Source organism: Dufourea novaeangliae, unplaced genomic scaffold, assembly GCF_001272555.1.
Source record: "Dufourea novaeangliae isolate 0120121106 unplaced genomic scaffold, ASM127255v1 scaffold299, whole genome shotgun sequence".
Classification (NCBI taxonomy): domain Eukaryota; kingdom Metazoa; phylum Arthropoda; class Insecta; order Hymenoptera; family Halictidae; genus Dufourea; species Dufourea novaeangliae.
This window is the reverse complement of record NW_015374192.1, coordinates 349921-422009: the sequence shown is the minus strand read 5'-3', so window position 1 is coordinate 422009 and position 72089 is coordinate 349921. Positions and strand designations below refer to the sequence as shown.

The 72089-nt window shown below is 43.0% G+C and overlaps 2 protein-coding genes and 1 non-coding gene across 6 annotated transcripts in view; 2 read left to right on the top strand and 1 right to left on the bottom strand.

Moving 5' to 3' along the window:
• Positions 1-19586: 19586 nt before the first annotated feature.
• Trnaa-agc lies at positions 19587-19659 on the bottom strand. The gene has a single exon. It is a non-coding gene; the product is annotated as a tRNA-Ala (tRNA).
• A 7994-nt stretch (positions 19660-27653) lies between these two features.
• LOC107192203 (sestrin homolog) lies at positions 27654-58269 on the top strand. Of its 2 annotated transcripts, XM_015581411.1 has the most exons (8): positions 27701-27717; positions 30501-30535; positions 50599-50769; positions 53380-53562; positions 53924-54164; positions 54796-55061; positions 56031-56405; positions 57105-58269. In XM_015581411.1, exons 3-8 carry the CDS (start codon positions 50614-50616, stop codon positions 57189-57191), a joined length of 1308 nt encoding a protein of 435 aa, XP_015436897.1. In that variant the 5' UTR covers positions 27701-27717; positions 30501-30535; positions 50599-50613; the 3' UTR covers positions 57192-58269. The 2 variants fall into 2 exon arrangements, with proteins under 2 accessions (XP_015436896.1, XP_015436897.1); XM_015581410.1 differs by lacking the exon at positions 30501-30535 and having other exon boundaries at positions 27654-27717.
• An 11802-nt stretch (positions 58270-70071) lies between these two features.
• The window catches only part of LOC107192200 (formin-2-like), an 8467-nt gene continuing 6449 nt past the window's right edge, over positions 70072-72089 (top strand). For 2 of the 3 annotated variants that reach the window (XM_015581408.1, XM_015581407.1), the window contains exons 1-2: positions 71094-71603; positions 72050-72089. The exon at positions 72050-72089 is cut by the window's right edge. In XM_015581408.1, the coding sequence (XP_015436894.1) occupies positions 71139-71603; positions 72050-72089 (505 nt within the window). In that variant the 5' untranslated portion in view covers positions 71094-71138. Of the gene's footprint in view, positions 70117-71093; positions 71604-72049 lie in introns of those variants that run through there. The other variant, XM_015581409.1, reaches the window with a different exon arrangement.

Here is a 72089-nt window from a genome sequence, read left to right as displayed (position 1 = left end):
ACAAAAAAAAAAAAACGTTAAAGGAAGTCGATAAACAAGTGCACGTGTCGGAACGCATTCATAGAAGAGATCGCCGTGTTCGAATGCAGAAATCATATTAGCTGGCGATCGGTATTCAACGCGCGCCCTGTTTATTTGACCGGAGGCATTTAAGTGCATCCGAGCACTTCCGAGAAGACACTCCCGCGATTGAATCTATTCAAGAGGTTGCGTCGTTCAGGCCTTAAGCTTGTTCCACACCTAATTCTTCTACCCAGACCGTTCAATATCAACGAAATCCTCGATGTTTTTCTTTCTGCGATCGGTCTGCATCGTAAACAAATTATTATCCGTGGTATGCGCATTAAAACATGGATAGATCAAGGCCACCAAATGGTTTCCTCGACATGGAATTGTTTAGCTACTCCGACAGCCCGTCCCTTTGTTGTCGTTGATTTCGTCGAAAGAAATTTGCATACAAAACATCTCAATGCCTTGTATACAAAGGCACACACAGGACAAACAACTTTGAATCATTAGTAACGTAACAGTTTTCCGAATACATCTGGTAATGGAACTGATATTGGTATATCTCAGAGGGAGAACAATAGTTACCGAGATACGGTGGAACCATTGTTTCAGCGACCTTGAACGTTCGATAGGTTCTCGACTCTGCTGTAAAATGGTATCTAATCGATCTAAACACCTTCTATCTTAGATCTTTCTATCTGAATAATTTAAGGATCTTTTTAATTCCTAAAAGAAGTTTAAAAAATCGCGTGTCACAGTAGAATACCCCCTTAAGGTTCGTGGAACGGTGTGATTCACTTGGTGAACGCTTCCAGGTGGTTCTTTTCGAAGATTCGGATTGAAGGCTCAAATTCTATTTGGGGGGGGAGGGGGTAAATACGTTTAAAACGCGTTTGAAAAAGGAACAAATTTGAAAGTTCGATACCAGGTGGACATTCACCTGACGTCGCAAAAAAAATACAAATGCATTTTCTCTGGAAAACGGTGAACAACCCGTGGAAAGCGGACCAAAATATGTTGATGCTGGGAAAGCCAGATGAGTGGACCAGTAGCCGTGGGGAACGTAAACAGGAAGAAAATTAGAACGAAGCGTATACACACGCGCACACGCATACACAAGCAGTCCATTACAAACAATGAACGGTCTGTCCGGGTATTACATCTCCCTCGCTCCTCATCCCTGCTTTTCCCACCAGTCGTATCTCAAGCTCTCTTTCCGACTCGTAAGCGCGGCCGTACCTACTTCATGGCCCGACCAAATTTAGAATCGAGCAGTGTGTCTTGTCGTTCGAGCCGACCTTTTGCTCTCTCCCTTTCTCTTATCTTCTCGTCTTCCTTGTTCTCCCCGTTTGCGTTGCATTTTCCCTCGCCTTTCTCCCCTTTAACGTCGATTACAGGAAAGGCAGATCGATTCCCTCCGATCCATCCGGTATAATAAACGTGAATCGCGAATCAACGATTTTGTGGAATTTTTTTTGTACAAATATATCGCGATTTAGTATCTTTCTCTTCGATTCTTTTCATCCTCGAAGCAAAAACACGAATCAAATACACATAATTTCGAATGGCTTATCGGCCACGTCTGGGTGGCGTCGCTGGTATATTTTCTTCGGGGGTAAATATGAATTCCCCATCGACGCGTGCAACCCGGGGCGAATTAAATTCTCCGTCCGGTATCGGAGGCTCATTTCACGAACAGGAGGATTTAATATCGGGCGGTACGTCAACCGCCACGAGAGACAGTGTTGCCTGATACGAAAATCTGGGGGAAAAAACGTCGAGTTACTGTTTGAATTTTAATATTGAGCGCGAGCTCGAGGTCCCGGTGACGGCGTAACTTAATAATCAAATAAGAAAGTATATATGCTGCTGAATTTTAATATGGAAGCGGCACCTTCTACCCCGCTCTATTGGATTTTTCCTTCTAGTTCCCAGCTCCGTTTTCTGAGATCACGTAAATGCCTACCGCTAAAGAAACCAACCTGACGAGTATAAAACACAAAGAAGACGTACAATCGATTTGCACAACATTCACAGTGGTCCAGAATTAAAATGTAGCAGTTCGTACGATTATTTAGCTCAAGGAATCGAAAAATTTTAAAACTTATAAACTCCATTCGACTAGAATTAGGCGAATTAATATATTTTCATCACTTTTAGGAGTCCTTTTCGATGAAATCATCATTCGAGTACGAAAGCACTAGTGGTGGTCAAACTGAGCTGGTTGAGCGCGAGTAACCCTCTACCCTCCTCTCTCTCTCTCTGTCTTCGTAGCGACTAGTTGACGCTACACGTCGATGCACTGGGGCTTCGTGCGTGGACGTGCGAGTGCGTATTCGTGCAGGCTCGTGAGCGCGAGTCAAGTACCGAGCAGCAATCTCGGCTGGCATTGCTCGCGGGAATACCGAGGTGAGCGGAGCAGACTGCTTGGTGCCAGCAGTAATACGGATCCCTTCTCTTCTCCCTGTTTCTCCCTCTTCATCTCGTTCGTTCCTCTTCTTCTTTACCTCCTCGCCCCTGCGGTTCTCGCCTCCCTTACCGGTTTTCCCCCAGCTCCACCTCCTTTTTCTTTGTGCATCTATTTTCTTCCTCCTCCTACTCCTACTCGAGAGCAGAGCCCGTTTTCAGAACTCGGAGGTCAGGAGCTAGAACAGCCAAACCATGCGCCTTTACGTAATCTTATCTGCCGACGTAATTGCGGCAATCGTTGTTGCCGCTCGACGTGCGACAACCAAGGGCGAAATGCTCCTCGAGGATTCTCGCGGGACACGAAAACCGCCCTCCTGGGAATACATGTAACATAATTGTTGAAAGTCTGTTGAAAGTTTGAAAGTAAGTTCTAAGTAATATTTTTAAGAATTTTTTCCCATATTTGATAAATGTCACATGACACTTATCGGATATGGAGTAAATACCAGGTATGTATACAGGCTCTAGCTCGGGTTTTCCGTGAAATGCGCGGTGAATTACACTTTTCTGCGAGGGGAACACTTTCACTGGGTCGCCTAATTCGTTCCGTTGGCGATCGAACGTTCAAGTATGTAACAAGTTTTGCCGGTATACCTTCTCTGGTGGAGTACCTGCGAATAGCATAGTTGAATCGAAAGGCGTTCGATGGAAACTGGCGTGTAGAATATCGAGAAACTCGTTTTCTGTTCTACTTTTGCAATTTTGTTAAGTACCCCGGTGTCCTTCATACACGCTTTATCCTGAATTAAATCGTTCCTGAATTAATCCGCTTTTTATGAAACTTCGTATGTCTGTTAAGAAGTCAAAAATAAGGGATACGTATTTTTTTTTATCGGCTGAGAAGCGACTTCAAGGGGTAAAACCACCCCTCAAAGTTTCGATCCGAAAGTACTATCTCGAAAACCAGAAGAGATACATGTAAACTTCTAATAGACGAGGTTTGCGGTTTTTTTTATGTAGAATAATATGGTGCTAACAAATTGTCCAAAATATAATTTGTTTATAAGAAAAAAATTTCGGATCGAAACTTCCAGGGGAGGTTTCATCCCTTAATGTCGCGTCCCAGCCAATAAAAAAAAATACGTATCCCTTATTTTTGACTGCTTAACAGACATACGAAGTTTCGTCAAAATCGGAGGGGGGCACTTCCGTGCCTTCCCTTGTTAGTCCTTAAAATTGCGATTACCCGCGGACGATTATTTCCGTGCCGGGGCGGGATGTGTTTATTCTCGAAATATTCGACGTACGTAAATCACCGCGAACGAGATAGAGATGACACAGAGGAGGATGCAACACGAAGAACAGGGGGGATTGAGGAGGGGGTAAGAGGATCGTGGATTATTCGGCTCGGTTCGCGCCTGGTAACAGAAACGAAAGACAGAACACGGAGCTAATTTTGCAGCCGCGGTGTGTGCATATACGCCCGAGATACCGACCTAAATGCATGTGCATACATCGGGCTGAGGATGTTGCATGCGCAACGTGTACACAATGAACGCGCGCACACATACAGAGTGCATGCATAACATGAATACAGGAGTAAACGGAGGCCCCTGGTAGCCTACCACTGGTTGGACGATCTTGATGCCGTGGATCGCATGACTGCCAATAAACGATCGCGCAGCTTACACCCTACCCATCCGTCATTGTCATGATTTACGAGTCGATCGTTATACTTATCGCCGCCGGTTTCCCATGTCGGACGTCGGTTGTGTGCTCCGTTCGTTATCTTGTTTTTTACTCTCTACCCACCCCCCTTTCCTCCCTGGACAGATACAACTTGATAACGATTTTGCCTACTCCTCCTCGATCCACCCGCCATGGTCACCTGCTCAATGTGCTGTTCAGCCGTTTTATTATTTTGTTCACCTTGAGCTTCGAGTTTGATGGCGATCTTTTGTGGCCTCTTTTATTCGCTGTACATTGTATATGTGAAATATTTGGTGGAGACAGTGGATAATTTTTAAGTTACTTACTTTTAAGCTGTACTAAGAATACAGGTGAAACTTATCGAATTATAAGATTGGGTGACAAATCGGAGGTCCTGGAATCGATTCCCGTTCACCGAAAAATATTTTCTTTTTTACTTTGCCAGCCTGCGATAACTTTGACTCATGTTCATAGTATATCGTGAAAGGTTGTAACTTTAATTGTCTGTATCTTGTACAATTATCCAGTATCTACACTTAAAAAACTCCGTCGAAGTCGAAAGCGGACGGTTCAGGTCCATTCCTTGTTTGTGGAGAGCATTCAGGAACATTAAATCCGTACGGTTGACTGGTTCCAATTATATATCTTTATTTACATCTTACGACTGTTATATTCATAGACTTTCTACGCAGAATAACGAAACGGAATCCTACTGTATATGCACGTAATCTCTGAACCGTTTCAAGTTTCCTGGTCACGTTGCCCAGGCCACGATCCCTCGAGAATTTCACCGATTTTTCGGAATACATATGTATCTCTTACGGTTTTCTATACGCTTTCGCAGAACTTCCAGCAATTTCCGTCCGGTTTTTTCCCCTCGTGAGGTTAGTTTCCGATGAAAATGCCGCCGCTTGGCTCCCGATTCCTCCTCGTGCTCGATCCAGTTATGCAGGCCCGGTGTGACATATTACCGTATGCAAAATCACGGGGCGTTCGTTTCGGTGCCCCGATATCGCGATCCTGGGGAATTCATTTTTCGTTCGGCGACCCCGATGAATATTTTTATGAGCCGCGCGCGGACACACCGTCCGTGTGGATCGTTACAGGTGCGCCTGAATTGCATTTTCGCGAGGCGACGACGACCTCGCCACGATAATGGCCGTCCCTCCATTGTTTGTCGCTGGAGTGATCGGTCCTCTGTTTTCGTTTTTCGTCAAACTCTTCCCCCGACTCCTTAGTTTGTCCCGATAATGTATTCTCGTCGAGAGACATTGAGATCGAATTTACAACTTTAAGTATTCGGATAATCGAACTATTCGAATACGAATAATTTGTTCGAAGAAATCGAATACTTCGAGTAATTCGAATAGTAGGAAATAATTCGAATAAACGTAACATTCGAGCGATGGCGGTTAAATAAATAATTATCTACTATGTCTATGCCTTCGGACACTTATCCGAGTAAACATCCATTCGTTCGCGTGGAAATCGAATGATCGACGGAACGGTTCACGTAAGGTCCGCGTGGTATACGCGGGGCGAGCCAGCGGATCGAAGTGGTGCACGAAAGCTGCTTGGCACCGAACGACAAACAACAGATGGTGGACAGCAAGCGTTTTCGGCACATTCTTGGTCGAATTCCTGACCGAGGTTATAAATAAGACACCACTCGAGGCTTTTTAAGAATGACAGAAAACACTCCCCGTGGGTTTCGTCGGACCGTTTCAATCGCGGTAAAAAGCTGCTGCCTGCGTGAAATCGACGAACGAGACTCGGGACAAAAGTTTCGACGGAACAACCTTTTTTTTTTTTAGGGTTCAAAGTGACCTATCGATGGGCGTTATCCGCTGAGACTAAATATTCTTTCGTGGAATAATGGAGTGCATTCGTTATATATCTATATACATAAAGTGTTAGCTAAAAAAGATCAAATATAGACACTCGATTCTTTGTATTTATAATACGATTCTCACGAATTCTAAATAGAGGCATTTACAGTTATAAAGTACAACAGAATCTTTCGATAACAATAGTCAGACAAGAGGTAAGCTTTCATTAAACGCATCGAAGACGGAACAGTGCGGACTGAAACATATTCCTCGAGAAATTGCATCGGAATAACAACGTAGATTAATGATAATTACACGGTATCAACGTTCACAGGCCGGTGTATCGCGAGACAATGGCGAATAGAAAGGGTTCAAGCCCCGGGTTACCGAACCCGACAACAATAAATAATTTCCCCCAGAACCAACGGCGCCCGTTGCTCCTCGATAGAAAACAGAAAAAGAAGAACCATTGAGAACCAACTCGCAGCGGCGCGCTCGCTCGTCTATCCATCGAGAGCGCATTAATCAAACTGCTCTGATTGCTCGTTATTTTTCTCGCCTCATTGTACGTGCCGGAAGCGGAAAAGATTTACCGGCGTTCCCTTCCACGTGTAAACAAGAATAATAAAGAATCATCCGCGTGTCTGTTGCTTTAACCGTCCTCCCCTTTCCGTACTATTTTTACGTGGAATCGCGAAATGACCGACCGTTCGAACACGAGAAAGAAGACGGAACGGGACGGAGAGAAAATGCGAAAACGTTTAACACTGGAAACTACCAAACAAGTCAAAATAACTGGACGCACAGTTGACATACCGTTGTGCCCGCCGTTATCGTGTCCGACGGCGATGAGTAATTAAATGACGCTGTGAAAAAAAAAAATATATATATACATATATATATATACTACATATTATATCTGCACGTGGGACGCGCGTGTGCTCAAGCAAACTGGGAATGGAAAAGTTTCAGGCAGGTAGTCGTACTCTTGCGTGGATCCCAGCACACTGTTTTCAGCCGACGACGTTTGCCTTAAATAATTCAACGTTCCCTTGTTTATCGGAACAGAGACCGCCTGGTTTCGCGGTGTACTCCCCTCCACCCTCCTCTTTTTTCGCCCGACACACGTAAACGTGAATTCGTTCAGGGGAAATTATTCACCGCCACGACGACGGCGACGAGCGAGCCCGATGTGAAATATTCGATATTACTGTTTCCCCCCTTGTTATGATTGCTCTCTCAGCTATGTATATGGCGTAGACGTCTCGAATCTCGTGGCGTCGAAACTACCAGATGGATGATGAAATGTTATTTCAATTGAACGTAGTCGCTTCCTTTCCCTGGAATTTTTTTCTATTATTATGCTCCTCCAACCGTAATGGATTTATTTAGCTTTATAAGTATAGAATTACAAATATATTGTATTCTACAACTAAATGCTTAGATTACAATCTTTGAGGAAAGAATGAATGCAAATACGAGCTTCGACGTTGGGTTTCGCTAGGAACATGTTTAGATGTAGTTGGAAACTAGTTTAAGTAGGCAATTAATTAATTTTCATTCCTTCCAAAAATGAATAAAAAAAGAAAAAAAAATAGTGGGCGTTAAAGGGTTAAGTAGACCCTGATTTTTCATAAAATTTCGATAGTATGTAATTCAGCTCGTTTTTTAAACTTTTTATAAGGTTATATAAAAGTTCGAAGAACGGAATTAACGCGGCATACCTTGATAATTATCGAGTTAGTTGTGCAAATTATATCAAGGATCGAACACAGGATGGATAATACGAAGGCATTGAAAGAAGAAAGCACGTGTTATCTTCTCGATCTAATTAGAACGAGAATTAAGACTTTCGATCGCGAGATCCTTCCATGCAACGGTGCGTGTGCAGGCATTGTTTTTAATTAATGGCCCGTCGATGGAAAGGTGTGCACGCACACGCATACGTCGGATCGAGGCGATACGGCGTCGGTCACGGTGGCCGGTTTCAAGCTTATTGTACACCTTTGAACATTATTAAATTACACGAACACCGGGTACCGTAACGAGGACGCTAATGTATATTTGCATTAACGGTGTATACCCGCTGGGAGACGTCATTTTTAAGCGATTTTTATTCATGTATTTATTAACTTTAGTTATTTAGCTTTACAAGTATCGAGTTACAAATACACCATATTTTACAACTAAAGGCATAGATTACAATCTTTAAGGAAATAATGAATACAAATACAAGCTTCAACATTGAGTTACGCTATGAACATATCTATGTTTAAAGATAGTTTAAAACCCAGATTAATAGAGAATTGTACAATTGTCATTTACAATGCCTACCCTCGGTCACAGTTCTTGGATCAATGCAAGAATAATACATCGACATGTTCTCGAACTCTGATTACAACGTAGTAACAGATGCCGCGTAGATACTCGACAGAATTCATCTTAATGATTCTACGATCAATCCTCGATGATCAGCCGAGTCGAGCGTGAAAGTTTGCTCCAGGGGTGAAAACAGCGGGCAACAAATTGTCAATCGACTTTGTTATGACATGTACCAGCCGTGACGAACTAACCCTCGTCCAGCCTGTATTCCGAACGAGAGGGAAACGGTGGAAAAAAAACTACATTTCAATTTGAATCGCACGTTCCTTGCTCTCCGTCCCCGCAACAATGGGCCACCGGGCTCTTTGAGTGCTCCACCAGGAGGAGAAAATCAAAGGGGGGAGAATAATCACCCCTCCAAGCGAATATGGGTCACGATAGAAGCGTCGGATAAGCCGTGTGTTAAACGATCATGTGAACGTAGAATAAAATCATGCTCGAGCAGATTTGTCTAAAAGCTGTAAAATAAATTTCCCGATAGAAGTAGGAGAAGGAGGTAGGTTTGGGTCAGTTTTAAATAAATTTGTGGTAGTGATTAAAATGAAAGGGAAACATGCTTTGAATCTGAAGAATTATAATTAGTATGGTCTTACTATCGATATTCCATTATGATTTCATTTTTTTTATCGTAAAGGAATCGTTAAAAATATAACGGTTACATTAATAAATACAACGAAGCTTTCTATAGTGCAAACCTTTTAGTCGATCGATTCGATCGACCGACCAAAAGTTGCTTGGTGTAAACGCCGCTTAAGAGAAACGTATAATAATAATAATTGCAAGAAATCGGTTCACTCTTCCTCCCGCACGTCCCCCATGACTCATGGTCACCCCTCTCGAAACAAAGGATGTCTCCCTCGAGTGTGCTCCGATCCGATCGTCGTTGACGTTCGCGCGATGGTTATCCGTGTTGGTCCGCTGATAAATAAAAAGTGCACAATTACAGCCGATTATGTCTATCTATAGTGTGTTGCATACTCTATTTGCGGCAGCTGACGAAACACGCTTCCGTGTTGCATCAGGCGACCGATAACCGGCTTTGTTGTTTACCGATCGTCGATAATTATGCTTGTGTTTCTCTCTTTCCCCGCGCGATCTTCGCCCCCCTGCCTCCCCCTACTGTGCCCCTTCCTGCCCCCGTACCCGTGTGCTACAAAGTCAAATCTCTCTTGTGAAAACACTGATACCCCCGATTAGCAGCCGCGTTCAGCCCCCTCTACCATCCCTCCGCGTTGCAATGACCGTTCGCGCGTCATACGACGGCGAATTCACGTAAGCACGTATAACACAATCGCGAGGAAACTCGTCTTCCGCTACGGGAAAAAGTGGCGTAAAAGAAAAGTCTCCTACCACATGGTAAATTTGTTTCGAGTACTGACATAAATGTTTAGCTGAATATTAAAAATTAAAAAAAAAAAATTAAATTCTTTATACCAATAATGACCAAAATTTTTGTGTCCCCCGCGTATTTGTAAATTTGTTTTCCGTTTAAGTATTTTGAAGTAGTGTAAAATATTAATTATTCAAATTAAATTGGTAAAATTTATGAAAAATATTATGAAGTGCCACGTGAATGAATCAGTTTCTTCATGATCTCCACAAAAGTTTTCGACTTGTGACACTTTTCTTGCGCTTGTGCGATATATAAATATTACGAAGGCGTCGAGACAACCCCTGATGCTTTCATAACGCCTGCGATAACGCGTGCTCCCAGCGGCCGTAAACCACGGAAACCGTCAGTCGCAACCCCCAAACGAGCAGCTCTGATCGCCTGGGCATATCGTATCTACCATACCAGCCGACAACGATCCGCTTCCTGTGTTTGTAAATAATTTGCTCGTGTCTTTAATTTTCTTTACGAGCCTCCCTCAGTATAATATCCCGCCACCCAGCCAGCACGGATCTCCAGCTGAATCCGGCGGGGTCATAAGCGCCCTTTTATGCGTCCCATGAAGAGCCACTATAGCACCGCGTCATCTAATACAATCTCGGCCCCCCACCCTCCCCCCGTTGGTACAAAGCGACGGAAACGAAGGGTGTTCGCTTATTCGCCTCCACCCTAACTACTCGATTTATTTTCCCTCTATCAACCGCCACGAATCACCGGTTACGAGGGAAATCGCATTTCCACGGGGACTTCGATTCTTTCCAGAGCAGGAGGGGGGTAACGGTTGCCCCTCTGCTCTTGAAACTTGTTAATCGAATGGATGTTGCATTCTACGCCCATTGTGGAGACTCGATGAAGATGAAATCTGTGTGAATTATGGGGAGTGAGCATCGACCTTGATAAAAAAGGTTTGATTTGACATTATTTGTGGAATAAAAATGCACTGTATCATTGTAAGTTCTTCGAATATCGATTTGAAATGTTCAGATAGCGTTTTTGCAGAGTTAAACTGTAAGAAAATGCATTGAAAAAATCGATCCTTTTTTAAGGTTCACAGTGATGTTCTCCCTTAGCTAAATTCCTGCGTTTTCGACGAGTTCGGTAACTTTAGTATTAATTGATTATATCTGCGGATTTTGAAAAGACATAACTTTCATGGGATTCAACGAGTTTTCTATTTTATTTTGATCCCAATTAACTTAAGAGGAAAACTAAATTCCTACAATTTCTCCTGTCTTTACGAGTTACTTTAGAAAATTTCATTTTGCATAAAAATCCGCAGTCTGATTGTAACGGTCAGGATGAAATGTACAATAGAACAGCATTTGTTCGATTAAAACTGTGCTGGACGTCGCGATATATCGAACTTCCGTTGAGCTTCTGGTTATCTGAACTACTGTCGAGCGTCACTCAAGAGCGCTTACAATAGATCGAATGTAAACAGTAGATTAACAGCTTGAAACCAGTTATCCGAATGTGAACTCCGGCTGTTTGCGCGAAAAATTACGAGGTGGTGGGGAAAATCAGTATAAGCTTACCGTTATCATTATGTAGACACCAATACCAATACATACGTCGGTAACGTATTCACGTGCACGATTCGAGAGCGTGGATAAAACGTTACCGGAAAAGAAATCAGCGTGATCTACATATAAATGAAACAGCTGTAACAGTACAATTAAGAGGATTGCGGGGACTATATACATATAGCTCTACGATTATACAAATTGAATTCCTTTCCGAGACGTATGGATCAATATTACATTAGAAAATACAAACGTCGAATATGCCTTCGAAGAAAAAGAAAAGAAAAGCCTTTCTGTACCTATTCTATTGGGTTGTTCGGATAGTTCGTAGCATGTCTAAGGGCAAAGTTCGTATTCTTCATTATTTTTTTTACATTTTCCATTCGTTTTGTCAAGTAATTTCATTGTAGGTACTAAGGTAACAACAGGTAACTTGTAAGAAAATAGTACCTGTTCACCGGATCAAACGATGTTTCCTTCGTCCAATTTAAGTATAACGAAGACACTATACTCGGTATCGTATGAGCTTTCCAAACGACTCAACAATTTGTTCTCCAAATCAGATAATACGTAATACGTCGACTCGTTATATAATATTCGGCTGTATACATAATTTTGCACATCCGACAACCATCTTGCCGAACATCCAAACAGCTCAGCATGACAAAAGCAGTCCCCGGAGAGTTTTATTACGAGTTTTATACTACCAAATGTCCGTCGAATTAGGCGACCGCCAGACACGTCTAACGAATACCGAAATCTGTGAATTATTACGTTTCGCGTTGTTCCTCTCGAGCAGCCATCCCCATTCCGCTGGAAATAAAATGTGTTCGTATATAGTCAGTCCCTCTTTTTAAGAATCATAAAGGTTTATATACAACGTGGCGCGGGCCGGCTGCTTTTCATTTCTTTTCGTGTCGACCATGGTTATTATTACCCGTGGAGCTGCGTGCAATTTTAGTGGAGCCTCGTCCTTCGACGGGGACACCTTTTATTATCCCGTTGACACATGGCCCGCAATCGCTTTCGCACCCTTCCAGGCTCCCTTTACGCCCCCGTGACTTCGTTGACAGGGAACAGGAAGAGGGAAAACCTCTGTTTGCTACCAACTCGAATCTGCTGTCAACCGCTGTGTATCGATCAGAGATGGGCAAATTCGTTATCTAAATAAAAAATTTCGAATAACGAATAAAAGATGAAAAAGTACATCGGCATTTTGAATAGCATAACCGTGAAAATTTCAATGTTTACCATAACATAATACTTCTTATCGAATGAGTTGACACTTGGCAAACAATTATTTCTTTTCATTAACTGTTCAAAGGTCAGGATGACGATCCCAGATACTGCTGTTTTTCACGAATAAAATTGTGCCCAACTCTGGTATCGATTTATCTGGCTCGTGTAGCTCCTTCAGTTTCGATTCTACATCGTATTATATTTATATCCATGGCGATAATAGAATACGTAATAGATAATAGATAGTATTGAGATAATGTGAGACAAGTATATTGAGTTGGCCCAAAAAGTTCGAACTATTCTGGTTAAAACTGTACGGTTAAATGTTAACTACCTATCATGTAACATTGTGCTTTGAAAATTTGAAGTATAGTTGGTAACATTTTAGAGCTCCTGGAAGGCAAGTATCGCCAGAAACTGCACAAACTTTCTCGTCAACCCCAATATACATACAATACTGTCTCGTTACAAACGTATCATTTAATTTATTACATTACAGAAATGATTTATGACGCAATAAAGTCTCATAATTACCACAGAAACCACGGATCGCTCGGTATTCCAATTTCGTACGTCCAGCCGATATCGAAGGTGAAGAATATATCTTTACGACCCGGTATTCCCAACTAGTCTTTAATCCAGATAAAAGAAAAAACTCGCTGTCCGGATAAACGGAGTATTGCACGTTTATTTACAGATATCGAATTTTCAATAGTATCTACACATACCACACCAATTACTCGCATTATTTACGTACCGAGGTTTGCCCTCGACTTTCCGATCGGTCAATATTTGTACCGGAACAATCATCCCCCTTATCCTCTTTACTTCCTTATCTGCTGTCTTGTCTTCTAGATATAAAAATAAAAATAAAATAAAACACGCGCCACCGTTACCATTACGAGTGCTTCAGGGGCCGGAAATCTTTGGTAGAGTACCATCAAGGTATCGATACTTTTACTCGTAATTTGTATCGAAAAAAAATATCGATATCAACTTTCAATTTTCTCTTCAAAATTCGTTTTTATTAATATATTATATTTTATCTAGAGTCTAGTAGAAATTTATCCTGAGCTTTCAACAGTTAATGAGTCTAAATAATTGTTCGCCAAATGTTGACTCATTCAAGAAGAAGTATTATTTTATCTTAAAAACTGAAATTTTCACGTGTAAACGATGAAACAATGACGAAGTACTTTTTCTTATCTTCTATTCGTCATTCGAAACTCTTTGTCTAAATAATGAATTTGCCCATCTTTGATTCTAACGAAAATACATTTCATTAATAAATATTTATTAACGATGGCATATTTTTTTAACACAGTAATATACCTAGATCGACAATCACCTTCGCATTCATTGACTTTCATATCGATTACTCGCTCCAATCGATGTACTCTTTTTTCGATATCGAGTATATAACGCAACCGAAAGAATCGATCATTTACTTGTATTTACTTCGATCGGATCATCCCTAACCGTTGGTGAACCGTTCCCACGAGCAACGGAACAGCAGCAGCAGCACCATGTTTCGCGCGTGTATCTGTTATAAGAATATAAAAATTGATCAAATTACACATCGCGTTGCATTGTTATCGGGCCTATAGACGACAGCCACCCCTGACGGTGGTTCCTTTGTCGCCGAAAGTTCGCAGCAGCGCCGCCGCCACCCCTTAAACCGTCGACGGACGACTTTTATGCGGCAGTAAATTAAGGCGAGGAGCTTTAGCTGGAAACGCTGTGAAACTGCTCGCGACGATGGCGAAAAAGTTAGCGGGCCTCGAGCATAAAATTCGAGATATATTTTCGTGATGGGTTCTCTCCCCACTCCCTTCCCTGGAAACTATTCCCTCGGCTGGGGATACGATCTACGACCGCGGAGGATCGAGCGAGCGCGCGTCACGTTCTTTTACGATCGAGGCATAAAACTGTGCCAAACAATGTATCACGTCCCTCTGCTCATTTTCCTACGATCGTATAACGTATAATACCGAAGCCCGGATCGATATCGACGCCGTTCTTTTTCTTATTTTTGCTTTGTCCCACGAAAAAAAAAAAAATAATAAAGGGAGACGCCGAGCATCATTACCCGTCACGGTCGACCGCCGCGGTCGTTGGTCGTCGTAAATCGGACGAGCAGGGACACGAAAGTACATATTCGTTGTGCATCTGAACCGTGGAATTAGGAACTGTATTTTCTCCTATTAGTATCTGCATTTAGATAGACATCAACGTGGGGTGTCATAAATGTGATATTGTAGTAGAAACGTAAGTGAAGTAGAGTGGTAATAATTTTCTGACTGGTATTTGTGATACAGTGTAATCTATGGTCCGTCCAATGGGACGAATCGGTATGAAAGAACCAAAAACATTCGGAGTTCTTAGCCCCTAGCTATTGGCTGACAACCGTCCCAGTCCCATCTAAATGGTTATCACCTCCCCTTTGTTTATAGTTACTGACTCGACTCGGTGGATCAGCCATAGATCTATTCTGTTTTCAGTCTAGAGTCTAGCTGTTTGGGAGTCACGGGGCAGTGCTCAGGGAAAAAGATACTAAGTCGAGTATTGTTACTACGGAGTGTGGAAGCATTGGTTGTGGCGAGAGTGTACGATGTGTTCGGTTTTAAGTGAAAACGTTTCAATAATTCGTGAGTGAAGATGTTCCTGCATGAGTTTTGTGGTATTACATAGTGTACACAGTTTTTCTGTAGGTGCAGTTGTGGGGGTGATGTTGAGGCCACCTTTACTTTTTTAATTGCCGTACTTCTTATGTATAATACGATGGAGCTTCTTTAAGACGAATTCAACGAGGTGCAATATGATACGTATGTACTTCCCCTTACATATCTTCGAAATATAGTTCTTTCTAAGACGGGCAATCGCATTATCATCAGACATGCAACATCTTAGCTTTAACCTCGACAAAGATTCATCCTTGTATTTTATTTCTGTAAAAAGTTCTACGATTTTGACACAAAAATGAGCAGTTTGTTTCTGCTTCTTTTACTTACCCAAAACGGGAACACAACTTTTACAGCTCTCTGCGAGGCTAATTTTAATTGCTCCATCTTTCCGAAAATCTCATTTTGTAGGTAAGATTTCAAGAAATATGACCATATTTTTTTTACATTTGAACACCCCTTGGCCATCGCAATGAAAAGAGTATTGAAACACCGTTTGCAGATAATTTTTTTTTTTCACCCACGTTTCCTTACGCAACTAAAAAATATTTTAGAAGCTAGTTGAATGGTCTTAAGAGAGTCATAATTCCACATGAATAGTTTTTTCGTAGGTGAACACATAGAGGACATATGAAGGTCACTGATATATTTTTAAATGGAATCATATATTTCTTATACATCAGTCGATCCAGCTGGACATTTTTTACAAAACAGTATTAACCTATCTACAAAAAAAAAACTATGAGTTTAGAAGCTATTTTAATTTCGAAATTACACGCGACGTCGATGGACATACTTCTGAACATTAAGTTAAGTAAACATTGTATCACTACTACGACTTTGTCATTTTGAAATTAAAATATCTCCTAAACTAATGGTTTCTTGGCATAAATAGTTTAATAACTTTTCACAAGGAATGACAAACCGACTAATGCATGAAAAAACACATGATTCCATTAAATAAAATAGTTGTCCTTCATATGCCCTCCACGCCTCCACCTACAAAAAAACGAATCATGTCAAATAATGCTCACCTCGAAACCACTCAACTTGTATCTGAAAGATTTTTCAGTGTTGTTAAAAACAAGAGAAATATTCCCTGTAACAATGTTAGGTGGACCAGCCTGTGCATGTAAATATAATATTTTTTTCCCGCATCGATATTTCGAGAAACGTTGTTCGACGTTTTTACGTCACACGAAGCTTTGCCAAATCGCGTGTCATCGTGACTTCCAGAACACAGAAAGAGGGACAGAAAAAAAGACAGATTTTTGACAGGCTTTAATCGTTTCTCGATTATCACGACGGCAAATAAAGCCGCGCCGCGGTCGTTCTGAATGAAACGCGACAGCTTGTGCAAACAACATCTCAGGCATTTATCGTATCTTGAACCATCCGGTTACCACGGAACGTCTGAGAATCTCGTTATTCGGGATTCTTGGCAAAGCCTCTCGGGGTGAAACATTACGCGATGGGGATTCACGGTAATCCGCGGGCGATGCCACGGCCGCCTTGTAGGAGACTTTCAGGCGTTTTCTTTGATGGATCGCGAGATCGACGATCCTCACACCACCCCCGAAGGTGTATCAGTCGATTCGATCTCGATTAACAAAATAAATTCTCTGTGGTATGGACGACGGTTCCGAAGTATATATTCGTTTATCTTGATACTTACAAATACATGAAATATTAAAGTGTAATAACCGGTTCGGTTTATCGTTCGACCGAATTACAGATCAATAATGATGTTGCATTATTGTAATCGGTTGAAGTATCGAGCAAAGATACGCTTGAAGTATACAATCAACGAGCAGTGTCGGTACCCGAGAATTTTTCCAAAAAAAAAAAAAACAATCTGATAAAATCTATGTGATTATAAATGTGGTGTGTTTAGTTTGTTTTGAATAATCCAGTCCCGCTGAAGTTATTAGCAGAGATATACTTGAAGTACAGTCAACGAACAGTGTACCTGAGCATTGATCATGTTTTTTTTTCTTTTTTTTTCGAATACTCTCGAAAGTCACACTAATACCCCGGTGATGCGTGTGGCTTTCCAATATCGTATAACTGCGGTTCCAAAGTTTAACGAAGACACGGTTCAATAAAATTTTATAAACAAAAACGATCCCGATAAAACAATCCCACCGTGTGTCGATCAGATACGACCGCGCCGAGAGTTCAGCGAATCGTTTAAACTCCCGGGAAACGTTATCAGTCACAGTCACCGTTCACCGCGCGGATTCCTTCAAAACACACTGTTTACACGTAGACAATCTCCTTCCATTTGCTGGCGACGATCCAGCAGCGTATCGTGAGAGAGGGCCGTCGCTGGCTGAAACGAAAAAAAGACTGGAGAAATCGATGCAAAACAGATGTTACGCACGTGTATTAACGAGAACCGATTATGAGACCTCGTCTTCGTCGCGTTTAACCTCTTCAGGGACGAATTAACGAGACTTTTTTTCAGCTGAGTCTATTTAAAATATTCACTGCATGACATAACAATAAAACCAACTGAAAATGTTCAATTCTTATGTGTTGTGGTTAAAATAAAAAATGTACCAAGTGTTCCATGTCTGAAATGGCGTTGAGAAATAATATTTCTCCAGAAAAGGATCTATATATGTTCCTGTGTGCTATATTTTAATGATCTGAAATCATCTTCAATAACTTTCCTTACATTAAATCGGTACCCAAAGGATAAAATTACAATCAATTTATCCTCTTCTTTTGTTACGCATTTTCCGAATAACTGTTTATTCGCAATAACATTCATTGTATCTTTGGAATCATGTCTGGGCGAAAGAAAAACTAACCGTACACATATGGTACCAGTATCCCTCAAGAGGTTAACGCCTGTGTTCACGGTCCCTCGTTATCCCCCACCTTTCAACCCGTTCGTTATCAGGTGTTACAACCGCCCGTTCCCGGTCCATAGTTATCACGCGCAAGAATGCGCTGCAATGAAAAACGGCGACCAATATTCGTAAACAGATTATGGGGAGGCGGGACGCGAGCATGATCTTGTGTACACCCGTTTCGCCTTACGGACGGAAATTATGCAAGAAGCTGGCTATTTGCGGCCGCGGCCTTAAAGCCGCGCGCGTTCAAAAAGGATTCGTAATTTTGTCGAGCGTGTTTACCGAAATCCGCTGCGGGAAAAACAGTCTGATAACTTCAAAGTCGAATCTTGATAGGGCTCACAGATGTTGTGGTCTTTTGGCGAGCGATAAACACGGCCATCATGTCGTCACTCTAGTTCGTAATTGTTCTATCTCCGCTAGTTTCGAAACTGAGAAAACTGAGTTTAAAGTTTAATATTATAGATGCAGGGAAATAGTAATCGAACAGTCTACCATATCATCTACCGAATAGCTATTTATTACAATATTTAACAAAATTTTATTCTATTGTCAACATAAATTTTTAATTGTTGGTAGAATTTAGAGATACTTACAACCATTGGGAGAAGAAAATCTTTCAAAGTTTCTGAGTTAGGACTTAAAAGAATATTTCTTGTTTTCTCGGTTCAATTTTGTTTATATTATGATAAATTTGTATTCTTTGGACCAATAAGACACACGTAGATTGATTAACTAAATTTTTTTATGAAATGGAATTAGAACAATATAATAGTAGGCAAATATATTCTGATCGATCGTGGTAGGTTTAGTATTAAAGATTGATATTACATCATAAAATTAATAAGACGAGAGAGGGGTTAAACCTTTTATTCGTTATTCGACAGCCTTTAATCCCGGATAAGAATTTCACTCTGGTCGGTGGGCTCTTTATGTTCCGCGTTTCCTGTGCTCAACCAGGCAACGCAATCGACGGGGGCCGCTTTGAGCTTGGTGGTCGAGCTAAGTACAGTCGTTTAGCGGCCAGTTGGAAGGCCGTTCTCCCGACCATTGTATCCGTTTTCCCTTTTAACCTTTTCGTCTAAATTACGATGGGTGCTGCAACGATCTATAGCAGGCCCCCAACAGCTGTGGCCCGTGTGTGTGTCTCTGGCCCCGAATATGGCGGATTTGCGTCACAACTTGTGACTCACAAGGCATTGTTGCATCGCTCGTGTAGGACAAATTTTTTTTTTAATTATTAAGTATTTACTTTTATTTAATTAATTTAATTATTAACCATTGATACTTTTGAATCTACATATCGATATTTTGTATCGTTTCTTAATATGACGATGTATCGTTGTATCGATACTTGACCCATGAATATCAGAATTCCGAAAGAACTGTGAGAGTGTACTACACTTTCCCAAGTTGAGACAATTCTACATCAGGTAGCGATAATGTCATATAATAATTGACGGCACACTGATTCCATCGACAATCTACAATCGATATTTGACACGTTGAAAAATGATCGTGTTTCGAGTAGTTTGAAGAAAAAAAAAGATACTTGGAGGCGCCGGGCATCGATCCCGGTACCTCTCGCATGCTAAGCGAGCGCTCTACCATCTGAGCTACGCCCCCTGACGTACGGGGCACTGGAATTCCACGAAACTTCGATAACACGTCCCAATTCCTTGTTATCAGGTTTTTCTTTTGTATCGACGTAACTGCGAAGCCGCTAATTGACAGACGGGTCGATTAACGAACCGGTTGCATCCGACCGACCGCAAGAATCGAACTATTGTCCTTCGCAAAATTCGTTTATCGCCGATCTCACTCGGTATTACTCATTGTTGAATCATCGTCTATGTGTGTCAGATCGTTGCACTTAACGACTAGTTAAGCCCCCGTGGCTCTTGCAATCGCACGGATCACGGTAATCACCGTTGGCAAAACTGTTTGATTCTTTTTATTTATTTATTCGAACGGTTTTTCCTAATGCCGTTTCGTTGACGATTCACCGATTTCCTGTGAGGTACGAAAAGGACAAAATTTCTAAGGTCGAATATTAATATCGGTCGGTTAACCGAACTTCTACGAGTGAAATACAACCAATCGTGAATAATCATGCAATCAATATCGATGATAAATTTTACAACTTCTACGAGTGAAATACAACAATCGTGAATAATCATGGAATCAACATCGATGATAAATTTTACAACGCAAGAAAGGACGATGATATGTATCACGATTAAATCGATAAAGCAAACGACATCGGATGTTTTGCAACACCGTTCAAAGGAAAATAACTCGCTATTTTATTTTTGCTTAAGAGATCAATAACAAATACTTTCATAAATAAGAAGCCTATTAACTTACCCTTAGATCTGGGTTAAAGAAGAAATTGTTACGTCATTCTATTAGGGTAATCTGTGAAGACAAATAGACACATACTGCGACGAACGTTCCTGACACATTCGTTCTATTCATCGATCTATTCAAGGACGTCGCATAATAGGGTTTTAGTCACGCTTCTCGCGGACATTTCGATTCCGTCCTATCTTTTTTTCTTTCTCATTCGTCCATTTCTTTTCACGGTTTTGCAGCTCCATTTTGAACAGAACAATGCCTTTCGCCGTTGTTTCGAAAGCAACCCGTGCAAGGATGCGTCATTAACGAAGGAATAAAGATGATACCCAGCGGTGCCACGTGCGCGAGGGACTATTGCGCGTGCCATAAAAGCAGGATAGATAACGTGCCCGGCGAGAAATAAAGTTGGTTTAACGTGGACTTGAGTCACGCCACGAACAAAGGTACTTTTGATCGGTCGAAATGTCTCTACGTACGGGTTGAATAGCGCAACAAATGTACACATAGTGTACGATCTTGGGATCGTGTTGTGTGTCACGTGTGAACATGACATTCATCCATCGATCCTTTGTCTTGAGGGAAGGCATCGACCCTGACGATTTTTCCAAAGAATTTTTTATACTCTAACAATGAACTCCATCGAAAAACCGAATATTCTCACCTATACTTGGAAGATTCATCCGATATAAAGTACAGACAATAACCGTTTTTTTTTTATACTAGTGACTAAAAAACTGAAAATTATACGTTTATGTCATTATTGCAGCGTTTGAGCGATATACGGAGTGAACCCACCTAAGTATATAGTTGCTTTATGTATTTCAATCTACTTCCTTACATTTGTACATTTTTCATACTCAGGGTCAAATGAAGGTTACACTACTATAGATCATTGGATTGGTTTCAATCTTCACTATTACGCCACGATGATAAAAATATATAGTCGCATTTAAAAACACCGATGACCTAGAAAATTCGAAAAAGACGATCACGAAAAAAATTATTTTACTCATCACAGTATTTGCTCTTTCCAAGCAAATATCATTATTCTCTCACCTTTGTGGTGGTTACCCCCTCGAATTTTCTTTATCGTCATTTGTAGAACACTCGATACCATTAAAGTACGGTTCAAAACACTTTTCATTGCATTGCCGCAAACGACAGAAAAATAATGAGTAGCGTTACGTGGAACACCCTATACATACTCGAATGGTAAAGCATACAAATGGAAACGGTCGATTCTCCAGCAGCCATTTTTCCCCCATTCGGTGCTCATTACTGGACACAATCCGGACCAACGCGGAATCCGTCGTGCGCCCACTACGAGATCCATACACAGAAATCGCAGAGAACCCTTCGCGAGGAAAAACCATTAGTTCTCTCTTCCATGTCGAGTCTCATCTCCTTCCCTCGATCCTGACAGGGGAAAAGTGTCGCGTCTCCTCGTGTCCGCGACTTTACGATCCATCCCGAATAGCCTTTGGACCGAGATTCTTGGGGTCCTGGGTAACATCATTGTTCCCGGGACGAGAAAAGGGAGAGCCGACTGTCTGAGTTTCCGCGTCGAGCGTAACACCGATCCTCCTCGAAACTCCCCCTTCGCGATTTACTCCCGGAAGGATCACCATCGAGCGGTTCCACGCTTCCGTGGCATTACTTTTACACCCCCCCCCCCTTTTTGTTCGTCGTTGCATGGATCGCGTGTCTGACGGCACGTGCACGCGTCGATCATCCGCGCTGACAGCCGTCGAACCAGCGATCGTTCGTTCCCGGCGAACGATTTTCGTGACGACCCTCTTTTGTCCTGACAGAACAAGCCCGTAAACGTGCTGGGCCGTTATCGGGCGTCGTTCTCGCGCGTCGCGATGCGTCCTCGACTTATGTACGAGTGACTCATCTCTTCGTGACTTGAGATACACACGATACCACTTCGATGTCTTTAACACGTTACTAGACTGCGGATTTTTATGCAAAATAAAATTTTACAAAGTAACTCTTAACCCCTTGTCCGCATTAACCAAGACATAAATTTTCATCAAGACATTAACTCTATCCGCTCTCCTGCTCAAAAACTTTTAAATATAATTAAGTTTCTAAGAGTTTTAGAATAAATATTAACGATAAAGTAATTCTTGAGAGTGAAGTCGTAAGAAAAATCACATTGCAAGGGGTTAAGGACAGGAACGAAAGTAGGAATTTTTTTCCTCTCTTAAGTATCTTATTGAGTTAAAAATAAATCAAAAACTCGTTGTAGTTTTGTCATTTACTGTATTTCACAGAGCTCTAGAGTTTATAAATGCATAAAATCCACAGTCTACAAAATCTTTCCCGATAGGGGACGACTCTAATGGATGGTGACGAAGAAGATTCACAGATAAGTCTCGGTCACTTCACGTGTTTGTGTATCTTGCAATTCCTTGGAGCCGTTAATCGACAATTTGTTCCTCGTTACGGCGGAACGATAGCGGGACAGACACTACGGACTTTTCATCGGTTGTGGTAATACACTTAGCCGTGGCTGAATCATCGCCGCGAAAGGATTGTAGAGTGTTTTTGCATCGGTGGCCTTGATTCGCCGATTTAACGCGAGAAACCGCCGGGATGAAAAATAAAAGGGAAGACCGATTGCCCTGGTGAATCGTGCCAACACGGGCCCACGATTAAACGCGTCGATCAATCATTCCACTTCTCTGATCGCCTTACCAGCACCCCCTCCCTGCCCCTTTGCCATGTTCTTCCCAACTCTCGTTTTTATCGGGTCTTCCTCGCCGGGACGAATCGTCCTGACGACGTGATCCTCTCCACGTTCACCGATTTAGCTGATCAAAAAGACCGATCGTGTCGTCGAGACCAAAAGAAGCCTCTAGGTGGGATCGAGGTAGGGATGTTCGATTCTGATTCGGTTCTTCGGAAGATTCCCTTGGGTGACACGTCACTGCCATGTACAGTAATGTTTCGATAAGTGCGACGAACTTGGTTCTACTTAGCTTCTGTTTAAATATTGGAAGGAATAACGCCGTTGTCCGTGACGCATTCATGAAGGAAGTTCTGCCCTCTCTCTAATGTTGAAACCAGCTCTTCACGTTGGAGGCGCAGTCTATATTTATAGGTCTGTGGATCAAGGGTGCTTTTCTGATCCATTCCGTCCGAACAAGCTTTGATTTCCGACAAGAAGTTTCCGAACAGGTTCAAAACATGTTCGAATCTGTCCACGAAGCATCTCTATATTCGCGACGATTTCACTAGCTGACCGTTGTGTATCAAGAGACAGAGAAAGAGAGAGAGACCAGTTCTCTCCGTTATAACGGCACAATACGTGCGACCGGCTGAAAGCTACAGCTGCCTAGGTGGAAACGGGACGAGCGATTGGTCCGCTGGTAACCCGCCTAGGACAGAAAACGAAGGACGATCCGGTAAGAGTGACAGACCCACCTTTGGTCAGAGTGGGAGATAGACCCCAGCGAGGGTAGAAAAAAGGTGGAAAAGCGGAGAAAGCAAAGAAACAAAAACGAAGAACCACCGAGAGAGTGTTGCACGATGGAGAGCAGCGTGGGGACATCGAGGTAGAGGGAGAAGGAACGGAGTGCGAGGTGGGGCTAGATCCACCGGAGAAACGGGGAAGAGCAAAACAAAGGGTTGAAACCATGGACGTATATATATATATATGTCTATGTTTGAAACAGAGGAGAAAGAGAGAGAAAGACGGATGGGTGTCAGCGGAGGGCGTGGAAACGGATAAAAAGTCGCGGATAACGTGGTGTACGAGAGTGAATAAACAGAAAGCCGTGGGAAAAGGGGCAGAGACGACAAAGAGGGAGTTAGAAAGAGGAAGTGAGAGTGGTATATGGAGGAAGAAAGACAGGGAAAGGCCGCGAGTGGTGAAAGGAGAGAGGGAAAAAGAGAGGAAACCTGGCAAGAAGCACAAGGGAGAGGGAGAATATAGCCACAACGTGGGTAGAAGAGAGACCAAGAGACAGAGAGAGAGAGTGAATGATCTACGGGAAGAGATCTAGGAAGAGGGGAGGGATTTCCGAGCAAAGCGGGGCATATAATATCGTATGGCAGTGCCGTAACGAGAGGCGCTTTCCCGAACGTTGACCTCCTCCGCGCTTCCAATACTAACCTCGCCCAAATGCTTGCTCGCGGGAATACGAAATAATAGAAACTCTTCGGTCGCGGTGCGCGCGCGCGTACGGCCGTTGCGAGACCATATTATACACGGGGGCAACACACGGGCACGGGTTCGTAGAAGCTGATTGACCAGAAGTGATCCCTTGACGGGTCCCTCGGCTATATCGAGCCTTCAACGGCTGTTTCCGGGGGGCCGAGCAAGCTGTTCCTCCGGGATGGTTCCCTTTAAATCGCCCTCTTCTGGGAACTCGGTCGGGTCGACCTGAGGTATCTTTCCGACCCGAGAGGAATGTCCGAATTCGAATCGATACGATCGATTGGACAATGCGAGAACATTGTTGTGTGTGCTCGACTCGGTTCCTACGCGAATTTCCCTGATTTGCAGTTAGAGATATGCGATATTGGTTCCGATATCGATATATATTTTTTCGGTAAATATATCGAGACGAGAATGCTATCAATTTGTCAATTAAAAAACTGTTTGTTCGTCGATAGGCAGTCGACCGACAACTTGTTATACGAATTCAACGATTGGAAGTCAAACTGGATGGTATTCGTGTCCTCCGAAGCGCGAGTCACAGGAAGCACCGTAATCGTGGGTTTCGGATTCCTTTCTTTTTATGCTCGCGGAGAGAGATATCGAAGGGAGTCGCGCGCGCATTAAAGAACCCGGGGTGGCATGAGTTCTTCCTGGCGTTTTTCGAGGCTTCGAACAAAGGCACCGTCGGGTGTTTTGCGGAAATGAAAGGGGGGGGAGGGAAAAAGAGAGAGCCCTTCCTCGTTTCCTACCGAGGCCTTTATTTCGCGTTGTCCTTGGAAGACAAAGGGAGCCTTAAAGGCCCTGAATGGCTCTTCATCATCTCTCCCCCGTCGTTACAAAGAGGCCCGGCCCCCTCGCTCATTGATCCGAACAGTTACGACGAACCAGGGCCGCGCCGATGTAAGCTCGTCGCGAATCACGCAGCATTTCTTGCGTACACACCCATCGACCGATATGGCGATGTTCCATCAGCTCCGTGTGGGGATACGGACACTTTTCATTAACGTCGATAAAGAAACACGGAACGTCTCCGTCTTCAGGGAATCTGTCCCCTTTGATTACGGAGTTGAGAAGAGATTTGTCTTCGGTTATCGGTTCCATGCAACGGCGAAAACGTTTCCAGGTATTCAAATTAAACAAGTACTGCTCTGCGAAGGCCAATTAACGTGGGGTTCTAACTATCAAATTCGATTTTTTATCTATTCTTCCTTTGGTGTCTCCACTCTATTTATTGTTATTTTTCTATTATTCTCGCTTTAAAATATAATTTTTATTATTTAGTAATGGTTTAATACTCCTTTCTTATATGTTGTATAACTCTGTATAGACAATAGATACGGCTTTTTGCTTTAGGAATACGTTAAAAAATAATATTCAGTATCCGAATTGCTCCTAATCTCGAAATATGTAAAAATTACAGATACGTCAGTTAACCTAAAGATACAGTTTTCACGTGACCAGAAAAATCATGACTTTCGTTGTCGCGGCACTGTACGACAATGTGAACCGTCGTTTTTCCTTCCCGAAACTCGTCACGGTAACGGAAAAAAGCGTTGCTGGGCGGTTTAAATGGACAGGCGCGCTGCTCTTTAAACGGTCAGGTAGCAACAGCCGTTTCGGGCACCCTGGGGGGAGGAAGAGAAAATCACAAGGATGCAGAGGGTATATATAAGCGAAAGAGACATAGAGAGAAACTGCAACTGCACCGGTCCCTAGGAAAATCTACGGAATTGTTTGTTCACTTCCGAGCTTTTTTCCTATGGCGAAAAGCCAGAGAAAACACGACCAGCCGGTATTCATCGGTGGTCAATTTGACCAGCAAACTGCATATAACGCGGTTGCATCGGTCCGATATAATCATATGGGATCGATATTTTTAGCACGGTTCGTACTCCTGTTGCTAAGGCATCAGCTGATCAAGCCAGCCGCCTGCGTTTCGACAGCCTCGTATCCACGCTTGTTCAACATTCGATCCTCCCCCTACCCTCCTCCTCGATCTTCTTTGCCCCATTATACGACTTCTTAAACAATTGTATTACGTAATCTGAACTGTCAAGCGAAATATCAGGTGAGTCACAAATTATCCACCATCGGGAGTGGATTACCTTTTTTTCTTTCTCATCGAAAGTTTTCTGGAAATTTCGTTGGTAACGCAACCGACTACTCCGCGCGTGAGAGGTTCCCCTCCGTGTTGCTACGGCACTGTCGACCAATCGCAGTGCCGCAGAACCGGCGAACTCCCCACCCGGCTGTTGCCGTCCCCCCACCACCAGCCGGTCGCGATCATCTGATCGTCGCTCAGCTCGGCTATCGAGGCGTTAGTTATCGTCAGTTAGCAACCGGCTCTCTTTCCGTACACATCGTTCACCGTAGCGAACTCCATTCCTCCCCGTTTTCGCACGTAATGTCCAGTGTAACCTGATTCTTGTGCTCTTCCCCGAGTTCTTCAGTGGTCGGTGTTTAGTGAACGATCGTAGATCTTCTCGTCTGTTCGTATTATTTTTTCTGTTCTTTCGTCATTCTCATTCGATCGTCCCCCGTCGTCGCGGGTTTCTCGTAGTTAACAATCGAGGGTACGAAAAGATAAGCCGGGGTCTAAAAAATTGTAAAATTCGTTACCTTTTCTGTCAACCGGCCGGGGTACCCAGCAATACTACATACTGTGATATTTATTATGACTGGTAATTTCTCGCCGGTGTTACACAAGTGCGACAGCACACTGACGTCCAATCCCAAAGGAAGGCTCATCGTTAAAACACGCCGGTGAAAACCCCGTGAGATTACATATATTTTACTGTCAGGAGAGAAAAAGAAACATCGTAACGGCACTCGATCCCCGCGAAAATTGATCGCTGGTAGCTTTCCTGTTTTCTACGAGACAGAGATCTATAAACTCGGGGGTTTCGAAAGAAACAAGGACAGACCGTTTTTACATTTTAAAAGTCATATATATATACACACTACTCGAAGACTTTCGTGTTAAGAGACCTTTATACGTACATATATACAAGTACATCTATATATATTTATTAGAAATAGTGTATTTATTAAAATCGTCCAAAATTCCTGTGGCTAACGTGACCGAGTCTTACCCGAAGGCGGATACGATCGCGAATTGTGGTGGTGCCGCCAACATGGGTCAGATTGGAAATGACGTAAGTTTATTGCACATGTTTTTCTTTTATTTCTTATAATTATAATTATAGTGTTAAGTTTCCGAACATTTCCGATTTTCGGAGCCATTTTCTCGGAACGCGTTTCCCTGCTCGTGTTTCCGTCTTTTTTTTTTTTCGGTCGCCTGGTAACAGCAGCCGCGAGAACCGTAGGGATCGACCCGGCTTTTCGGCCTTCCATCTCGCGGTTTCCTCGCAATTACCAGCCTCGTTATGTGTACTCTCGTGTGTGTGTGTCATGCATGTATGTATTTTCACGATACCCTCCGCTAGACACACGCACGCGACCCGGCGCATTCGGAAAGTCACCGAGACCTTACGACTCATCGGGCAGAAATAGAGTGCGCGATACGAGGTTAAACACAGGAGGCCGGTTCGTTAAAAAGAGTCTGTAGCTGTGTCGTGTTAACGTGTTTCGATTCCGACCCGACCGGTCGCTGAGGAACGGTCAAACGTGCGTGCACATAGCGATGTATAAAGAAATAACCGCTAAAATACAATCGTAAACGAAAGCATATTTTGAATTGATGGGTCGTTGTATTAAAGACCATCGTGAAAAGCAAAGTGACTAGACAAAAGAAAATTAGTTACTTGTTCCAATAGATATACATACTCGACCAAAAATTATACGTTTGCTCAAATGTTTTTAATCGTCTATCAGATGTAACTTCCATTTATGTCTTTGAACTTGGCATATACAAAGTATAAAAAATGTTCCAATTGGTATACTGAATAAAAAATATTCGGAGTCAAATGTTTACTTAGAATTATATAAATCATCAGTGATTCAAATTCGTTTCGATATAATATACAATTGTATATATGATTTTGTTGTTAAATTTCACTAGATATCATTACTTGACATTTTTATGTTCGAACCTGTCGCTGTTCTGTCGCGCTTTGTACTGTTTCTTCATCGGAATTCAATTGTATATTGTATCGCTACTATGACTGTAAAGATTATCGTATATCGCGAGTAAATATGTTTTCTGAACATTCTATCTGATAGATTCTTGTGGATGGCTAATGTTTGCCTATGAATTTCACCGATTCGATTCACGATCGTCGTGCACGCGCCTGGTTCCTCCTTCACCCCAGAAGCAACGCGGTCCCTGGTTAGAGGCTTTCCTTCCGAGAATAAATAAAAAATACAAAAAAATAAGTCTGTTTAATATCAATATTTTCGACTTCAAAATAACAAGATACAACATATATATCAGTCTCATAATTTTGAAATAACGATTTAAGGATCTGGGCGTTGAAGGGTTAAATATCTTATTGGGGGTGATAAAATCGAAAATTCGTAATGGTTTTGATGAAAGTTTTATCTTTTACTGTATTTCACACGGCCCTATAAGTTATAAATGCATAAAATCTGCAGTCCAGTAATATCATATTGTACAGTTCTTTTTCTTCACTTTTCTACCATTATCGCGTTTTCAGTATACTATTAATCTTTCGTAACCAGTTTCACTCGAAAAGTAGCAAACCGTACGTGTAATTCTGCGATCATGAAACCGATGTACACGATAACCCGTGATGCATTTAAAAAAACCCGGTATGTTAATAAACACGCGTAGCATGTGATTTACACCAATCAGATATGATGCAATCAACCGCCAGAATTCATAGTGTAGAAGCGAAGGAAAAAAGACCTTGTTAACTTGTTTCCCAGTCGGTTAACAGGTTACACGGTTCCGATGAGTGATCCACGCTACTTCTTGCCGAATTGGTATTCATTCCCAAGGCTTTCTAAACCGCATCGATGCATATCGATCAATGCATATTGATAATATCAAGTGGAAGATTTCGTTCTATATTCGAATACCTTTTGATCCCACCTAATAATCGTGTCAGACAAGAGTTAATTCTCTTTTTTTTTTTTTGTATAGCTTTGAAAATCTTGTTGATTCTGTAATATCGATCTCAAACGCAGCTTCGATAAGCTCCGATAAGCTTCGATCGAACGGGAAAAAAAAAATTGAAGAACTCGTTCGTGGTTACGGTTTCGCGAGAACTCGACCGCGGATACCCACAATTCTGGCAAATCCTTCGCGTCTATTTCCGTGCGTCGTTTGAATCAGAAAGATTTCATAACGCGGCCATGCATGCACCCGCAGCCCCTGTGGGTTGCGCCGGTTGCAAACAGTTCCTTTCCCTCGGCCTAAAGCAGGTAAAGCCCCCGGGGTCGGGGATGACTCGAAGGTATATCCGTTCTTGCGTCAGATTCTCCACCTCGCCCTCGCTCCCTCTCTGGGCTGCCAGGGTTCCTGTGTGTCACTATGCCAACTTTATTGACTCGTTTCATCATCCTCGCTGTACGTTTACCCAAAAACGGAGCTGAGCTCACCTGTAAACCGGGCATAGGTATACAATGTTTTTTTTTTTTTCGTCGTCCACTAACATTCTCTTGAACCGCAAATTGGACCTTGATTTGTTTGTACAACTTCGATATTATTGTGATTTGAATCTGTAACAATACTTTTTAATCCATGAAATTTTTATCGAATTTTTCCATAACCATTTCAGGGACAAATTATTAAGACTATTTTTCAGCTGCATCTATTTCGAATGTATTTATGAATATTAATGACAATCAATTGGTAGGTTATCCTTTTTTTTTTTTTCATGGAATTTCCAAGTAAGGTTTATTCACAGTAAAATTTATTGTATTTTTGGAATCATTATTGAATAACAGAAAAACTAAACGTGCACATATGTGCTAGTATTCCCTCAAGAAATTAAATACAATACTTCACTTTCAGTCGCTGTTCATCGACAGTCGCGAGCGTGAAACGAGGTTAGTTTACGATAAGAAGAGCTAGTCTCTGCATTAATTAGTCTTCGTATTAATAATAATTCTGTAATTTTCGATTTGGACGGGGAACAATTAATGCGATACTTTGTTGCCAACTCACGACAGCTATATTTATGCTCACGGAGTTTACATCAACGACGCGTAGTTAGCAACCTTGTGAGGCCCCGGTAGCAACTGCCATTTTCTTATTGGCTGGCTCCGTAAACAATCCTGTATTTTTCTTGTTCGTGTGTGCAACTTGTTCGTGCGTGTGTGCGTTCAATTTAGGGCTTCCAGCACGACGAACAGAATCGTGTGTTTGTTTTTAAAACACGATCTTGTTATCGTTGCAACTTGCATAATCACAATTAAACACGCGGAACGCAGACCGTGTCTGCCGCTTCTGACAACTTTTATGTAATAATTCGACCGCGGTGTCTGTGGCATTTACAACGACTCACTACGTTCGAGAGACGGGCAAATTCATTATCTAGATAAAGAGTTTCGAATAAAGAAGGGAAGATGAAAAAGTACTTTTTAATTATTTTTAATCGTTTAAACGTGGAAATTTCAATTTTTGTATAACAAAGTAATACATTTTTCTGAATGAGTCGACGTTTCATTAACTATTTAAAGCTCAGAATGTTCCCACTTAGAATACTGCAGCTTTTCACGATGTATTATTCGAAACAAATTTTTCCCAACTCTGGTTCGAGTTTACGTTCTCTCCCCCCTCCCTCTTATTGTGTCTGCTGTTACCCGAGTAAACGAAACTCGATATATTTTTTTTATTTCATCGCCATGTGCTTACAACTCGCGCATTCAGCACTGTTCACGTAGCGAGCACGTGGACACACGTTGCCTAGACCAAGACACAGTGTGTTGATTTGTCTCGTCTGCAAAGTAGCCTGTGCGCGTCATTATTTTATCCCGGCGATTAGCTATGCAAACCCAATTCTGCTTACAAAGTCGACTCTGCTACGCTCGTCTTGGAACGTGAGTTAACCCTTGAACGCCCAGACGCTCAAATCGTTATTTGAAAATTGTGAGACTGATATATATAGCGTATCTGGTTATTTTGATGTCGAAAATATCGATATTAACAGATTCCCAACTGTCGTTCATTTCTGGCGGTTCTCTGTGTGTCTACGCAGATAAACGTGTACAGAGCGCAATTTGAATATCAAAGTTCACTCGTTCGAGTCGATATTTAACGCGAACTTTTGCGGTTTCGCGGATTTATCGCGGATCGAATGCTTACCCGAGGCAATTCCCTCGACTTGCCGCGACCGCGCGATAATTGAGTACTTTGCCCTCGATGCATTGAAATAACTCTGGGGGTGGGGAGAATAAGAACCGTTAGATGATTTTCTATTTGGAGAACGAAAAACATTTAATCACATCAGACTTAACTGACGCTACTTCCACACAGAATAAACACCATACAATCTTGCTCCTACAATATCCTTCATAGTCACCCTCTGTAATGGCTCCTATAAACCTACCATAATTTCGAGTAAATTATCAAAACAGCTTCACCTCGTCACAAACTGCTTTGTTTTTTTTTCATATATTACCTTCCCATAGGCCAGTGTATCGCAACATGGTCTGTACGCCCCACTGGGGGGCAATTAGCAGATTATTAATATTTGTCATTTCATCGGCAACTGAATTTTGACTTTGGTAAATTAGTTTTACATGCTTTTGCAATGAGATCAGAAAAATTATTTTTATACTTTAATATCCCTTGTCCTTTTGTGAATTGAACAGATAAAAAATCATCTATTAACACAGGAGATACTACATAAGACAGACTATATTGCCATTAAACATATTGCCACAGGAGGCACTTCCCCTTCACACGTACTTTCGAACACACAAATTCGTTCTCCCACCACGTTGCACACCATGATCCAGCTTTTGCGCAAGCGCTGAAGCGAAGGCTATGTCGATAGACCTTAGCATGGAGGGGGCTCTAAACTCATTGCCATTTTACTCCCCTACAGCCCCGACCATGGCAATATAATTAGAGTCCACTGTATTTGTGAAATTGCATAAGACCTTATTTGTGTTCTGTGTTTTCACCGCGACTTCTAAAAAACACAGTTTAAAAATCAAGTTTCTGGTGGACGAACTTCCTCCGATTTCTGCCGATTTTTTACGATTTTTCACCGCTGTGGATCGTCACGTTAGACGGCTCGTGCCTGGCGCTCCCGTTTTCCACGCGATGATAAGCTCTTTAACCAGTATCTCATTCATAAAACGACTCGCGACACGGTTCTCCCACGGTTGCTGCGAGCACGTTCGAAATTGCACCTGACGAACGTTCGTCCGGGGCGAGAAAATAATGAAACGGTTTCGCGCGCGGTTCTGCGGTAGCCGTGTTGTCCACGGGACCGGTCATTACGAATACAAGTTTTGCGGTGCGCGTCGGCTCGATCCGCAGTTTTGCATTTCTAATGTTTTTGCTCTCCGCGCCACCGCGTGTTACGCAATGTCATCGAGCGGGCAACAGGAGGCGGGGGTCTCTCTCGTTTCCTCGCAGAATCGAACGTGTTCCCTGCAGTTTGTTATTTTCGTAGTTGGAGATCCCTCGAGAGAGGGCCTTTGAAGCGGGCAAATTGAACGATGAAGGAGAGAAAGAGAGAAATTTAACCAACGATAGAGAGGGAGAGATATATATCTCTTTGAATTATTTTTATCCGCGAGTGGTGATGTTGTGTTTGATTATTTTTAGCGCTGTCTTTCTTCCACACTATTTCTTCTCTCTCTATCTCGAGGTTGACGAGGATATATGTTCCATCTGGGTATGGTGGCTCGTTGAGACACGTTCTCCCCGGTCGAATCTTTCCATTTTCTCCTCTCGTGCCTTCTATGTCCCCCTCTCGCCCCATTGCCCTCCACCGTCCACTCCTCGTCGGTGTTCTCCCGGCTCTTTCGAGATCGTAAAATTGTTTTCCAAGCGAGAACCGGTTGCTGGAGATCTGGGTTCTGGTTCTCAATGTTGTTACGCGCGGTCATAGGCCGCCAACGAGGAGAGACCTCGAGAAAACGAGTCTTCGGGGCCCATGAGCTCTATACGAGACGTTCTGCAGGTTTTTTTTCTTGCTTCTTTTCGTGTCATCGCGACACACGCGAAATCTTCTCTGAATGAACCTGGCGCAGGGTTCTACCAGTTTTTTTTTTTTTTTTTTTTTTTTTTTTTTGTTTTGTTGCGTCCGGTTGGTTAAACCCTGATGCGGTTTTGTTTTGTTCCCGTTCGTCGAGAGAAGCTGAAGTGACGTTTTGGTCATTTCGGGCCTCTCTGGGTCCCCATCACGCGACGTTTATCCGGTCGAAGGAAGTAAATGACAGAACCATTCGTTGGTTAAATAACGTTAGTAATTTGAGAAGCTTATCTGAATTGTAGGAGACACCAGTATCTTGGTTAATCGATGGAAAGGAATAGCCACTATTTTGTTGCTCTTAAGTTTTTGCGTTTCCTAGAATTTTGACGAAAATTTTAACTTTACTCAGTTTCCAACTTAATCCTCCATTGTAAAATAAAAATATGTTTTCGTGTAATTGGTTAGCTCACGATGGAATAGGGGGAGCATTGTATGTGTCCAAGCGTAAAAAAAGGACCGATCAACCTTTAACAACAGGTTACGGATGCAAAGGACAAGGATTCAGGTAGTCGACTGCTATAACCGGTCACGGCCCAGGACTCTTTTAAGGGGGAGGGGAGTGGGTTATTTTGATCCTGTTCTACCGGTTGAGGGGTTCAACCCAGTAGCCAAGTTGTCGGAGGGGAAACGGAACACACAGCACCCCATGCCCCATAAATTCATGCGCCATGTGCTGCCCCACCGACTGTAATTAGAAATCCAACGACGGGAAAGCGTGTAGGATCGTATGAATAGGGGGGAAAGTGATTGATTCGCTGTTTGTGTCGGTGTGTCTCTTAGCGGGAGAAACAGGATTTTAATTGTTAAAAATCTCGGCAGTGTCGATGACTATTAACACGTACAGGTAGCACGAACATGGATCGAATGCTCGTTTATATCGTATTATATATAAAATTACACTGGAATACACGTTCCACATTTATCACACCTGATTTGTGGAATATATATGTGTCTATCCCGTTCATTTTATATTTCACCTTTTTTTTTTTTGTTCTTTCGTGAAAATGTCACGAAGCTCATGAAAGTTTATAGTGAATTACGAATTCAATGTGCCCGTTACCCAGAGTGTCGAGGACACTATATAACAGGGGTTATTTGAATATTTATATCGAAGCTATTTACTTCAATGTTCCAAAGTTTAAAGGTGTAAACTGTATTCCGGTGATTTTACATGTCAGGACATTAGAATATTATATTTTCGATTCCTCGTAAATTATCCTCCAGCTTATCGTCGTAGTTTCGTTTCGATTCACCTTGCCAAAGTAATGGGGTCGTTTTCTCCGTCACGAAAGAACCAAACTCTCCATAATTCTAGTTGGATATAGTAAGGTATTGACCCAACCATCATAACGAACCGAAATTTTGAGCGGTTGGAGGGATGGGGATTCCCATATATAAAATTTAAACTTCGGGTAGTTAATAGTTAATTAAATAATCCCCTCCAAATTTCGTTTCATTATGATGGTTCGGTGATACCGTATTTACAGCCTTCGAGTCAAAACCGTCATCCACAAATTAGCATTAATTGTGCACACACACACACGAATTTACATCCGTTGATAGGTTCACGTACAAACGTTAAAATTTTAACGTAATCGAGATAAACATGTTTGCATGTCGCGCGCTCATCATCGAGCAAACAACAGACCCGTGTTTGGTGCCGAACGATAAAAGTTTGCCATTTTTCGAGGCTTCAGGCGACGATTACCGACGTCGTTATTCGCTAATGTATATGTTAGGCCGTTACAAAAGCGAGCTTCGTCTGGTCGATTCCGTGTGAGTCACCCGATGGGGGGCAACGACGACGGATTTCCAACGATTGTTTTCCTTGACTCATGAGATTATCGCTCGCTCGCACCGCCGGCTAATCAAATATTCAATGACGACCGTTCAATAGCTCGTACGAGTGAAAAATATTTGCCGTTCGCGGACTTTGTTGTCGTCGTCGTCGTCGACTTTATTACAATTTCTCTCGCCCTCCTCCCTTGGACGTTATACCCGGAACCACACGAACTTCCTCCGAACGATGTGTTGTACCTTCTTATCGGTCGCTCGTTAATTTCGCACGGCTACGACGACACAAACACGCCGCGACAGATTCGAACGCCTCTCGGTTCACCGTTCCTCCGGGCTTGTTCCTCTCGACGTCTTTATTACTATCGTCGACCCGGAGCATACTTCACGGGAGCCCCGTTATATACGCCAACAGCAGCGTCTGGAATCCTACCGAACGATTCCTTCGCCTTGGTGTTCCATCCACGGTTAGAGAAAGTCCTTGTTTACGATATATACTTGCTCGATGACCAATTTCTATCGCATCGAGGGGAGCCTCTACCGAGGCACCACTGTGCCCCTCCAGAGTTGCCAGGGGTAGATACATTTTGGTATACAATTTTCCAAGTTTTGTAGAGGTTAGGGGTCTCGTCTACCGCGTAGATAAAGCACTAAAGAGATTAGTATGTTCATCCACCATTCGGATGCCAGTGGATGAATAAGTCTAGGTTAAGACTTTCCATTGCTTTCTCTCTTCGGAGGACCTAAAATGGCGGATGGGCATACTCACGTTCATACTGCATTAACCTGGATCCTCCAAATTATCCATCTACCAAATCCCAAATGGCGGATACCGCCCCCTCTAATGCTCTAGCGAGACAAGACCGTCTACAGAACTTCGAAAATTTCATGCCTAAAAGTTGTTACCCATGGTAACTCTGTCCTCGACCATCACAATTGGTGGGTTTCTCCCCTTCCTTTCGTCATCCCTTCGTCACGCTTCTTCTCTTTAACATTGCCTTTTAAGGTTCTCGATTGGGCGTCGAAGAAAAGTCGGAGAAGAATAGAAGGTTCGGACACAACACCCCAGGTTGCAAAGGGGCACATGACACGCGTGTTTCTCCTCAATTTGTTCGTGTCACGGTTCATTCTGGGTTTTAAGGCGAGTTTCTAATACACGTTGTTTTGGAACTCGTCGACTGCTTCGAATTAGCCTGACGAGGGAGGTGAAATTAGAAAATGCAACAGGTCCTGTTGCGTCACTGGACGGCTCGGCCTAATCAATTTTGATGCTCGTTTGTCGGACGTGTCCCGGTTTCGTCGTTATCAGCTCGCGCAAGAACGGCACTATCGCGTGTTGCCGGTTTCCCATGAGATTCGAGTGAATTCTCTCGACACACCGATAGGAAGTTCTCTGAGTCATTAGCCACGGTTTCGTTGGTGCTGATGCGTTAAACACGTCCCATATTCGTAATGGTAAGGCTAACACAGCTATAGATACTCGGAACTTCTTTAATATGTACTCTTCAAAGTTTCAGCTTGTTACACTCGACTGACTATGTAACAATCGATAGGACACGAAAGAAGTTTCGAGTTTAAACTGAAACTTCACTTCTGCTGATAGGTATTAAGACACTTCGAATATGCAGTAAATGTTACCAGGTATTGCGAAATTACTAAAAGTCTGAAATAAATGTTGCTTAAGGGATATTAACCCTTACATCACAATATAGTGGAAATTTGCACCCGCGAAACATTCTATCTGGCTAGCCATAACGGTTTCAAACTGAAGATTTTGTTCTATTTAACAGTAGCGAAGAATAAAATAGTTACACTATGTTCGACCGAAATGTTAATGTAAACATTAAATAAAAAAAAAAGTTAATTAATATTGAATAAATCAAAAAATTCGTATATTCATTCAAGATCACAATTTAGTTTGAATAAATATAAAACAAATAGTTTTCTCCAGCTAACATCTGCAATCGTAACACTGTGCGTCGGTTCAACACACTCGGCCTTTGTCCCCGACGTTCTCGAATCGGCCACTGGGGACAGAGAATCCGTGCGCTCGAGAGAGAGACAGAGAGAAGGGGCAATCGCATAGAATCGTAGAGTAAGAAAGAAAGACGCGTTCATTGTCACGTGGCCGTGTACACCGACAATCGATACGGTGACACGCGTGGCCAAGTGGACCAATGGGATTCCTGGCCTCCCTCGGCTGTATATCGGTATCTCGTGCACCGATAAGAAAGGAGCATCGAACTCTCAAAGTTCCTTTGTTCCCTTTCTAGTGCTCGGTTTTCCCGGCTTTTTCTCTGTTCTCCATTCTTTCGCGTTCATCGTTCCACAAACGAGTTTCCCCTCCTTTCCATTCTTCTCTCACTGTTTCCGCCACGAATCGTCGACGGGAATGGCTTTGGCCAATCATCGTCGAGACCGCCTCGGGCCCCGAAATCAGCATTTATCAGATTTCATTCGACGACCTTGAGCACTCGTTACGACTCGATACCGTATCGATACGTCGGTCGTGAGCCGGATAGCGGTCGCGTGACTCTCCGATCGGCGGCTTACAGTTAAATTGGATTTCATAACTTCCGGCTGATTTTCAGTCCTCCCTCGCGATATCGTTTATCGTGTGCTCGAAAGAATTCTTCAGCCTGGTGTTATCTGAACCTTCAGCTCTATCGTCATGTTATTTCCTTTAAATTCTAATCAACGAATTTTATCCTTATGCAGTCTATGGTTCGTCCAGTACCTTAAGGCTGCATAGGTTGTCATCATCATTCGCCAGATGTTCGAATTCTCTGTCCCTCCTGTTTCTTATCTCATCCCGTTGAATCGTGCAAACAAACTATTTTACTCGGTTGCGCAAGCATGCAAGGTGATCCTATTTGCCGCGGGAACTCGCCTCGAGTGACTTCTTATCTTGCGTCTAACTATAGCTCTTTCTATTCGGACGTCTAAAGGCTTCCATGGACGATACGATTCGTCGTATATACGACCAGTTACAGAGACGGTTAGGACGACAGATTTTTAGTCGTGAAACGACCTCTAGGTTGTACCTACGATCAGTACGAAACTCTGCTTCCGCTGGGGGAAAAAATGACGTAGGAGGAAGGCCTCCTACTACTTGGTCAATTTATTTCAAGTACTGAAATAAAGGTTAAATCGAATATTAATTTGATATAAATTTCAGTAATTCCTGATACCAAGTGGTAGAAAGTCCTTCTCTTACTCCACTGTTTCCCCTAGCAGAAACCGAGATTATCGTGAGGGTACGATAAATCGTATCGTATAGGGGGCATTTTAACAATCTCTGCCTCCAAAACCTACACAGCGTGTGTATCCTCCAATTGACAACTTTCAATTTCTGAAACGTTATCAATAAACCAGACTATTATTTCCAAATAATCCAGTGATCGTTCAACATTCTCGTTCTTCTTCCCTCATACTCAACATGTAAAAGGGGGGAGGGGACAATCTCGAGGGAGTATCAAACGGGAGCACGGTTACGCGTCCTTGGAGACCTATCGAAAACAAGATAAGCGAGCTGGTACACTCGACGGTGTTTTTTCGATGGCCTTGTAACTCCACTCTCGGTTCACGATCCCCGTTGTGCGTTCCTCCGCTCGCATGGTCGCCCCCGTATCGGCTCCGAATACCGACGAAAAAAGAAAGAAGAAAAAAAGTGGAGAGCGTAATCGTTTAAATTCCTCGGGCGTTTCCAATCGGCGGGGAGAATTGCGTCATCGGTTCTTTCCGGGGTCTCGTAATCTCTCTTCCAGAGAAGAGAAAAGAGCCGAGACACGCGGTTCCTTGTTGTGTGTAGACCGCCTCGTTTCCGCTATTCGTGTGTTTGCTTGCGAATTCGTAGCGCCCCTTCCTCCCATCTCCTTCGTCCTACACACGCACGCCAGGCTCGACACGTTCACGCGCAGTCTCTACCAGCGATAAGGCCAGCGACACTCGAGCCGCGTGGCAGTGGAGAACGATGTTGTTTTAGGCCAGGCAAACAAGTGCCCCGTGGCCCCAACAGAGCCGTGCTTTATGCTCCGCCCCGGAGCACGAAGACAGATAAGCGGGTTTAAAAGGACGCAAAATCTAGCGGTGCTTTCTCGATTCCTCCACCCGGTTTTAATCGAGCCTCGAATTCACACGGTTCTCACCATCAGCTTTACGAGCTTTCGGTTTTTTTTCTTCATTCGAAAAGAAGACGCTGAGAAACATTAAGGGAGGCCATTTAACTGCTGATTAATCTGGCGACACTGGACGTGGGCTGTAAACCTTGTTTTTCATCGCGCTCTTCTCTGGTGTTTGCGTATCAGGATACTAAATATCCACTTGGAAAAACAGTTGAATAGTATTTCTGTTTTTTCTTAAGATTGTACTATTTTTGTTCGATTTTTTCGTGATACCTTTCGGGGCTCTTGGGGCTGAAAATTCAACTGCAAAAGCACCGAAGCAATATCCGTCTTTCTAAGCTCCTCTGCTTGAGATAGTGGGTCTTAAGAACCTTCCTTCTGGCTCCCACAGTCTTGGAGTACGTAATTTCTAGGCTGACGAAGGCTTGATTAGTTTAAAACTCCTCGAATTTAAACAATAAATACTATAAAACATTGTAAAAATAATATTAGAACCCTCAGCTAGAAAATTTATTGCAAATAACCTACTAAAATATTCAGTATTAAATCCTGAAGCTAATTCCGATTCACTTTCAATCAAATCGGAGGGAGTAACGTCTAATAAAATCTCGTGGATCACCCTCAATTTATAAACCATTAATAGTGATCTGTGAACAGACAAAGAGGAAGATAGTCGTTGGCAGATGCACACTCCGGTTACCAGGAATCCAAGAACAAAGAAGCGTCGTCCAGTGGTTTGGTCTCATACGAAACAAAACCGCGCGTGTGTCTGTGTTAATCGTTGATCTTAATTAAGCCGTATCTCTCCGCGAATGATCGCGATGGGCGTGGGTGTCGGGGGCTCTTGATATTATTCTATCGTTCCCTTCCGTTCCTTTACTCAGGCCTCCGTTTATCGCGTTCGTTCGGTCACGTAGAGGCTGCAAAACGCACGGGGGCTTCTCCTTTATCCCGTTGGCTAATTCCCATTTACGCCCCGCGTTGATAATTGACACGTATTATTATAGGCCCACGTGGGCCGGGTTGTTTTCACGGGTTCAACGTTCGTCGGATCCACGAGGAGGGGCGAAGGCCACACGTTGGAAATTGAGTCGTTTACGACAGCTAACGCGTCCATAAAGAGCTCGTTGTGATGGTTGGTTGTTACGGTGTGATTCTTAATTGCACGACCTCAGTAGCGTGTATACATATGTCGACGCCCAGAAATCTGCGAGGTTAAAAAACAAGAAAAAAGCGTTTTTCTAACTGTATATCTACTCCATGAAGGTTGTGACTCTTCGCGATTGTGACATCGAAGTCAAAACAATCCTTCCTCGATCCCCAGAAGACATCAATGATACGTGTACTCGGTTTTATTGGGCTCTCGTTAAAGAGCGCTATTAAGGATTCAAGCGAGGAGAAGAAACCGAGCGCCGTTGGCGCGACAACATCTTGCGTGGGTGGGAGTAATATACACGGAATAATATGGTACAAGGTCTCCCCCTTCCCTCTCCTCCCCACCCTGTAATCGAGTTCTCTCGGGTGTATTACCCTGTCTCGAGCGTTGTTTGTCACGTCGGATATATGTATATGCCTTTTCATCCATTTTTTGCTCTCGCTTCTCTCGCGCCGAGCTGCTATCTCTCGCTCTCGATTACGCGGCCGGAGATGCAATTACGGCGACACGGGAGAGTCACCTTGACGCTTCGTTTCAGCGATTATTCGATTACCACGCTCATCTTTCGTATTACTCCTCGACGAGGCGATCGAACTGTTCCTTTCTGTATCGAACTGTCCCTATCGATACCGAATTGTCTCTGAGATATCAGAGAACGCAAGGGAGCCAGAGATAGCGAAAGTCTGGGTTTGCGGTGAGAAAACGTTCATGTCACCCGAGGACAAACGCTTCAAAAGAGAAGCACGCTGATGTCCTCCGTGTCGAGGTTTCGCTACAAAACACGATCCAACGAATGTTGTCGAGACGCGAGAAAGATCACTCGAAGGCGTTACCAACAGGATCTATAATTCGTCTCGAGTCGGACATGTTGGCGCGATAAGTGCTGTCTGTTTACCGCATTCTTCGATGTGGCGCGCCGATTCCTCGTAATTTCTCGCGCAAGGCTTAGAATATATGTCTGGGCATACTAAAAAGGATAGTTTGTACTCCCTAGAAAGAAAAGTGGTTCGCTTTTTTTATTCGAGTCACAGCAACATAAGGATTTTAGGGTGGTTTTACGTGTAATTTACGTGTAACTCTCGTACCAGGAACTTCAAACAACGATAAATCCGTTCGAAATTGGGTCAAGCTTTTTTTTTATCCTGGGTTCCTCCGGCGTGGCAACTCCGAAATTCCTCACGTTCTCCTGTCGACGGTGGATCGGGTTGTTTACGAGCCTTCTTCTTCGCGTCGGATTCCGTCGCGGCAACACCTGCTCCTAACGACGCGATTTTTACCCTGATTTCCTCGCGCCTTTGATCCTGAAAACGAGCGCTGTATATACTCCCCTGGTTACACATACGGCTTTGTGACTCACCGACCATCGCGAGACGTGTCTCTTTGAAAAATTAATTGAAACTTCCCGAGCATTTTTAGCCCCAGTTTCTGCCCGCGGGGCCAGGAACACGCCGTGTGTCGTTAGTGCGACGATGTTTCAGTGTTCCGCCTCGAGGGAGGTTTCGGGGCGCATCGAAAGTGGAATTCTTGAAAGATCATCCGACGTCGTGTTATATATCGACTTGGAGATAGAATTTCCATTTATATACTCGCGTTACGAACGTATTCTTAATATCCTTTAGGGTTATTTCGAATCTATTTTAAAGAATATCTGGTTTCAAAGAAAGCTTTAGTGTCTTCTGATGAATTGTGTTCATCGATCTATTTTACGAGGAGAGGTCCCTGGGTGTAACGCTGGCTTTTGTAATGAAGTTTACCACAGCGATAGAGCTTGGAATTCTGCAGCTAATGATATTTCTTTCAGCCGCGTGTGGCCATTAGTTTATGATATATTTAACCATTTCACTACATCTTTTCGGTACAAAATTGTTCTTTTTCATGAAATCAAGAGACAATAGTTATTTTAAGAGTATTTAAAACATTTCTTAAATTACCAATGTATGTGTTTACTCGCGATAAATAACGAACTAATTATTTGTAATAACTAGTCACAGTAACACTGTTTTTGTGATGCTTGGATGTCATTTCAAGAATAATTATTCTATCAAAGAAATCTTTAAACGACCATCTAGTTTTTCTGTTCGATATTATGTGTTATCGACTCGAAGTATTGCCCATCGATGACGATCTTCTCATTAATACCGAATAAATTTTCGATTCGAATGCCTCGTCACCAGGGACAAGAGCTCATAGTTACACGGGATGAATAATGCAACAGACGCGCGTCAAAACAATGTGTATGTTCCGCCCGTGGTGTTTGTTCCCTATAACGGAATCCGTGTGCTCGGAACCACCGACAATTACCGGACATACAAAGCCCCTCCTGGATCGCGGATGAAATGTTTGAGGGCCTCGCTAATGGCCCCTTTGTCTCTCGTGGACACGCGTGAATATCACTAATAAATTAAACAACTACACGTTTATCCGTGTTTCGAGAAACGTTTTCAAGAATATACAGTTCATTAAAACGTTTTTCGATACAACCAATAGGTAAGGAGTTATTTTAGACAATATTTCTTATTGGTTCACCCTGTTAACATCTTGGGTCATTGAACGAGACGGGGCGATCGTAATTAAATTTTCGTGCCTCGAATCGAACCCGAATAGGAGAGACAGTTCTTTATCGGTCATTTCCTTTTTTTTTCTATCAGACCCACTGAAAAGGAAGATTAACCTTCCCGATTACAAAAACGCACGTGTCCGCGCGATAAAAACGCGCGCAATCGCTTCCAAATTGTGGCACCAGAGGAATAGCAGCAGACGATCTCAAAACGTGCGCAACGACCGTCGGAAGTGAACAAATAACTGGGTCATATGTCGCGATAAACGTCCGCGTGAAACGCCTCTTTGAACTGGACCCCTTTCGATCTTTTCACGTAATTAACGGCGGCCATTTTTTCTTCCTTCATTTATTTTTTTAAATTTGTTTAAAATCTATATCTTATTGCATTTTCCTGTTATTTATCAACGAGCACAGAGATCCAACGGTGTATATACGCGGGGAACAAAGGTCGACGAATGAGAATAACATCGTTTTTAAACTTTTTATCATACTGAATTTTATATGATCCAATATTTTATAAATGCATAAAATCCGCAGTGTACTTACGATGTTAGAGAATTTATTATTTAACAAACCGAGAGGTGCATAATAAAGGTGTGAATGTAGGAGGGTGTCTAACCTTTCTCATAGAAACACTGATATTAATACCCTAAAGTATATTATTTATCATAAAAATTGGAACTTTAAAAGTATTATAAATACTGAAGTACTTTTTTTTTTATCTTTTATTCGAAACTCTTTATCTAGATAATGAATTTGCCCATCTCTGTAATCCACAGCGCGTCACTTTGTTGACGCTGTCGGTGACGAACGTTTGTGTAACTTTTTCGCGGACGCCCACGCCGCTCGAATTCCGCGGCTATTCCGGTCGGGTCCAATTTTGTTTGTTCCACACCAGGAACACGTGTGTCCACGGTCGCTATAACATAGCGTGAATTGTCGTCATCGTCCGTCGATTTCCTTTCGCGCGTCTGCCTTAACCCGCCAGGAACTGTTTCTCGAAGATGAGGCTCAGAGGGGGGCAGCAGGCAAGACGATTATAATTAGAAGATTACACGTTTCTCGACCACTCCCACTTGTTTTTTGCGCGAGGTTATTTTACGTTTCCGTATTGACGTGGAGAATTATTTTTCTCCTCTACAGTCAGCTCGAACCGTTTCTTCTTTATGAATATCGGATTGAGAGCCTAATGATTCTACGATTGGGGTCGTTTGCTACTGGAAATTGGGCAGTAAACTGGGAGATTAGAAAGGTGGATAGGAAGGTTACTGACAGGCTTCTATTTTATTCGGAAGCTAATGGAACCTTAAGTGGGTTAAATAAATTCCTGTTTGATTTCGATTTTCTGCAAATTGGCCGGTACGAATGGAAGATTACAATAGTACAATATTACAATAGAACTACTTACTACAGTAGTAAGAACTACCACAATAGAAGTATTACTATTATAGTGGTTCTTCTATTGTAATATTGTACTACTGCAATGGTACACTAGTACAATAGAAGAAAAAGATAATTTGACAGTTTTTCTTTTTCGTCTGCAACCAGACATTATGGTGCAATAACCCTGAGAGGTTCACGCTAATGCGTCAGGCCCTGGAGAAATTAATGGCGCCCTCGGAAGGACGCGTTTCCAGGTCCGTGAGATGACGTGAGTGGATGTGTGGCAACAACGGGTCATTAACGGAGCCAGGTTGTATTTAGGTTTCCGATAAGGTTTCAGCGTGCGTCGTTAGTTATACCATTCTAGTTCTGATATCTCGAAAAAGAGAGGTACGTCTGGGGTGGGGAACTACTCAGTCCGCAGGAAGACATTTTAGGTGACGAACGTTATCAGAATTTTAGAAAGTCGAGACGAGGGTCGATGGTTTCTTTTAGGTTTAACGACGCCTTGGACCATCCAGATTGTTATTTCAACCCGAAATTGGAATCTTTCATCTCGAACCTGTAATTACTCCAGGGACCAAGAAGCATCATCCACGGCTAAATCGTCGGATAATTCGTCGTCGAAAAGTTTCCGAAATGGAAAGTTCCGTGTCGTTGATTGATCGTTCTCGTACGAGACAAGAAGATCTCTCGACCCGAAACTAGCCGACCGGGAGAAGAAAGGAATCCCACGACTACTTATTTAAAACCCGTTGACGGTGTAAATTTAGATCGTGTTCGGATAATATTCAAACGGAAATACAGCATTAAGTAAAATTAGCAATTCTGCGCGCGATTCTCTGAACTCCGTAGCCTCTGTTACCCGACCTCATTATTACGGTACCTCACGTCTGGCAAACGATCCGCTGTCAACACCTACACCTTCGTTGTCCCGAATCGCTCGAATTATTAATCGTGCCGTCCCATGTGACACACCAGCGGACCAAATTCCATATGTGTTCAGTCATCGAGGGATGAAAACGAACAATAATATTGTCTTAGGGGTGCTCGTCTTAACCCAGTGTTCACCACAATGATCTCTATGTAATAATATTAATATTTAATTATAAACGGGTTATGAACACTTGAGAAACTGCATCAATACAAGATGGCTTTAACTCTTTGAGGCACACGATATTAAAGAAAATAAAAACCCCAGTTGCACAGAATTTCTTTAATATAAAAAAAATTATATAAAAATAAAATATTGAACCGTAGGACTATGAGTAACTTCAACTTTTCGAGGTGGGTTAAAAGATATCCCACCATGCATAAAAAGCTAAGCAAAAAGAACAGACCGACTATACCAGTACACTATCCAGTTAGTACAAAGAGATCATTGGTTCTCCAGTTCGATAGAAGAAAAGCACCAGGGACGTGTCGTCGTTTGTTTGGCTGTTATTCGAAGACGATGAACAACCCCCTGGGGAAAAATTCTTCCGTGGCACGGTAGGAATATTCCATATGCCTCTAAAGTTACGATGGGAGATAGAGAGAGAAGAAGGTGGAGAGAAAGAGACCTGGACTGTAGAGGGACGAAGACGACATAGAGAGAGCAGCAAAAGGCTCGCCACGAAGTCTCTGGGAGCTGCGCGTGGGCTCGGTGCCAGGGGCTTTCTGCCAAAAGAAAAAGAGTTCTCGGAAGGAGGATCCTCTCTCGCGTGCTGCTGGCCCGGAGTTTTCGAGGGCTTCACCGGGACAATCGACCGGGATCTTGCCAAATCCCGCGTACGGGTTAATTGAGTAATGCTTTTTGCGGTTGATGACGCGAGCCACCTGGTCTATTCTCGATCAGGCCAGCAGCTGATCACCGGTGTGGCCATTTTTCATCGTCCCTCGCTCGAAAGAAGGAGAACACTTGCCCTCCTTACTTAAAATGTCCAATCGAAGGAATTATGGTTTTTCAAGATTTTTTTCGAAATATTTTCTTCAAAATTCCAAGGTCTATCACTGTGCTAAACCTAATTAAAAAGTCAACGTTACACTTGGTGACCTCTCTTTGTCAGTGCCGAGGAGCCTTCGAACACTCATCCGAGGATTTACTGTAAAGCCTGTCTGGCTACGTACGGCCGTTTTCACTGTGGCAGTCTGTGTGTTAACGTCCTCTTCAGGGACGTATTTCTTAAGACCAGAAGTAATATTATTGTCCATTTTTCAGGTGTATTTAATTAAAATATATTCGTAAATATCACCAACAATCAATTAGTAGAGTGCCCTGTTTTGTTGGAGAATTTCCTAGTAAATATTTAATTACAATTTTTGGAATCATGCTCGAAGGAAAGGAAAGCATACACATACGTGCCAGTATTCCTCAAGAGGTTAAGAGAATAGAGACAAAGAGGGGCTAACGAATACAAGAAGATAAATCATTCAGTAGTCGATAATAACCGGTTTAATCGCACGTGATAGTTTCTTTTACGAGCGTCTCAGGCTTTTAAAGGCTGACTGGATGTTAAGGGACCGTGGCGGTTGTAGAGAGGAATAGTTGGCTGGATTAAACGGTGTACCCAGTTAAGTTTATTCAGTCCTTGAAAATCGGTCTCCCCTCGAATCTTAATATTCGAAAGTAGCCGGTCACCGTCAACTATCCCGGTTCCACGAATCGACGATTAATTTCGAGGAAGTATCGGACACCGTCTAATCATCACGGTTCCTTAAAGACTCATTTATCTGCGCTCCCGATCCCGTTATCGAGCCAGTGCCAATTTCACGAGCCTTGATTATTTATTCGAACCGTTTCGTGGTTCGTTATCGACAATGTCAGAGACGGAAAGTTGGACGTCTTTCGACGATCGTCTTTCTGTCGGATCGGATAGCGCGCAACCGTCACTTTAACCTGCATACAGATTCTTCGTGGCCACGATCACTTCGTGACTCGTTCGAAAATTACGAACAACAATACTTAACCGTCGATAAGAAGCTGCGTGTGTGTTGGTATCGTTCCAAAGTTTAAAGGCCAGCTATCGATGACTAAGCCCCCTGTAGTCAGGTAGAAAAGCTCTGCTCTTATCATTCGATTTTTTCTTTCCTCCCTTCTTTTTTCACGCCTGAAAATAAGTGGACGATAGAAACGAGGGCGTACAGACACGTTTTTTTTTGTGGGTTGTCTCGATTACAGGATTTATCACAAGGATTCGAACTGGACCTTGCCCCCGTACTATTTCGTTGTTTCCGACGAAGAAAAATATCGAATCTCTGTTTGACAAATCAATTTATTAACCAAATGAATCGATGTTTCGAAGAATCGAATCGGAATCGAACATTCCCAAAACACTTTCTGGAATCATCGTGACAGGCAGCAGGCGCCGTGCTGCCTCCGTGTTTGGGCGTTGTTTTTGTGCCAGGCTGTAGAACCAGTCCAGACGAATCGCGAGGTCAGGTTTCTACGTAAGCGATTGGAAACAGTAGCCACCGTGGTTTCGTAATACGCCAACTCTCCTCGACAACTGGCCTGGGCAACGCACAGAGCCAGCAGGACTACTCTTTTTAAGTTCACTCGAGATCGTTGTTCTCCAAACGATTTTCCTTCTGTCTTTAACTCTGGTCACATCAGGTGTAATTGCACGTAACTGGAATACATCCAGGTAATTCCACATAGTTATACGTCGAATTTACTCACAGGGACAGTATCTGCTGGTAAGATCTCTCTGTCTTCGATAAGTGGCGATCGGAATCTATGGATCTTGACACGTAAAAGATCACGCACTGGGACTCGAGAAAATTTTCCACTGACGAGATTAACGGCAACGAACAACTCGCCTGCATGGTATCCGTCAATCAATTCGTATATTTTTAATCGCGAGAATAGCCCCACGGTGCCTCGACTCGCGATCCGAGTATACAGGGTGTCCCATGCAACTGGAATAGGCTGTACCTCCTAAACGGTTCTTTAATCGCGAGAATAGCCCCACGGTGCCTCGACTCGCGATCCGAGTATACAGGGTGTCCCATGCTACTGGAATAGGCTGTACCTCCTAAACGGTTCGGAATAGAAGATGTTATATGTAAAAGTTAAATGGTATCAGACGGTGCATAATATGCAACTAATTTTATGCACTTTTGTGTATCGGTGCATCAGAAAAATGCAACTGCACTTTTTTTTAAAATGGAAACCTATGTTTTGGACTGGTGGTATCAGACGGTGCATAATATGCAACTAATTTTATGCACTTTTGTGTATCGGTGCATCAGAAATCACTTTTTTTTAAAATGGAAACCTATGTTTTGGACTGCACCAATCGATGCAGTTTCTTGTGCTCTATATAAAAGTACTAACATACTTATGCCCTAAACTTATTCGTTAGGAAGTTATCCGATGCATCGATATACAAAAGTGTATAAAATTAGTTGCATATTATGCACCGTCCGATACCATTTAACTTATAACATCTTCTTCTATTCCAATCCGTTTAGGAGGTACAACCTGTTCCAGTTGCGTGGGACACCCTGTATACCCACTTACCTCTGGTACGCTGACGGATCGACAAGAATTGATATTCCCCGCGTGGCGAAAGCCCGAGTGAAATGCCTTTCCCGTTTAATTTGTACGCGCGGGTCGTCGACCCGCCGCAAGGCCGGTAACTGTTCACATTAATATTGTGCTCGTACCCAGCGCCGCGGGATCGTGCCTTCGCGATCGACGGCGGCTGGTAACACGCGATGAAAAGGAATCGTTGTCGCGGAGGCGTGTTTTCGAGCTTTCCGATCCTCGCGACCGATGTTCCCGGAGGTTTAGTCTTCCAGTCCCCTTTGTACAGTCAGTTTTAGAGCGACCAGACGACCAGTTTAAGCTCGAGGAAGTAATTTAGATCTACTTTGATTGAAAAGTAACTTGTGAAGTATGATAGGATTTCTTTAATTCTTTTTATTCTTTTTTCCATTCTTCCTCCCCGATCACCTTTGACTCGTGGGAACACCGTATATCTACGTTTTGCGTCCCGAATTATCCCACTCCCACGAAAGAACATATCGAACGCTGGGGCGAGATCGGAGATCGTTTAAATAGGTCGCGTCGCATCTGCCCACGAATACTACGATGAAGAAGAGGCCCGAGGAGTTCCCCACGGGATCGGAAACAAAAACGAGCAAGCGTCGAGAAAGGGTGTCGCCGCTCTCGACACGATGGATGCAGGATCTATGTTTAGAGCGGACGCATCTGCGTTTCGGGAACGGCGACGACCACGACGATTCGACGCCAGCTTGTCTATCGGTCTCACCTCTGTGTTTTCCACCGCGGTTCTAACTATGGATGTTCGATTCCGACTCGATTCTTCAGAAGATCGATTCCCTTGAGGGCCATTCCACGTGAAGTCGGACACTTCTTGTAGGAACATTTCGAATTTTGTTGACAAACATATCTCGAAGGATTTCTGAAAATTTTCAAAATTGTTCACTTCGCAACTGTTTTGAAATTTATGGTAAATGTTGCGCCGGGAAATGTGAAAGCAATTTAGACGTGCTGTGTATGGGTCCGTAGATGTTATTAACCGAGGTATGGTAAATTCTCGATGAGTGTTCGAAAGCTCCTCGGGACTGAACATTAAATATTTCATGAACCAATGGTCATATTTGGCTGAAACAAACATCGTTGACTTCAGAATTCCAGGATTTATCACTGTGCTAAACCTGATTGAATAGTCAGCATTACACCTGGGAACCTCCCCTTGTCAGCGTCGAAGAACCTTCGAACACTCATCGAGGATTTACTGTGTCCCCCGCCCCCTCCCCCGTCCGACAAACGGAATCTGATTAATTTAGTCGGATGATTACTTGAATATAGTATCTTGTATGCGTATGGTATGTCCTCTCTAACCAAACCCTCGTTTTTCCTCTGTTTTCAGACTCATATACTGTTGATGGATGCGTTCCTCCAGAACAACAGGCTGGATCATGTCTCTAGGGTGATGGCCTCGCATCCAACATACTTGGAACACTTCCTGCGTACGCAACATTTCATCCTGAGAGGCGACGGTCCGCTTCCATACGACTACAGGCATCTGATCGCCATTATGGTGAGTGCCACACGACTTTTTTCCCCTCTCCCCCTTCATTATTTAATTTATTTCTTTTTTTTTTTTATTCTCAGAATAAATAACGAACTAGTAGTCACAGTAACACCGTTTTTTAAATGTCATTTAAAAAAGTTTCGTTGCTCCGATCATCAAGAAATGTTCGAGATATTGTCACTAAAGTGTTAAAGTAAACGTCTACTGCAGTGGGCAAATTGCAGTTAGCAGGTTAATCTTCGTCGTGTCGTAAAAATATACTCTAGAACGAATTCGTACGAAAGTAAGTCGGAATTAAAACCGTGTGTCACGTCACCCGAAGTATTTCGATCGAATTGTCAATTTTCAATAACAAATCCTCGAGACTGTATTTCAAGTGGTGGAATCGTGACGGTATCGGGCACTCGATGGGAAGCACATGTTTTTCACACACCGCGTCCGTCGTGTTGTTTTCGTGGCTCTTGAAGCGATACACGCGCGAGGCGTGCGTAATCTCGTAGCGTGAGTAATAAACTGAAATGCGATTATTGTGTGCCGGCACTCACGAGAGCAGGCAGCAGTTGTACTCCGTATCGGTAGCGGGTAACCGTCTTTCATCTGGGTTCCTCGACACCGAACAGAGTCGTCGCAGGTCGTTGGGCCAAAGATTATCAAAGAAACCGCGCAAGTGCACCGGGTTTCGTAACATGACGTGTGTCCGCTGTCCGAGAAGTCGCATTGGAAAATAAGTAACCGTGCGGAATTAACGATGACCAGAGTTCCCATGGCTAAGAGTTTTAAAGAATTTTAATATGCTTTTATTTACAAAAGGATATATGCCACGGTGCTTGAAGTTCATAGAATGAACACTAAATAATTAAAGCTTGTTGATGATAGAAAAAAAAAACTGAGAATCAACGTAGAGGTCGCATATGCCCCTTTTCCATCGAGCCTCCGGATTATTCGGAGGAATATAATCCTCGGGAATCATCGAATCGTGACATTCTATCGAACCTTGTGTGTCTCAGACGGTATCGACCGGCGTGATAACGACACGCGACGTGCCGGTAGTTGACGAAATAATATCGTCGGCTCGAAAATGATCGACCGCAAAAACACGTTATCGGACACGATAAAAGACAGGCGCGTGAGGGCGTCGAGAGGGGGAAGGGCGTTTAAGTGGATGGAGAATCGGCGGGGAATCAACGGGAGAAAAGGTGATTTCCGGTCGGCACACGGAGGAGCCGCGATAAAGCGATAAGATATCTGGAAAACAGCTTTTCTGCCGGTAAACATTCCATCTGGCGGGGCTGTCGTGTCAGGATTCGCTCGTGCATGGATCCTCGTGCTTGCCTCACACGCGAAAATAAATCAGTATTCCGAGATATACAACACCGGACAAATATTATCGGACAAAAACCGTTTCCTGTAGTATTCGAATCAAGGATACTACTGACGTTACATTAAATAATGAACGTCTGTCGAGAGCAGGAACTCGGTAAATTTATCGATCAACAAGATTTCGGGGCCTCTTCCCTCCCTTATCCGTCCATTTTTTCGTTTCTTTGAAAAACAGAAATTAACGAAGTTTCGAATATCCATCGATTTCAGTGACAGATAACGAACCGGACACACGTGCCCAAGGATCTTCCATCGTTTACCTGCATGCATTGTATTTCCATTACACCCTAATTTCTATTCAATCCACGCCGACATGATTCTCCGATTCAATGTAGGAGGGGAAGGGGGGGGGGCATCACGTTCCGCAAAATTTGGTGTGTCTGGGATCTGCAGGCTTCTCTTATCGCTTATCACGACTCTCGAGTCGATCGATCTGTATGGTAAACACGTGTCTTGTTTACGCGCTCGATCACTCCCGCCCCTTCCCCCCCCCCATCCTCTTGTTCGTGTCCGCCTATTCGTTTCCCGTTCCACGATAGAAGTCCTCCCGGTCATTTGAATTTCCGATGTAATTCCAGCGCGATCAAAACAAACCATTAAGAAGATCGAGTTCCCACGTGTCCACCAGCTTCCATTATGCCCCACCTCCCTCCCACATTCCCCTCCTCCCATCAGGGCGATTAATCTCGAGGTTCGTCCCATCGTCGCAGCTCGTTTCCATCGGGTCTCTTGTTTTCTTTTTTTTTTTGCAGCGTGTGTCACGTCTGGCCATACGACCGTCCATCGTTGCGTCGAAAATTGGAAGGTCTCTCCTTCGTGTTTGTCCCTCGAACGTACAATATAACCCCACGCGATGCACACCATCGACTCTCCTCCACGGCTTTGCTCAATTTCGTGCCTCGATACGTCGCGTCGCTGGCAATTTGTCTTTTCACCCTTTCATCTCTCCCCCTTCCAATTCCCCTCTCGAGAAGACACTTTCTTTCGCGGGTTCGTTGGGAAGGTCGGTCGATGCGTCGTTGGTTCGCCGATGGAAGCTACGAGACGACACGCACGCGTCGATACACTTCTTTTCAGCGTGTTTCTCTCCACCATTCAGGTGTATGAAGTTTTTGTCTGGGGGGGAATTTCGTGGGATCGATTGCGCGAATATTTAGGGTTCTTAATTTGCTTGGTAAAATGTGAAATGTAATGATTTTAAAGGAAATTGATGGAAAGTATCGTTTTCTTTTTCAGGCCGCAGGCAGGCATCAGTGCAGCTATCTTATAAATCTGCAGAAGGGAGAGTTCATTCTCCAGGGAGGCGACCCATCGTGGCTTCAAGGATTGAAATCGATTCCCGAGAAGCTGCAGGATCTCTATGAGATTAACAAGATTCTAGCCCACAGGCCGTGGCTGCTGAACAAAACGCACATAGAGGTGAGCTTGTTCGTTTACTCTTAAATGACCATGTTAACCTCTTTGGGAATATTAGCACCTATCTGTACATTTAGTTTTACTTTCATTCGTCGTTTGAAAAAATTGTAAATAAATATTCACTACATAATTCGACGACAGGAAAAGGTATTCTACCAATTGATTGTCGTTATTATTTATAAATATATTTCTAGTAAATCACAGCTGAAGAATAAAAAAAAGTATTGTTTCTGGTCTTCATAAATTCGTCCCTGAAGAGGTTAACTCCGCTCGATAGATGGTTGTCTGGAATCTTTCTGTGGATGTTTCTATACGTATTTGGAAGTAAAGAGGAGACATTGAGGGTGATATTCTTGGCTTGCAGAAACTGACTAAAGGCACGGACAGTTGGTCCCTGGCCGAAGTGGTCCACGCGATAGTTCTCTTGGCCCATTTCCACTCCCTTTCGTCTTTCGTATTCTCCTGTGGTATCAACGAGGAGCTGGACAACGTAGCCGGGCATCATTACAAACAGAACGTCCAGGATAATAGCAATAATCTACCAACTGCCAAAGACAAGATTTCCAGTAGTCCCAAGAAGATTCTCAACGGCGATGGCAAGACTGGTAAGTTCAACGGTCCTCTCTAGAGTAAACACCCCTAGTAATACATTCACGATCCTTGAGCTACTAACCTGTAACGTTGAATGTCATTCGTGATTAATTCAGTTGTTTCCACAATAACAATAGTTTCATACTCGCAACTATTACCCTAAATTCCCTGTAATATCAGTGTACACTGCTCGTCAGGATTATAAGACACCCCAAAATTTGTCAAGTTCATTATCTTCCATGTACGAGAAATACGTAGACAATAATGAACTTAACAAATTTTGGGGTGTCTTATAAACTTAACGAGCAGTGTATTAACACCAAACCTACCACAATCTGTCATAGGACTAGTTTTCCCGTTCTAATTTTTACCCTGTTGAAGGTTTTACTTGTAGGTTTAGTGTTCGAAACGAAGCATACAGGTTATTCTTGTTTTATCAAATGCGATCGTTCGTGCTATAGCTAACGAGTTCATTTGTCCCCCGGTTGTCGAACTAAATTCCAACGTCGATCGATGATTTATGACAGTCTCGGCCTGCACTTGTTACAGTCGGTTGATTTACAAACTCGTAGTCGATCTTGACCACGCGGGATTAATTTTATTGGTCGACGCGATAAACGAACGGTGCCGTTTCAATCTGTGCAGAAACCATGCCGTCACCGCCATCCTCGCCCAGCATAGTCGGCGAACAGGAGGTCGGCGTCGAGGCGCTTATGGAGAGAATGAAGCGTCTATCCGAGAAGTCAGAATCCTATCAAATCACCCAGGAGGAGCTGTCGAAGAGATTCGAGACCGTCGAGACACAATCGGCGGAGCTCGCAGCGGCGCCCCAGAGGAGTAGCTCGGTCCTCGACTCCGACATCGGTCACTTCATCGAGGATCCGACCTTCATCTATCAAGACTTCGCCAAGGTAATTATTTACAACCAGTTTTAATTACAGCCAGTCTTACAATTTCACGCAAAGACTTACAAGAGGAGGTCACCAAATGTAAGTCCCAGATTTGGTTCAATCTTTTCTCACTTTAAAGTATGGAATATGCAGAAACGAACTCTATTGGGGTTCTGTTATATTGGGATTCGTTGTTGAGAAAATTAACAATAAACATTTTAGAGAGCAGGATAAAATGTAATTTGAAAGGCTGGAGGCAAAATCGGGGTAGGCGAGTCTGTTAAAGCAGCCAGTACTGCACAATCCTTAGATCGGCGGTTCGAGTCCCGTCATACCCCATTATATTTTTTTTCCACATAAATTATTTTTTTTTTATTCTTACGTGGTTTATATTTATTACTATTCTGTTGAAATTATTCGGAAGTAAAGAAACATTTATAAAATTGTATTTTATTTATTTATGAGTAAGATACGACAATAGACCAGCAATGTCACGTCGTTAAAAATATTCTACTTTGTTTATTTCCGAATGAAGATAAACCGCGTGTAATCATATAATGTAAGAGTACAAAAGCCCAGAATTCCGTTTCATTTCAAGATCTATCCAAAATCCACTGTAGTAAAACTAGGATTTCGATCGAACCCAGTTGACCGACTCGGCCACAGGGCCCAGGAGTAAATTACCCAGTCTGTCCGTGCCGTTTTTAGGTGCTCGATTCGAAAGTACACTTCAAGGCGAGACGGAGCTCACCGATGAATATTTAAGTTCGTCGGTTCGATCGTCGTTTCCACCGCGATACCATGAATATTTACGAGGCGACGACACGCGGCGCGTGTATATCTCCGTCGCCTTAACTGTTTCGCCTTAAGCGTAGGAAGGGGGGTTAAGCTTCGAAGAACGAAGGGATAATGGAGGCGTAAAATGGTTTCGAGCGAGATCCTCTCATATGAACACGAGATTTCATGCAACGATTTTCCGTTTGATTTCAGCGCGGTCAACTGAACGACATACCGACGTTCCGCGTGCAGGACTACTCATGGGACGATCACGGATACTCGCTGGTAAACCGGCTTTACAACGACGTCGGTTACCTCCTCGACGACAAGTTCAAGACAGCCTACAACTTGACGTACTATACGATGGGCACGCACAATAAGGTGGACACGTCGCGGTTCAGACGGGCCATATGGAATTACATTCAGTGCATGTTCGGGATCAGGCACGACGATTACGATTACAACGAGGTCAATCAGTTACTCGAACGAAGCCTGAAGACTTTCATCAAGAGCGCCGTCTGCTATCCGGAACGCGTCACCAAAAGGGATTACGATCGCGTCATGAGGGAGTTCAAGCACAGTGAAAAGGTTAGTATTCGTCGTTTCTTAACCGACATTCTCTTGTGCAAAATATAGCTTGACAAGTTAGGAAATATTCTTTGGTGTCATTGACATTCTTGACTTTTTGATAGATTTTAAAAATTATTACCATGAATCTTTGTAAACTTATGGAAATCTTTGTTTCGGTTAAGTCTCTTGGTGATGTCTCCTAATTCGTAAACAGTCGAGATCAATCGGATTGTTAATCTGCGATTGATCCCTAACAACTGTCTGTTACGTTCTGTTCAATATTCATGTGAGAATCATAGACAATGCTGAATAAAGTACTATGCGGTCGGAGAAAAAGATTATACTCGTCGGATCCGATCGATATTACTGTCCCCGTTCATTCGGACAATCGAGTAGAAAACACGTGTAGACGTAACCAGACAAATACCTGTGACCTTGTTTCCACACGACCTCCTTCCATATTTATACACGTTTTTCAGTTTCACGTGTACAGAACATCCGGGGGGCGGTCGTGTTGCTAAAGAAAGCGAAAACAGAAGCGATAATAGTACCGTCTAGCGCCGCCAGATGGCTTCGTTATCGCGGAAAGATATAAAATACTCAGAAACGAAACGATTACAAATTAGTAATCCGATCGAATCAAGACAATCTCTCTTCTCCCACTCAAGTGTACACCTTCCAGACGTTAATTGTACTATTCTGTTTATGTTTCTTCAGGTCCACGTGAACCTGATGATCTTGGAGGCACGAATGCAAGCGGAGCTGCTGTACGCACTCCGCGCGGTGATGCGGTACATGACCTAAACGGGGCAGGCGTTTATCCCTTCGTCTACTTGCTGTCAGTCAGTTTGTCGTCGGTTTTTTTTTTCAATCGTATAAGCTCTCGCGCTGTTCACGGTTTCTCGCGAGGAGAACCGTCTTCGCGGACCTCTGCACACGACACGGAAGGAACGAGCGAACGCGACACCGATTCTCTCTCTCGTACACATACACACATAAACATATATACACACAGAAGAAACCACACATTACACACGGTTGCAGCATATAAAATGATATATATACATATATATATATATATATATATTCCTCACACGGTACTACATACACACACGGATACTCTTATGGTGAGGACAGAGACAGAAGATTCACCTTACACGCAAGAAGCAAGAAAAAAAAAATTCTGCCTCGCCATGCCGATGTGTCTTGGATGAGACGTGGTCGCACGGTGTGTTGGCCGTTTGCTCGTCTCTGGTAACTTCAAACGATAGGGAGATCTTTGATGAGTCAGTTGCTGATCGAACGTGGAACAGAGAGAGAGAGAGAGAGAGGAAAGGAAAGGAAGATTTAGTGTGTTTTTTTGTTGTTGTGAAAGACGCGCGGAGGACGACGCGGGAAAGACACGTTGCTCTTGGGACACGATGAAAAACTGTGAACATCCGCGGCAAGACAACGAGAGTAAACTTTCAGACAAGAAAGAAAAAAAAACCGTGTAACGATCGCGCGTGGCAAATTCGATGATGCACCGCGATCGACGCGTGTTTCGCCGTCGCGTATTCGGAACGCACGGTTTTTCTTTTCACGGAGACCCCTGGTGGGGATCGGTAAACGAAGAGGAAGAGATAGAGAGAGAAAGAGAGACAGTGTGACGTAAGCACGAAGAGGAGAGAGACGTGACACAAGCAAGTGTGGGAGAAACAGAGAGAGAGAGAGAGACAGATTTATCGTTTGTTTTGTAAATAGACACTCGTATTTTTCTATGTTCGCGATGATCGTAGTAGACTGTTATTTGCGCGTTTCGTTAACGTTTCAGATCTGTTGAAGTTTAGCCCCCCCCCCCTCACCATCCCCCTATCATCAATTTTCTGCCTAATGTCGCTCCCGTTGGAAGTTTTAACGAATCATTTATATTTCATTGTATCTTTTGCTTTTTAAACGATGCTACCACCTCTTGGTTCGTGCTCGCCCCTGGAAGATCGCGATTAATCTCTCATATATGTTCTTGAACGATCAACGAGGATCGAACGATCAACGAAGATCGAACGAGAGAGAGAGAGAGACAAGTGGAGAATTTAAGAGGTGAAGCATCACGTGTCTTTATTTTGCACAATAATCGACTCCTCCGCGGCACTTTTATGGAACGATCACGTCGATGATCGCAATTCCAATCGTAAAGGGTAGAATCGATAACCCACGTTTATTCAGTCCCACGATTGACCAAGTCGTTCAACACGGTTTTATTCGTCCCGAGGCCCCCTGACTCGGTAAACCGACCGCAGGCGATCCTTCTTGATCCGCCGCCCTGCTTCCGGGAACAATGAAACTGGGGACGGACCGCGGATTACGATCGGATCTAAACGGTAAAGAGGAAATTTTTGTCTTTCGCGTAACGGGTCGCGACCCCCCTCCCCCCGCGCTGTACATACGTTTTGAACCTCATTTAATTCAATTGACTATATCGTGTAACGACAAAGAAAGCTACAATAATATAACAAAAAAAAACGACAAAGTGTACCTTCGTTATATTTCTTATTTTATTTTTTTTTTTTTTTCATCGTCGTATCCGTGTGTCGAGAGTATAAATGTATGAAGAAATGAGAGAAAAAATCTTAGATCATAGGACGATCTGCGCGGGTCCACGCGGCTCCACCAAACCTCTGGTGTTCCTCCAAGATGGCGGAGCCGCGAGCGCGCAGAGACAAGCAATGCCTGTCTGGCTGTGTTTATTTACGACGGATCACGGCGCTATACTGTGACCAATCCCCCTCCCCCCGATCTGCGACTAGTTTTTCCGACGGTGGGTCGAAATAAAAGAACGGGATCGTCGTCGTCTTTCAGCGCCCGGTTGTAACCACCCTCGAGAAATATTGTACATTCGTCCGGTTTTGATCGCGGAGAACGGGCTTCTCCGACGTGCGTTTATACAGACATAGGCGGAAGGCACAGAATGGGTTCGAGCGATTAACAGAACGTAGACACGGGAGCTTCTCTCGTGGAAACAAGAAATAATGTCTCTGCAACGAACGTTTATATCAGGGTCTGTGGCCCGATCAGGGTATTTAAAAATTAACGCATCGACCTCGGATCGTCCATTCTGTCTCTTCTGTCACGGGACATACGCCCGTTAGTCGTACTCTCGAAGCCGCTGCGAACATGTTTCGATTATACGAGCACGTCCATCGCCGACCGGAAGTGTGAACTGTGAGGACCAAACGAAGGGGCGAACGACAAAACGAACAGAAAAATTGTGTACGACCAGATGTTAATTTCACAATTGTGAGAGTATTTATCGACAAAATGTTCGATGCTTTTCGCGTAGATCGTGTTTAACTTAACCGAGTAGATCGTGATTGAATATAATAAAGACTCGATGAGAGTTTGATAAGAAGTTCCTCGTGAGAGTTTCTACTTCAGCCCCACTACTGGGGAGAGGAAGTCGTGGATTGTGCCAAGCGCATAATTTATTGTCCCCACCCCGCTTTTGTTGCCGAGGCTTAAGATTTGGGCTAATAATAATGTGGTGTTGAAACTCTTATCGAGTCTTTACTGTATATCGGAGGATCGAACGTTGTGATGGTCGTTGGCTTCGCCTCTTCTTCCGACCACCGAGCCGGTCGTCGACACACGCTCCGCGACCGTCGTGTGCGAGGAGGACTAGAGAGAGAAGCTGTTTAAAGAAATCAAATCCAATGTCAAGTCGTTACGGTACGGAACGTGGCACAAATGAAAAAAATGAAAACGAGATGAGACAGAAGCTCTATTACACGCGAATTACACGTGGTCTGTGATCGCATATTATAAATATATACGATAATATAGATGTATAACGTATATAAGCATTGTCGAGACGAGAAAGGAAAGAAATATAAGGAAAAAAATTGTCGATATGTTATACATATATTATATATATATATATATACACACACGTATGTGCGTGTGTCGTACATAAATAAAATGTACAACAATAACGCGTGTCCAACGTCGAACAGCGAAGAGAAGTGAGAAACGGGAATCGCGTGTACTGATATCGTAGACGGGTACGAGGCGGAAGGAAAGCGAGGCGAACAAAACGGAGAAAAGAAAATAAAACACACATACACACGTACATAGAAACACATAAAAGCAGCGTGTAAGGGAGAACGATACGGAAGATATACGTGTAGCGTTTATAATAACATTGTCTCTTTATTATGTAATTGTGTATGTGCGCGCTCTGGAATTTATTGTATATTCGTGTATATGGATTCGGAGCAATCGTGTTTCGTGGAACCAGCGGGTCCCCTCCTGTCTCTCGATCGTTAATCCAACAGCGAAAAAGGACCTATGTGTGTGTGTATATCGATCGTCAGAATCGACTTTTTAAATAATTTGTCGCTTCTGGTTCGCGATCGAAGGACGAACGGGGGACACGTATCGTCGACGAATTAAACGTAGAGAACCAACGGACACACATAAGTAGGAGTACACGAGTACAGAACACCAATATACAAACACACAATGAAACACCAACATACGAAACACACGATAAAACACACCGAGAAAAACTTTTCGACCAACAGCGACGCGTTTGTCTCTCAAACGACGTCCCCACATATCACTTGATAGAGAGAAAAAAAAAAAGAGTTTATAGAGAGGCAAGCCTCGATCTCGCGCGATCCTATCCGCGTTACGAGACACGAGATTCTTTTCTTTCTTTGTTACGTTCTCTTCTCGTTTACTTTTTCACGTGTGTTCTCTGTCGTTCAGTGATGACGCGACACACACCACGGAATCGTTTTGACGTAGGACTACCACGGATATTAGAAATGTTTGTTGCAAAGGTTGCGACGAGCTGCGCGAACGACAGTATTCCATTCTTTTACGATTGTTCATTTTCCTCGGGCTTCGCTTCGACACTCCCTTTTCCCTCTATTTCTCTCTCTCTCTCTCTCTCTCTCTCTCTCTCTCTCTCTCTCTCTTTTTTCTCTTTCACAATTCTTCTTCTTCTCTTGCCTGTGTTCTAGACGTGACGGTTTCGTCGTCCACATTTTTCCCCCTTATTCTTCCGCGCATCCACGACGGGAACAGAGAACGCAGTGATTAACCGTTTACAGGGCCGCCTTGAACGTGATTTCCGGTTTCCTTGTCAAACTTTATCATTATCATCATCATCATCCCCCGTTAACGTCTCGTGTTCTCGCGGCGTCCAAGAACCCCTTGAAACGCGCGTCTTTCCTACGGCCTGCAGTCGAGACCGTGCTCGTAAATATCTTTAAGGATCCCCGCGCGTGCGTCCGTTCGTTAGTCCAGGACACGAACGATATATTTAACGTAGTCGTGAAGCTATTTAATTGTAATTTAATTGTTTTCGATCCCCGACGTGTGTCGATACGCGGCATGTAAACGGTTAAAGATGCAAACATCTCCGACCAAAGAGACTTCTGAGCCGTTGAGGCTCAACTTTCGAGTGTATATCCGTTAGAGTCTTTCGTTACGCGTATCCGTTTCTGATCGAATCCTTCAGCCACTTTCGTGCTTCGATTTTTATTTTTACCGAGGGACAGATTGATCGTCAAGATATAATGTTTCGGTCTTATATATGCGATTTTAAAATCAACTTGCAATTCTGAGCTTCGATTTGTAGAATCATGGATTTAGTCCATGTATCTTCATCTCTAATGTAGATTATAGTAGAATTATTTTAACGAAACAAGTCACTTTTCAAAGATAAAATCCAGAAAAACAGTATCGAGAGTGACTCTGATTTAAGTCCAAGTAGAGTGCCACATATGCAGAACAGAGTTTGATTCGAATTATCTGTAAAGAAAATACATACTGAACCAATTAGTCAGAATATTTATAGTAAATGAAATTAGATTCTCACTAGAGAACAACGTTGATCCGAGTGGGAACAGTGGCTTAACAATCCATCGAAAAGATCGATCTGCAAACGGGATTCGCCATTCTTTAACCTTTCTCCTATACTTCCCTTCAGAAACTGTCTCTTGTTTCTATTTCTCTCTGTCTTCTGCCCGACCTCTCCGAGTGTCGCGAACAAAGAGGATCGCGAGGGAGCGAGATAGCAATATATCTGAGCGAAAAGTGTGAAACTGCCACACTATAGGGGGATGAAGAAAACGATTCGTGGGGAAAATCACGGTGTTCGCGACGCCGATGATCGGTGTCCGGACTGATCTCATAAGTAATAAGCATTCTGTTAGACTGGGAAGAAGTTTGGCGAACCGGTTTTTAGAGTAGAAACAGAGAAAAAGCGTCGGTTATCGAAAGAACAGCTAGAGACAGAGAGAAAGAGAATCGAGGCGGCGAGAGAATTATTATTTTCGATGTTTACATTTTTCTCAACTAACTTTCTTTTTTTCTAACGCGAAACCGAGTCTCATGCGGACGAAACGATAATAGTAGAAGCTTTTAAATATTGCGTCCTCTGTTTGATGAAGAAGGGGTGACAGAGTAATTGTTCGTAGTAAAAGCACTAGGATATTTCGCAGCTTCTGGCTTCTCGCTTCTTCGTCTCGAGTCACACGAGGCTGAATATTGTACAAGGGGGTGAAAATACGACGCCACTTGTGCACTTGTGATGATGGGAAGCGGGAAAGCCCTGGAGGTGGTCACGAGGCCGAGAGGACCGGAAACTCTCGAACGAGGCATTTTGTTCTACGTATATATACATATATATATATATATATATATTTATAAACACATGGACACAATACACAGAAGCATATACATACCCCAATACACACACACGCGTACACATTGTATCTTTTCTTTGTATTCTTCTTTAGTTTTTTGTTTTTGTTGAAATTCCGTTTGCGGAATGATCGACGAGCTAACGGTGGACACAGCCTCGTGTGAGACGGTTCCACCACCGGTGTTCCGTATTGTATTTCCGCGAGCTCGAGCCACCTCCGAGTGTCACAAAGCATATTACACGAGAGAAAGGATAGATGAAACAGAAAACGGAAAAGCTACTAAAAAAAAAAAAAGAAAGAAGTACATATAAGGAAAGGAAGAAAGAATGATGAAAAACAGAGAACATTTACATGCCACCGCGTCGAATATGATCGTGTGATAATTACAAGTGATTTGACTAGGCCCTTCCGAATGGATTCAGTCGGTTATATATTATTATTATTATCGTGTCAGGAGAAGACATTGATGCACGGTCGTTGCTAGCTCGAATCCGCTCGACTCCGCCCCTCTATGGTCCATAAGATTTTCCTGGTTCGAATCCTCTTCATAGTATCCCGATTATTCCTTTTTAACGCCTTGACCTTCGCCCTGGTCGTCAGACATGGGTGCTTTTCCCATCCTTGGAGAATTTTCCATTCACGACTCTCCAGCCCTGGAACATCCACGGTCACGTTGATTCGATTAAGCGACGCGGTCGATGCTTAATCTTATCAGGGACCGACGGCGGAAGTCGTCTTTCGTCTCGATTCTCGAGGCGAACAAATAATGGAATTTTCTTCTGCCCTGCCCTTTCCCTTCATTCGATTTTATTTTTAATTTTGCAGAACGGGGATCAACTCGCTGCGAGTGAAATATGTTGTATTTAGATCGCGTGGTCAAGCGTATTTGATTCGCGCTCGGAACGACCGGCGGCGTTGCGTGGAGGGTCGTATGTGATGTGATTTCTTTTATATCATAACGAATGATGAACACTCTAAGAAATGTTATAGTTTCATATAAGTGATATGTTATTTGTCATTTATTTTATCCCTTAATAAATGATGTTATATAAAAAAAAAAAAAGGAAACCTAAAAGTATTTGTTATTGATGTTCACCTTACGTGCAGTTCAGTTAATATTCACAAATTAAGTGTAGTATACATAACGAATTTACTTGTCTTTTGTTGGTTAACGAGTTCAAGATATTCCGATATTCCTTTCATGATAAAAGAATGCAAATATCGTATAATTTCATGATTATTTCCATGATATTTTCAACAAAGATTAACTGCTGCCCTTTACGTTATAAGAACGGTGAATTTAAGAATTACACCCGGGCTCTCTTGGGTATGGCTCCGGGGGATCTATGACACCACTATCACCCACCCATTGGCTCTGTTGCGCGGGCCGCGGGGGCTCTATGACCCCACTCTCTCGCCACGGGGGGTCTGCGGTGCCACCACCAGGGGCTCCATGACCCCCACTCACTCGCCACGGGGGGTCTGCGGCGCCACCAGTGGGGGTTCTATGACCCCACTCTCTCGTCCTGGGTGTCTGCTGCGCCGACAGTACAACTTTTTCGATAGTTCGCACAGTCACCACCAGATGGCGCTGCTTAAAAGTTTTAGAATTAGTTTCAACTTTCGCCACCCACTGTTTGTGGGGGCGCCACCGTCCTGCAGGTTTTTCCGCCATCTTGGATAGTACGGTGGCGCCCCCACAAACAGCGGGTGGCGAAAGTTGGAACTAAATCTAGAACTTCTTCGATAGTTCGCACAGTCGCCACCAGATGGCGCTGCTTAAAAAGTTTTAGAATTAGTTCCAACTTTCGCCACCCACTTTTTTGGCGGCGCCACTTGTATGTCCCATGAATACCAATTTTTCCCGCGCTTTTTTTAAAATCCAAGATGGCGGAAAAACCGTGGGGTCATAGAACCCCACAGAAGGGCCTGCAAGCTTGTGGCGCCCCCACTACTTTGGGGATATTAGGAATAGGAGTGGAGATAGTGCCGGGATTAACGAATAACGCATATGCATGATTTGACTGTTTTTTATTGAAAAAATCGTACGAAAATATACAATTTGCAATAGTATTTCTATAAATTTAACAACAAACGCCTTAAATACTACTTGCATATATGATTTTACAATATATTTATAATATTTGTATAGATTCATTAAAAGTGCCCTTAGATACTTATTTTACTTAAATCCTACTTATCTATATGATTCTACAATATACTTGTTATGATATTTATACAAATTCGGAAAAAGTAGGCTTAGATATTATTCAGGCTTATAAAATATTGTAACTTATATGCCGCAAATACTTCCCTCCTCTGTCACTTGCAAGTTTTCCGTACAGTCTTCAAAACTGCATAAAGGTTTCATAAGTTTGTCGCCGCAATTTTGATTACCGGTGGCATACGATAGACGTGTGTAATAATTTGCAGTAGTCCTCTGCCGGATTCGATCTGTTGTTATTACATGTGGATTACGGGACAATGAACGGTACTGAAATGGCTTGCGTCAGTAGACATTTGAAACGTGATTCCTTTATCGCTGTTGCTCGTACAACTCTCGAGCTCGGTCGAATGTTGCTCGTGCAACTGTCGAATTGGGACTGACGCTTGTGCGTGTTCCCGTGAAGAAATTAGATAATAACCCCAGCAACCATGGCAGTTTCTGCAGAGACTACTACAGCCCAAGTTTAAAAGCCGTAGGCTGTAGTTAGTTTCTGTAGTAACCTGTTCAACCAGACAACTATAATTAGTATAAGATTGTACATTGTTTATGCAGTTATATTTAAGACAATTCGATGAAATGAAGCTTATATTAACTGACGCATGTTTATAGGAATACACATATGTATACATATAAATTATAATGATATAAAAGTTTGAAATACAATACGATGCGCTACGCTACAATACGTTTATTCGATTCAATTGCTCCCTTGCGACTACAAGATCATGCTATCCGCGTTCGGCGCAGTGCGCTAATACGGAGGTCAACGATATATCAGTGTAACACTTAAAAAAGTTTTAAAGTTCCATTTATATCATTGTCCTGTGGAAATACTCATGCTTCCAGTAGCATTCATATTCCAATCAATGAATTTACAGAATAAGGAAAAGGAATCTAAAGTAATTTTCAGTAGTTTTATACATCTTTATCTCGAATAATTTTCTAAAACATTCAAAGTACTAGACATTTTTACACTTTGAATTTCATATCGATTTCTAAAATAATCCTAGTTCGATGTAATATAGAACGTGGTTTTATGAAATAGATTAGAAGTTCGCAGCCATTGGCTCGATATTGTCTTCAGTTTACAGTATTTTACCGATGACAATACCGATTGCCCAGGCCTCACCACGAGGAGGTTGCTGCGAGTGGAGGCCCAAGGCAAGTAGATGGAATCACAAGTTCTACATCTACCCACCTTTCACAATAAACCTTATAAATTACTTAAATCTTAACTATATAATACTACCGATACTAAAATCCCTCGGCGGATGACTTCTTTCTTGAGCCTAAACCTATAAAAAACTAAGTTCCCTCGTCGGTTGTCTTCGTTCTTCAGCTTAGAACTAATATTATCTTAATATTCTAATTAATACGAATTAATGCTAGTAATACGAAATAACAAATTTAACGCAATGTAGTCGCTAATACTCAAACGAAAGAGATAGACGGAATGGAAAAAGTTCCATCGATCATTTCGTTTACGCACCTAATATACCAAGCCAAAAATTAATTCTACGATGAACCACGTTAAACTACAGTATGAACAAGTATCGCGATGAAAGTGTTGCCAGAACCTGGTTTAAGAAAATAGGAAAGACGGGCGCAACCTCGCAAACCCGAATCCATCTCTCACTTTCCAGGCCCTTTGGGCTGGTCACCTACGTACCAGACCCGAGCACAGGTCATGACCAAGTATGGTAGTGCAAGCGAGATCCCCTGTAAAACAGAGTCCTTTTACGGAGCAGACTCCCGACTACTCCGTAGGCGGGTACGTTGTACCCAGGCGCGCACGAGCCTTTACTCCAAATCCTACTTACCAGGCAAAGACTAAACACGTCCGATATCTGGCTTCTCAATAGAAACCAGAGGGATCGGCAAACAGTCTTAGTGCACAGGCCCACTGCCCGTACCATAATAGGTACAGACCCACTGCCCATACCCCAAGTCTGTGTAGAGAAATCAACGAGCAAAATGAATTAATAATAACTTGGTATGCACAATGGCTGATCACAATTTAAGTCTATTAATAGATAGACTAAAATTAATAATAAACGATGTGATGATGAATATGAATATAACAATGAATATCGAATTATGATTTAAGTTTAACTTACAGTAACTTAACGCAGTGGTAGACGCACGCTTTGAAGATGTAGACGTTGATCGATGTCTTCTTTCGATGGAATAACTGTTTGGAAAAATATTTTTCATTATACAATACACATAGAATACATAATATGCACAGTAAATAAATCACAGTAAATAAATCACAGTACATAAGAAGATAAATATCGAAGCCAATGGTTCTCGAACATCTGTAACATACAAGGGATTAGTAACAAGAGAGGGGACACAACAATATGCACAGTAAATAGATTAATAATATGCACAGTAAATAAATCACAGTATAGAAATCAGAGTAAATAAATCAGAGTAAATGAATCACAGTACACAAGAAAATAAATATCGAAGCCAATGGTTCTCGAACATCTGTAACATACAAGGGATTAGTAACAAGAGAGGGGACACAACAATATGCACAGTAAATAAATTGATGGTTGTCGAATGCCTGCAACAAACAATGGGTTAGTAACAAGAGAAAGGACGAGTATGAGACGCGCGACCACCCTCCGCGACGGTTCACGACAAAGTGAGGAAGCAAGCACAGACCTGCACGGGATGGTACGACCTTGGTACACGGCGTACACGGCTAAGTCAATAAACTGGGTGACGCAACTCACTAGCGCGTTGGACCAACAGAGAGCACCGATACTCGGCACGCTCTACCGTACTCTCTCGCTCGCACACCTCCCCCCCATAGACCACCGAAATTCCTCGGCACGCGTCAACACCGACGGAGAGCACCGATACCGCGGCTCGCTCTACCGCTCTCTCTCGCACGCCGTGACGTCACCCTATTCCCGGAATCCCGCGGCCTCAAATTGTAAGCCGAAAAATACTACAATTTCGCAACAGTACGTAGGTATAATCATATTACATATACATATATGTATAGAGAGACTACTGGTTTTTCCATAAATAATTATGAAACGAAACAAACCGAACATTTTGTACAGAAATGAGAACCGTATGTAGCACTTTCAAAATTGGAATGACATTGAAATTAATGGGACTTTGAATATTTCAATCTACTACAAAAATGAATGGGACTTAAAATGAATGTCAAAATTCCATTCGTACCACAACAGCTTGTCGGAATAATCTAAATGCCATTAATGCTGACAATCTTATTATCTTATACTTTATACGATAATTTTAATTGTATGTCTCTTTGTGCTCTTATATTGTGAACTGTATATTTCCTTAGAATTGTTTAAATAGAAGACAATAAAACGGTACATATGCGTTGTGCATTAATCCCATCACCACCTTCCTCCCAATTCCTATTACCTTATTTCTTCTTAAAGAAATCTGTATAAATAAGTACAATAATAAGCATGTAATTAATTTTCTTAATAAAAATGATATTTTAATTTATTCTTGTATCAACAACCTCGAAACTTGTGAAACCATAGTCTCGGTTCATAAATTAATATCAATATTCTAAAAATTACATGAATTGGTAACGTATGCGTAAGAGACCCCATGTGTGTGGGATATACTGTGTAGTAACACCGACTAGTGCTACTACACACTTCACATCACACACACGGTGTCTCTAACGCATGCTATAGGGGTTCTAGGGCCCCCTTACCATGTCAGTGTGAATATCCGATATATATAGTAGTATTTAAGACAATTGTTAAATTTATATAAAAACCATCGGAATTGTAAGATTTTTTAAGATTTTTTTTAATAAAAAAACAATCAAATCGTACATATGTGTTATTCGTTATTCCCAGCACTATCTCCACTCGGTTTCCTAATTTCAAGTTACGAACAAAATAATAAGAAACAATAAATAATATCAAAACAGTACATTGTCAAAATGTTACAAAAAGCGCGGGAAAAGGCTCCTAAGTATTCGTAAGACATCCTCTGTAGACTCTGGTGTTTACTTAAACACAATTTTCCGGTGCTTTCTCCTTCACTAATCTCACGACAAGTCAAACATAAATTCCATCTCCTATCAGTGAACTCTGAAACGTCTCGTGAAACAAATCTCTCATCGTTCACGCGAAGCCGGAAATGCTTATCGACGATTCTCCGCGAGCCAGTGACACCATCATCGCCCAGTTTTCTCATCTCTCCGCGGTCACGCACAGTCTTCCCAAAGTAGACCCGCGAAGGACACACGCAGCTTCGTCGTGGAATCATTCACATCGATTCGATCTTCTATCGAGAGGTTTTCCTTAGCAACCATCAAGGAATCGATAATTCGGCGAACGGTATCGAGGCAGGATGAATCGGTGGATAGTTTCGAATAATGAAGAATGTCGTTTCTTATAGGTTTCGGCCGGTCGAATGGCAATTTGCCAGATGACCTACAATCCGAGAGGCGGCGGGGTTCAATCGTCGGGCGGTACAAAGTGTGTAGTTCGCGGCGATGTAGCGGTCTGTCGGGGGTAGAATTGAACGTCATATTTCGTTGGATGCGAATACCGCTTCTGATCCAACCATAGAGGCCGTAGATCCCGTAATCGATCCGGTTTCCATGAAGACGCGTGCGAACGTAAATACGCGGCTGGTGACGCTCTGGAACGCCGCGGCGCGTCATCGATACCGGTGTAGGCATCGACCTTGTGCGCGCGTGGACACCTGATCGAGACGAGGAGTAAGAAAGGGAGACACCGGCTCGAATAATCTCGTGGACTCCTGGACCGAGCGGACCGCAATCATCTCCCAGGTAAGAGAAGCTTTAGTCCTCGTAATACGCAGTTGGGGGATACGTCGTGCCGTAAAACAGACTACGATGCTCGTGGATTAGTTCTGTCGGTGTATGTAGAGTCAGTCGAGTCAACAATAACAGTCCAGGGATCAATGAATCTGATTTGCGGAATGAATTGGAGATAGTGTAGAGGGGATAAGAGTAAGTACGGAGAATATTTAAAGATTATAACCCACTTTGCGCGGGCAGTGCTCTTACCTAGTTCGTAGATACCCTGAATAGGTTGCTGAACACGAGATCAGCGATTTATACACCTGGTCGTCAGAAAAGTTAGCTGATCAAAGCCATTTATGAGATATCGTTGTATATTGCTTATCTCTTTCTAGAGGCACGTTGTCCTAATTACTATGTTCGCTAGAAATGAACCTTTAACCCTTATCCGTCTCTCATATTTAATCGAGTCTGAAAATTCGCAGATTTTTTAAAATATAATTCACGAAGCCTCTGATCGAATTTACCCACAAATGACAAAATAACCGTAATTTCTTGGAAAGAAAAATGGTTCAAATCGACAGAAGGGATGAACGAAGGTTAACTACACGAAGACACTCGCGAATAGAGATAAAGACCGTACGCGGTGAAAGATTATAGCGATTCCAAAATCGTGAACTAACTCTTTCTACTGTTCCTACATAATAAAATCCAAAAACTCACATTTAAACACTCGCACACATCGGTTCTTGCATCCCACACGCGTCACAAGGAACTACAAATCGAATAGCTAGTTTCACGCGTCGACTGAATCTCCAAAATAACCCAGCCATAAAAACCAGATGGCTAACCCATGACGTGGGAAACGTGAAGGAGAACGGGGACGGCCGTGATCAGTGAACTTTTCTGACGATCCAGCCACTCCGCGACGATATCTATCCTCGTTCGAGGGGCGGTTTTTTCGTGGCACACGCGTGTCCTCGCACTGTCCCGCGTAGCGAAGAGGACACCCGCCCGCGTCCGTGGTATCGACCGTTTCCGTTTGGGGGATGGAAACGGTGGAGGAGGGCGAGGGCGCAGCCGCCGTCTCGCCGCGGCAAACCAGGCCAACGCTGCGCGAAATCGCCCGCTTCTGTATCAACACGTTCAGAGCGTTCTATGTCGGCGGGGACGTTGGACAATCAGCAACCACCACCACCACCACCAACGTCGCTGCTGGCAGCTCGAGAGCCACCGCCTGTCGAGGGACAGAGATCCCGCGTGCCCCGACCATGGGCAATCTGCAGAGCGACGGGAAGAAGAGGACCAAGAAGGGCAAGGGTCAGGACGGCACAGCGAGCGCTGGTGGTTCCATCGACGGCCTAGACGAGACCGGCGATGACGGGGACACGGAATATAGATCACCAAGGAAACCTCCTGGTAGACAGGAGGAGAGAAGCGTGTTCGAGAAGTCGAGGACGCCGTTCCATGGGAAACGGCAGGCTCCTAAGCCACCTGGATCTGCTCAGAGAAAGGTCAGGGTTCGGAATCATGCGTTCTGTCTCTTTCTTACTCACTCTGTAATTAGGAAGATCGAACCACCCGGCGTTCCTTTCGAACAGGATGGATGATTGAAACTCGAAAATCTTGTCTTGATGGTGGAACTTGTTATATGGTTATTGGTAGACTGCGGAGTTTTATGCAAAATAACATTTTATAACATGATTTATAAAGGCAAGAGCAAAGATACGAATTTCCTTTTTCTCTCAAGTATTTCATTGGGTTAAGAATTAAAACCGGATATCGTTACATCTGATGAAAGTTTTGTCTTTCATTGTATTTCTTAGAGTTCTATTGTCCATAAATGCAGAAAATCCGCAGTCTAGTTATTAGTTAGAGTTGTTATTTTATTCGAATCGATATCGGGTTTTGTGATGGTTAGGAGGTATCGGCAATCTGAACGATCAACCATTTCCAATAGATCCCTGAGCCTGGTCCAGTGGCTTCGGATAAGATAGCCC

Excerpts from the sequence above, each read along its gene's own strand:
- LOC107192203 (XM_015581410.1), top strand. The coding sequence starts at position 27,697 with ATGGGTCAGATTGGAAATGAC. Across the intron at positions 53,563-53,923 it reads TGAACAAAACGCACATAGAG|AAACTGACTAAAGGCACGGA; the intron begins GTGAGCTTGTTC and ends CTTGGCTTGCAG. Across the intron at positions 56,406-57,104 it reads AGTTCAAGCACAGTGAAAAG|GTCCACGTGAACCTGATGAT; the intron begins GTTAGTATTCGT and ends ATGTTTCTTCAG.